At 40.5% G+C, this 60,948-nt stretch overlaps 2 protein-coding genes across 6 annotated transcripts; one reads left to right on the top strand and one right to left on the bottom strand.

Moving 5' to 3' along the window:
• Positions 1-18,308: 18,308 nt before the first annotated feature.
• On the bottom strand, positions 18,309-39,569 carry UCHL5 (ubiquitin C-terminal hydrolase L5). 5 transcript variants are annotated; one of them, XM_088799155.1, is made up of 13 exons: positions 39,360-39,558; positions 36,745-36,868; positions 35,272-35,277; positions 33,114-33,177; positions 31,638-31,743; positions 28,784-28,909; positions 28,641-28,702; positions 28,428-28,558; positions 26,791-26,854; positions 24,532-24,634; positions 23,557-23,667; positions 21,157-21,255; positions 18,309-18,968 (listed from the first exon to the last, which is right to left on the bottom strand). In XM_088799155.1, the coding sequence occupies exons 1-13, from the start codon at positions 39,423-39,425 to the stop codon at positions 18,924-18,926; spliced, it is 1,107 nt and encodes a 368-aa protein (XP_088655281.1). In that variant the 5' UTR covers positions 39,426-39,558; the 3' UTR covers positions 18,309-18,923. The 5 variants fall into 5 exon arrangements, 4 of the variants coding, with proteins under 4 accessions (XP_088655281.1, XP_074173150.2, XP_074173149.2 ...); XM_074317049.2 differs by lacking the exons at positions 35,272-35,277; positions 36,745-36,868 and adding an exon at positions 35,358-35,555 and having other exon boundaries at positions 39,360-39,548; XM_074317048.2 differs by lacking the exons at positions 35,272-35,277; positions 36,745-36,868 and having other exon boundaries at positions 23,557-23,664; positions 39,360-39,569.
• A 232-nt stretch (positions 39,570-39,801) lies between these two features.
• Positions 39,802-60,507, top strand: RO60 (Ro60, Y RNA binding protein). Its single transcript, XM_019745651.3, has 9 exons — positions 39,802-39,933; positions 47,764-48,363; positions 52,025-52,245; positions 52,625-52,771; positions 53,035-53,172; positions 56,335-56,451; positions 57,255-57,368; positions 57,651-57,797; positions 59,134-60,507. Exons 2-9 carry the CDS (start codon positions 47,784-47,786, stop codon positions 59,284-59,286), a joined length of 1,617 nt encoding a protein of 538 aa, XP_019601210.3. The 5' UTR covers positions 39,802-39,933; positions 47,764-47,783; the 3' UTR covers positions 59,287-60,507.
• The last annotated feature ends 441 nt before the right edge of the window (positions 60,508-60,948 follow it).

Raw genomic sequence — 60,948 nt, forward strand, 5'->3', positions numbered from 1 at the left:
TTGCCTGAGATGGAGCTGGAACCATCCTTTCCTTATGAGTAGGCTGCATGGTAGATGGGTAGACACTCAAGCAACATTTGGAAGGAGAGATTCAGAGAACCCTGATGCAATACCTTTCTCACTGTTTTGCATCTTTGTCACTAGGTCTGCCTCGCTGGCAGCAATTACTAATAAAGGTGATCGCCCTGGGTGCGAGCGGCAGAGGGGAAACCGCCTGTGGATACCAGTTCAGTCCCCAGCTTGTCAATTCTAGAACAGTGGGGTGTACCTAGAAATTATATCAGTTTGAGTTTTGCCTGCTTTCTGTTTCTCAGTTGTATAGCACCTTGCTGTTGTGTGAGGCTGAGAAGCCATGCTGGGAAACAGAACTGCAAGTTATAAATAATTATGGTAAGTGTGATGGAGAAAACAGTTTTTCGGAAATCTAGAAATAAGAGCAGCATCCGTTATGAAGGTGAGAAAAATCATTACCTGAGATAGAGATAATAATCTCAGAGGGACCCACGAAAGACATAGGGCTATGACCGAGCGCGTGAGGAAAGTCAAGGAAAAAGCGGGAAATCAAAAAGCAAGGTTGGCAGCAGGACAGTCCAATTGGAGAATAAAAGACATTCACATTCCAAACAAGTTTAAAGAAACTGGGAAAGACAAAGGAACACACTGGGGAGCTGGAGGTGGCCCCTGGGTTGCCAATCTGTAGCTGTTAGGAAAGGAACAGAGGAAAAGCATTGGAAGATATCTGATTTCTAAAACCCAAATGTGGAGACATTTCCAAATATCTAAAGTTTAATCGTTTTTCTGTTCCTAAAACAGTTCCACCCTTTATTTAAAAAAAAAAGAAAATAAATAAAAATGTCCCTATGTTCAAAGCCAATTCCATTTGTCGAAACAATTTGGCATCCATAAGTGCATGAAGACAGGACAAACACACCTCAATCTAATTTTGGCTGGTGAAAACTCTTAACCACGTTTGGTGGTATGAACACACGCGCGCGTGCAAGCTCAATGCAAACACCAGCAGTAGCTTTGATTCGTTTCTATGGTTTCAAGGTGACGCCTGTGTTGTAGCTGCAGCTGACAGTGATACCTCCTGCGGAAACTCTGGTTCCAACACCCTCCTTCTCCATTAAGAAACACTATCACAAAACCAGCAAATCTGATTTTCTGAGTGTTTTTCTTTTTAAATCACTACTTTAAGAAGATAACTCCTTTAAATGCTTGCTATTTTTTTTATTCTGATCTAGAGAGGAGAGTTTGGGTTCGGTTGATGAAATATCTAAGTGACAAAGGGAAGAAATGTGAGTTTTAAGTGTCAAGAATAAAGCACTAGGCCTCCTCTTTTATTATCTGGCTGATTCTCTTGGCTCAATACTTATCATCCCTAATAGTACTTAATGAGGTTTCAATGAGCCAGCGCCAATCTTCTGTTTGGATGCTATTTTGCTATGGAAACCACTCACTTTGGTCAGCGAAAAACATTTAAACGGGACACTAGATGTATTAAATAAATGAGGCTGTGCCTAAGTAATTTAAGAAGTCACAATCAAAGTTAGATGTATTCATTATGATGAGGGTAGCCAGGGGAAAAAGGATTTCTGAATTCTAGACCCACCACGTCCTGACATCATACATTTGTGAGAGACATTTGCAGAACGGATCCACTACAAAAATATACACTTTACTCTACAGGGCTTTGACTGAAAACTCCTGAGAGTCCCATCCTTATGGGGTGGGTTGAATGAATGTCCACGAAAAATCCATGTCCATTCAGAACTTTGGAACGTCACCCGACTTGGCACGAAGGTCTTTGCAGATGTAACTAGTTAAGATGCAATCATACTAAAGTAGGGTATTAGGGCCCTAAATCCAATCACTGGTGACCTTATAGGAAAAGGACAGACACACCGGGAAGAAGGCCAGGTGACAACGGAGGCAAACAGTGCCCGGATATGCCTATAAGCCAAGGAACACCCAGAATACCAGCAGCTACCAGAAGCTAAGAGAGGGGCATGAAACACATTCTCCCTCACAGCCTCCGGGAGGAACCAACCCTACCTACTCCTTCATCTCAGCCTTCTGGCCTCCAGAACCACGACAGAATAAATTCCTAGTGTTCTAAGCCACCTGCCTGTGGTGTTTTGTGACAGTGGCCCTAGGAAACTGATGCACCGTATAGAGGGCTGAGCCAGGTCCATGCCATAAGGACTCCCTCTGCCCACGTTTCGAAGACCTAGACTAAACGGGGGCTCTTTTCTCTTCACCAACATCCTACCTTAGCCATCAAGGTCTTCTACCCTCACAGAAGAATGACCAACCCAAAGAAAACAGTGTCTTCCTACAGGCTTGTGTCCAGCCAGCCTAGCAATCCATCCTCGCCACTGAATTCCACACTGACCCTTAAGAAGAGCTAGAGCATCGCTTTGAAGCCGGAAGCTCCCCCAATCCCATGGCCTTCCTAGGATATCGGCTGCACGGGAATTCAGAGACAGAGGCAATTTAAAGAGCAGTGCAAATAAAAGAAAGGGTTTTGAATTTAGTTTCTCCCCACACTCATCTCTCTGAATACTAATAGTCCATGAGCTTCACCCTCTCAAGTGGTGTGACTGGGAGAAGTGTTGCGGTGCCCTTCAGGTTGGACTAGGTCAAGGGACACTTCTGTCTGGGTGGGTGGTACCCATGTTCAATTGCAGTCTAATTCCAAACATACTAACCCTCATCGTCAGCATGCCACGTGCTGTGCTCGGTAATGGGAAATCAACGATGATCAAAATATGAACTCCGGCCTCACTCAAGGGACCAGTAAGATGCATTTAATTGTTTTATTGGTGTTAAGAGCAGAGCACTGAAACCTAAGGGGAAACTTGCCAAAGGAGGTGATATTCTGAAAAAGTTTTTCAAGCTTGGCATTATTGTCATTTGGGGCTGGACAATTCCTTGGGGGTGGGGGGTTCCTGCCCCCGTAGGATGGTTAGCAGCGTCTGTAGCCCCTATGTACTGGAAGCTGGCAGTGCCCCCGCCCCTCCACCATCATGGCAATCAAAATATCTTCAGTCCAAAAAAGACAAAAAAAAAAAAGAAAGAAAGAAAGAAACTCCTGTGCTGGGATGGAGCAAATTTTCCCCAACACTGAGGACCACTGTTCTAGAACAGATGAGTGATGGTGGTCAAAAGATACAGTTAGCAATTCGTAGGCTGCAGATAAAACAAATGACCTGAGTTGTTTAGATGGGAGTAATTGAAGTAAAATTACCTCAACTTGATCAAATGAATCCCTGTTTTCAGTTGTGAGTATCCCCGGGTAAAGATGTAAGTTTTCCCAACCCTCAATTTTCTAATCTTAGAAATTTGTCCGGTTAATCTCAAAAAAAAAAAAAAAAAAAAAAAAAAAAATTCTCTAATGTTTAAATATATGAAATAACCAACATATTAACAGCAGTCTTTAGGAGTCGAGACAATGGAAAAACACTGTTTATATTTTCTACATTTTGAAACTTTTTCTAATGGGCTACTACAACTTTTTAAAATAAGGGAACTCTATCTTTGTTTAAATCCATCGTAGTGATGCTACAGTCACAAAAATGTCCCCATTCCAAGGATACACCTTGATACCACTGATTATTTTCCTAAACTATTGAAGATGCCCAATTCATTTACACGTTTTGAAAGAGCTGTCAGAAAATCAAATACTTGGTGCTGGCCTGAAAACTTTATTTTTCAGTTTACATCACTGAGGCTTGTTGGACCATTAGGCTCCTCCTTCAGATCTGAAAGCCTCTTCCTCAGGACTAAAGCCTTCAGGGGACACAGCACCTTCCCGGTCGCTGTCACTGCCTAATCCTCATGCGTGTGACTGGGGGCGTTCAGAGACTCCCATCTTCCTGCACTGACCTCACACCACCGCTGAAAACGGGTCACGTTTTGGAGTTAAAGTGGCCCAGTTAAAATTCTAATTGTGCCACTCACTTTCGAGCTGTATGAACTGGGATAATCCCCTAAACCAAAGTTAATTTCATGTCCTCACACATAAGATGAGAATTATCATACTGACCTCACACATTAGCATAAGGAGTCAAACGAGATAAAGACATAAAAGGTCTACAAGGCGCCTGGGACAGAAGTACTCCATCCACGTAAGCTCAATTCTTATTATGAAAACTTTCCACTTCCCATCAGAAAACAGCTCGGGCTGCACCCACATGTATGATGCCAACCACAGATGAAAATTTAAAAACTCATTCCATCATTCGGGTGTCTACGAAGGACGACTTTCAATTAGATTCACTGCGCACTTGCTACATGCCATCACCTCTAACGCTGAGTGCCTGGACCTGGAGGTTATTTCTGTCTGTTTTACAGGTGAAGAACCTGGGGCTCAGGGAGGCTCAGTGCCTTGTTTAAGGCCACACAGCAATGAGAAAGTCATGACTCTTACCCAGCTTCACCTCCCTCCAAAGCCTGTGATTTTACCACTGCACCATTCCGTTTTCATTTTTACTCTGTGATTCATCTACGAGAGACGAGACACTGGTTGCCCCCTAACTACTTCTCCGGTCCAGAAACAGCGGTTGCTGGAACACAGGTTGCTACAGAAGCTTGGATGAGAGAGCAGACACGAGTGGGAAAACATGACAATCTATATCTGTGGTTAGTACTATCGCTGACACCATGTGCAGACACCAGGCCACCCGTTCAGCCCTGGAGGTAGCAGCCTGTAAACGGGGTACTCACTCTGCTGATAACTTCAGTAAAACATATAGGGTGCAGAAGATACATGACCCGATGTGAAAATGTTAACGATGACCCTGCCGGTAAGGGTGGTGGCATGAAAATGCCACGTGGTGATCATGACTCAGTAGAACTTGCTCCACAAGACGGCCCGGAGCGTAGGAGGAGGAAGGCAGAGGGAACTCACAGATGACTCCCTCATTTAACTGTTGGTGTCTAGTAAGGGAACAGGTAAGTCAGGAGCAAAGATGTGAGTGCGTTTTGGGTCGTGATGGCTTTGAGATTACAGAAGAACATTTAGATGGAGGTGGTGACTAGGTGGTTGGACAGGAACGTGGGAGAGAAGCCAGACCTTGGGAGTCTGCATAGAACCTGTGAGAATGGAGGAGACTGACACAGAAAATAGAACATCGTGAGAGGGGAGAAACAATGTGCTTTTCCTTAAAAGTCATAGAATCTTTTTTTTGCCTCCGTGTCATGCTAACAGAATTAAAGCCTTGCTACGTGCTTATTATGTGTGTGGGAGAGAACTGAGTGTAGATGATAATTCAGGGAAGATGGGTGGATGGGAGCAGGGGTGGGGGGAGGCAGAGTGCAAGTACAGCAGGACATCTCATGTATGATTCTCCCAGCACCTCATGCAGGAGCCTGGATTCTTCCTGGATACAAGTGTAGGCATCCTGTTGTTGCTGGGAAATCGGCTTTCAGACTCCATGGGAAATAGGTTGACCTGTTTCTGAAGAGGGCTCACCCTTGTGTGGGGGCAGAATATGAGAGAACAGAGACAGGGCCCAGGCACACTGTGGGAAGGACAGATAAGCTGAAAACCATGAGTCAGAAGACAACTAAGTCATAACTCAACTCTGGCCGAGAGAGGTCACCCGAAAGACACAGATGGAGACATCAGTGGACAAGAGTGTCCTCCAGTTGGGGAAGAACCCAGAGGGGAGGGAGAAAATGGGGAAAATGGTACAGGCGTATGTAACAGCCACACTACCTGTTTCACAGTTTTGTTGTGTGACTTTGTGAAAACACTGTAAAAAGACATTTGGAGAGACTGCCTGAGGGGCTATTAGTCAATAACCAAAATGGAGTCTCTCTCAATTTCTCTTTAAATAACTAGAAGAGGCAGAAAAAGTGAAATGTGTTTCAAGAGTAAGAGCAAGCTGATGTCAGAATCTTAGAGGGTTTGACACCAAGTACCGGGGCTGAGTGAAAACAATTCCAGCTTAGCTCCTGGTACAGTCTGGTCACTTCCTGGTTAGTTCCTGGTACACCCTGGTCGCTTCCTGAAACAGAGGTGGCCTGAGAAAGAGGAGTCCTATTCTAATCCATCCACGACTCTGACACCCACAGAAACGGCGGAAGTCTGCTACCTTTCGGGGAGAGCTCTGGACTCCATGAGGTCAGAATGAATCTCCCCATTGCCTGCCTTATTTCCTTCCCCCCACTCCTCCCCCACCAACTAAGTGAGTTTCTTCATCTCACCATCTTTCTACAACCAGGCAATCCAGGAAAATCCAGGAATTAACTTGGCAGGAAGGAGTGGGAAACTGGTAGTGACCGAGTACTTTCTGAAAGGGGAAGCCCCAGAAAACTGACGTCACCATGAACGGAAAAGTATGCTAGGAACAAGCACACCTTGGACGTTACACGCTTCCCATGACATGCTCTCTCAAAACACCAAAGAAGCAGACAATACAGGTAGAAGAATGACCAAGCAATAATTGGAAAAAGTTTTACACCAGGAGAAACCCTGCTAGAAGCTGTTTCTTGGCCTGGTGTTGCCTATAATTGCTATCAACTCAATATGAAAGGCTGCTACTGGAACGGGGTGGGGGGAAGGGGCGTGTGTGTGTGTGTGTGTGTGTGTGTGTGTGTGTGTGTGTGGGGAGAGGAGGGGAGGGGAGAGGAGGGGAGGGGAGGGGAGGGGAGGGGAGGGGAGGGGAGGGGAGGGGAGGGGAGGGGAGGGGAGAGAGACTGGAGTTTGTTCAGGAAACGCTGGATTTGAGATGTCTGTAAGACCTCCAATTGGAGATCATTCCTTAACAGTTGGATGTATAAGTTTGGAGTTGGGGATCTGAGACAGAGATATAAATGGGGGTGTCATTGGCAAATAAATACGCAAAGCTGTGAGTGAACATGAGATCACCAAGGCAGTGAGTTAGAGAGAGTTGGGAAGGGGAATAAGGACTGAGCCTTGGAGAATTCCTACCTCCAGTGTCCAGGAAAAAGGAAAAACCTGCAAAGGAGAATGAGTTGCTAGTGGGGTAAGAAAATCCTGGAAGCCACAGAAAGAAAACTTGCCAAGGCAGTAGGAGTAATGAACCATGGCAAATACTACTGATGGGTCAAGCAATATGAGGACAAAGATTGAGCCCTGGAATTAGCATCATGAAGGTCACCAGTGAACTTGAAGAGAGAGGTTTCCATGTGGTGATGGCCAATACCAGTTGGTATGGTTTGAAGAGAAAAGGGAAGGGGAGAAAGTGTTGACAGTGAGTACGGACAATGCGTTTCAGGAGGTTTGCTACAAAGGGGAGCAAAGAAATTCAGGGAAGTCAAGGACTCAAGATGCTTTTTTTTTTTTTTTTGAAAGCTAGTTGGAATGGTCCAGTAGAAAGTGAAAAAAAAAAATGATGATGCAGGAGAAAGAGGAAAGAATTGCTGGAATGCATCCTGGAGTAGACAAGAGAGGAAGTATGCAATGCACAAGCAGAGAAACTGGCTTCACATAGGAAGACAGGTGGTAACTGGTAGGAAGGCAGAGGGAGGTACTAATGCTTTTAAGTAAGTGGATGCAGTGGCGGGAGCCTATGTGTCACGCGGGGTCTCAGCTCCTGCCTCCCGCCAACAACGCAGGACATGGTGAGGCCAAAAAGGAACAACAACAGAACCACAGATAGGGGAGTCATACCACTATATTCTCGATGGCGGCTGGTCCAAACACAAAAGCAAACATCTGCCAGTACCCCAACAGGGGGTCTTCCTGCACCCGTCTCTCTGGTGGCCGGGCAAGACACAGGAAGTAGGATCCACTCAATCCGCAATCCGCCATCCACGCTCGCTAACCCCACTTGCTGGCCGCAATTCACCATCCGCTTCTCTGCCAACCAACCAACACCCCCACAGCAGTAGCCACAGCAGTTCTATTAATGGCTAATGGATAACTGGTAACAGCTGATGGCCACCCAGCCATAGTGGAAGGCCATCTGATTACAGCTGATGGCCATCTACGACCCGAGCAAACACCTTTCCACATGAGGCCGCGAGCCTGCAACCTGCTCTCTGGGACTCTGTCCCCACACTATGAAAGCTTTCTTCTGAGTGGTTCCATTTCTCAATAGAGGAGGATGTGTGATCATCAGCTGAGCATAGGAGACAGGTTGAGGTTTCAGTAAAAGGGAGAACATCTCCCATAACCATCTAGAATAAGAGACGGAATGGCCTGGGACTGGGCAGAACGCTCACTGGCAGCAGGAAAGGCCCTTCTGAGGCCAGTGACCAGAATTTCAAGTGAGACCAGGTGATGTGGTTGAGTATTTTTTCGCCAGCTTCTGATTCAGCGGATGAGGTGCAGGTTCGGCTTTGGACTTAACCAGGATGTAGTTTTGCCGAGAGAATAACACCAAGAGAAGGGCAAAGAAATTAAACAGTATATGCAAGAGAGGGTCTGTACCATGAAATTTAGGCTGAGAAAAGAGAGAATAAGGATATCAGAAAAGGTGGGACAGTCGAAAAGTGGTGGAACCAGTGGAAATGAGGGCTCCAGTATCCGACACTCAGTATGTTTTCAATAAACATTTATTAAATGCCATTAGCTTTAGGCCATCCAAATCAGTATTACTAATGGAGTAAACTGATGGGGAGAAGCATTAGAAATATAATTTCAGCTGCCTGGGAAACTAACATTTCTTAATATCTAAAATGCCACTACAAACGAATAGGAAAAATATTAACACATCCACAGAAAAATGGGCTAAATACATGACAGGTATTTCACTAGCAAAGAAATCCAAATGGCCATTAAACACACAAAAGAGAAACTCCACTAGTAATCAGGGGGCACTGAAACGCAAAGTACACTGCTACTGCAGAGATAAGCACTACAGATATTTTGATGCTTTTGTTGAAATTACTATCATTTTTTTAAAAAAATAATTAGGGACTGCTAGTAAACCCTGACAGCTTTTACACGTACAGAAGAACAGAGGGGAGCTCCATGGTTTAGTAACGCTTTCCTGGTAGTGGACTAAATTTCCTGCCTACAACAACAACAAAAATGGATGAAATGAACAAAGTACCAACAAGATAATAAGGAATTCCAGGCCAAAAAATAAAAAAAATCTTCAGGAGAGAAGAGCACATGTATCATGCAGGTGTCATGGGGGTTCTCAGCTCCCGCTCCCCACATAAGAACACAAGACACACCCACAGAGCCATAGATAGGGGAGTCACACCACTATAGTCTCGCTGGCGGCTGGATTGGAGACACAGGAGGCAGGAGCCACACAATCCGCAACCTCAAGTCTGCTTCTCTGCCAACCAACCTCACTTGCTGACTGCAATCCCCGTCTCTCTGCAATCCGCTGTGCTAATTGCAATTCGCACTTGCCAGCCCCTATTCGCTGCTGGCGTAGCCACGGCAGTTATATTAGTGGCCAATGGCTCACTGGTTACAGCCAACGGCCAACTAGCCACAGCTGATGGCCATCTACTACCTGAGCCAGCACCTTTCCACGTGAAGCCGAGAGCGTGGAAACTGCACTCCTGGCTCTGTCTCCACAGGATTACACACTAATAAGGAGAACCATACTCACATCGGCCCCCGCACCAGCCGGCAGACCAGGTATGCGTAACCTCGAGTCTTCAATATTGGTGAAGATGATTCCAAACTTGCCGAGCCTTTGGGCACCTGGCGTAAGCAATGTACACCTTCTCCGGAGGCCTCAATCTTCATCCCAGGCCTCAAGATATTCCTACAAAGAAGTTTTCAAGAACAACGGGATAAGGAACACACAACACACACACACATGCAACTTGAGCAAGAACTAACAGAAACCACAAAGACCAAAAACAGACCCAGTAGGACTTCAGATATTGGAATTATCACTTATTAGGTGGCAGCATAAACGTATTATCAAAGACCAAGCTAAGGAGCATGAGAAAGGTAAATAAAGGCCAACATTACTCACTGGCATAGAGACAAAAATCCCAAACAAGACCCAGTCCTGCACTGCACAATGCAGCGTGTCCATCAACGCCAGGCCGCATATAAGACGCTGGTCCCATAAGATTATAATGGAGCTGAAAATTCCTATTGCCCAGTGCCATCCCGGATGCCCTGCCCTGAGGTGAAGCCGCAGCTGTTCTGACGTGCAAACGGCCTCAGACCTTGTGAAATAAATGCCCCAGCCCACGTGACGTGACTTGACGCCCCAGAGGATGTGACGTGGGGCCCCAGCTGTCTGAGGAGGTGGCAGCTGCTATGATGTGACCAGAGGCCCAGTGGGGTCTTCCCAGCCCTCCTAAGCCCCCCCTCCCTGCAGGTGAGGTCCCAGAGTAACGCTTTCCTCACCTGTGTGCGGTGATGCTGGTGTAAACCAGCCACTGAGCTGCGGGTTGTAGGAAAGCACGGCGCATGCAATTAGGTACCTTCTGTGATACTCATAATGGTACCAAACTGCTGTGTTATGGGTTTATGGGTTTGCTACACTATACTTTGTATCCTTAGTGTACAGCGCACTCTTCCTACTGGTAAAAAAAGAAAAAAAATGTTTTCTGTAAAACAGTAGCCGTGCTACGCTGGCAGCAGCCTCATCCATCTGTCTCCTGATTGTATCCGTTTCTCTTGCTCTTGCTTTAATGTCGTGTTTTGTTATAAATTTAGTGTCGCCTGTTCAGTGTTTATAAAGTGTACAGTAGTGTGCCGTACTCTTAAAGTTGAGAGAAAAATATCTGTTGCTCTCTCTGTCTCTCAGATGAGTGAAAACCCTAAGTGCCAGCATGTCAGGGAAAATGGAATCACCTATATTTGGGGACGTGAAGGCTGTCTCTGCGTGTTTGGTGAGTATGCTTCACTGCTTCCTTTAGCTGCTTGGCCCTGTTGGCATTAGCGTGGTGACTTCTGGGCCATCGTCATGTCCAACGGGCTGGGCACCGTCGGCCTCATTTTAGGGACTTTCTACAGCTGTCCTCTGTTATGTGTTGACCTTAGGATTTAACTTCCAGAGCAATCTTAGTTCCCTGATTGCCAGTTCCTGGGAAGCACCGCCCTAGCCCCAAATGCTGATAGAATTTAAAAGTTGCAATTGCTACATATGTATCTCGAACCGAAACTGAAAACCAGCCATCGTCTCTCTTTTCGCCCCTTTTTTCCTTCTCCTAAAAAAAAGAAAAAATACTGAATTTGAAAAAAGAAGTTGATAGGAATGATGACACTGTGACAATGAAATATAACAGTAAGTATCTCAAGTGGAAATCGATTCTCATAAACATTAGTGCAAACTTCATTATTATTGTTACTACATATGGGGCAAACGAGAGTCATTTTAGGCTGTTTTGTCGAAATGCGCTGGTAACAGTTACTTACCATCAGGTTGTCCCTGCTCTGTGGGGAAGTTATGACCAGGGAATATTGTAATCCCACAAGATTAAAACCCAGCCCCACCCTGTCTTTTCATCCATGTGTCCCCAACACAACATTGAGCCTAGCCTGACTCAGAGTAGATGCTTCGTAAATACATTTTGAATGAGTGAATGAATGAATGAACGAACGAACAAGCAGGTACTCAAGGCTAACAAGGTATCATAATACCGTGTTTCCCTGAATACAATACCTAACCAGACAATCAGCTCTAATGCGTCTTTTGGAACAAAGCTTAATATAAGACCCGATCTTATTTTACTATAAGACTGGGTCAATATAATATATGATATGGTATGATATGATATGATATAATAAATATAATATAATATCAGGTCTTACATTAATTTTTGCTCCAAAAGGCGCAGTAGAGCTGATTGTCCGCCTAGGTCTTATTTTCGGGGAAACAGGGTACTATTGTGTATTTATAATAGAGCCTCTATCCTGACATTTACTGATGGTAAAATATGTCATTCAAAAATTTTTAAATATTAATTCTATCACAAATCCCCAGAATTGTCTACATTTATTTGAAGATGTATCAGAAAGGGGTTGATTTTCCCTTTTGGAAATACATTTGGAAAGAAGCTACAAAGATTGACCAGATGTCAAACTGGAGCTGCTGTGTCAGAATACATAGTTCCTACTAGTTTATACTCTTATCTCAGAGGTTAAAATGAGCCAAAAGATGGCTCTAAGGTAATAATATAAACTAGATTTATAAGGTTGCCAGTAGGGTGGGGATTCCCAACATTTAGGGATGAAAGCTTAGGAGAGGTAACCAAACTTTTTCTAAACATCATGTGTGTTTTTAAGAAGAGAAAGAAAAGAAAAACTTGTAATAAGCCTGATTTCTTCTGTGTAGCACTCAAGCGTGAGAGAGAGTAAGAGACAGCCAGAAGTGTGTGTGTCTAATACAATGAAGCCTTAATAGAGTGATATTTGTTTTAAGGGTTAGTCGTATAAACAGATGTGGAAGCCATCTGTTTGCTCTGTAAGTGCTACTTGAAACTTACAACAAAGTCCAAAGTACATTTCAGCAGATAATAGAATACAGGCCAACATCACCAAGTAGTAGCAGGGCTCTAGAATCCCTGGTCTCCTAAATCCACACCCAGTAATCTGCCCTCCAACATACTGCACTGAGGGGTTACAATTTCAGAATAAAACAATATGCAGAAAGTTCCATGTCCCCACTGTGAGGTTGTATTCACCAACTTCAGGAAAGCTCGTTGGCAAGAACGTACCGTTCTTAGAATGCTAGTCCAGACTACCAGGTACGTAGAGTGAGCACATTACTCACAGAAGATGCAACGAGGCCACTCCAGACAACACCCCATTGTTTTGGATCACAAATGTTAATTCCTGTAAATTCTGGCGTGAGTTCTGAAAGAGGAACTGTATCACCCAAGGTAAAACTACTGCAGTAACAAACCTGTGTGGCCCAAGAGAAGAACTGCCCCCATTACAGTAAGTGGGCAGGGCATGCCAAAGTGGTGAAGTCGGTGCCGGCTATTTCAGTGCGATTTTAGGAAAGGTCACCGTGGCAATATTAGAATGGAAAGAGTGGTTCCTCATACACTGCTGTTGCAGAGGTTATAGGGAATAGTCCCTTTCTCTGGAGACAGGTTAAAAAATTAAGGAGCCTGTGCAAATGCCATTAAGAAGCCAGATTAGAATACAACTGAAAACCAAATGCGTGGAAACTTAAATTACAATGTATTTCAAAACACTTGTTGCCATAGGAAGGGAAGTAGGAAAATGTCAACCAGAAAAGTGATGATTATGTTGTTTAAAACATCACGGTGTCTCCAGAAATTGGAGAAGGATGCAGTCAGCCTTTTGACCAAGGTCGGGTGTAGTGTACCAGGGAGACTCGGTTGGTGTCTACTGTGGCCAAACATGTCCCAGGCTCTCGCAGCCAGTATCTCTACAAAACAAATAATTTCCTTTGGACCAGTGCCATTGGCAGCCAACCTTTTGGCCTTAATTTGGTTTCCTTGGTAAATTTACCTACCAGGGAGAGAAAGTATCGATAGGCTGATAGGAATGTCTGGTCTGCTTGGCAGTTGTAATTGCAAAGTAAATTAATAAATTGTCTTTCAGGCATACATCAGTCTCCTGCGAGTTTTATTAAGTTGTCTTAATGCCCTTATCACCTTCAGCAAGTGTACTCTCTATGCCTCAAATCACCAGCTTAAAGGGCAGGCTTGGACCTTGGTCACCGCACTGGGAGACACAGCCTGGGAGGCCCAAGCTGGGCAGACTGCCTGTCTCTCATCACAATCGTGACAACCCTAGCCCACAGCGAGGCACTGGGCCCCACAGCTCGTGGTTACCACTCACTCTGTACATTCCCTAATCACTCAACAAAGGTCATCGATGTCTGCTACCAAGTTCTAATAAATCCAGAGAGCGTTTTCTCAGGTGACAGATGCCACTGTATGATTCTGTCCATAATGCAACTTTCACCTCTAAGAATGGAGGTCAGAGAAGAGAAAGGGGAGGGTCGTAGGGAGGGAGGGAGGGAGAGAGGGAGAGGGAACGGAAAGGAAGTGAAGGGAAGGGAGAACGAGTGAATTCAGGAGCCGGTTGCCTTGAGTCTGAATCGTGCTCTAGTACTCACTCGCTGTGTGAAGTTGAGCAAGTTACTTACTATCTTAGTGCCTTAGTGTCCACATCTGAAAAATGGGGATCACAGGATCGACTTCATGTCTTGTGAGGACTAGAGTTAACAAGCAACAATACTTAGGAGGCTACCTGACACCCGGAGAATGGTTTTGCATTTTATTCCTAGTCAATTTTGTAACAGGTTGTACTTTTGCATGTTGCTATCCAAACTGGAAAAATCCGTAAAACCAGTTTCCTCAGTGCAGAAAATAAATCACAGGGACCACTGATTATGAAAACAATATAAATATTAAAATCACAAATGAGGCTACGCTTGTTAAATTTTAATGTGCACGGGAATCAACTGGGCATCTTGTCAGAATATCAGATTCTGAGTTCATTGGTCTGGGGGAAGAAGATTCTGCATTTCTAACAAGTTCCCATGTAGTGCTGAGGACCACACTCTGAGTAGGCAGGTGTTTGACTCCAAGGGAAAAATTAACTAGGAGGTAGAAAGTAAAATAAAATGACATGTAAAAGGCTAGGACAATGGCCAGCAATACTGGCCAGCCTCGTAATCAGCAGTATTATTGTTGCTAGGAAAGCATTATAGGAATGCCATAGATTGCTCAACAAACACATAACTTAAAAATATGTTATACGTGTGTGTGTATGTATATGTAGATATAAAAACTGCATTTGTTTGTTTCTTAGCTGCATTTAGAGAGCATCTTATTGAGAGAAATCCTACCAGTACTTCTGTTATAAAAATAATTGCCTAATTTATTGATATGGTTTATTTATTGTTTAGAATAAAAAATATATTCTGGCCGGAAAAAATTCAATCTTCTCAGAAACCTATAAATGTCAAAGGGAAAATTCCTCACCTCAACCTTCCATTTCTAAGCCGCTAGACTAGTAACTGGTAAGAATTTTGTGTGCTACTTCCAAATATTTTTCTATTCTCATTGATAGATTTTTCTTCAGAAAATGGATTCATATTACACCACTATAATGCAACTTTCCTTTCCCTCAAAAATATATCACGACATCCTTCCATGTTATTAATAATACACAGAAATTCATCTCATTCTTTCCAGGGAGTGCACAGTATTCCAACATTATTTGCCTATTATGTAACTTATTTGCCCATTCCCTGTTGCTGTTTTTAGGTTGTCTCTTGTTATTTGCTATTAAAATTAATCCCATGATGAATTTTCTTATACACGTCTTTATATAGTTGTGTGACTATATCTGTAATGTGGCTTTTGGAAGTGAACCTGTTGTGAAGGAAATGTACCATCTAAATGTTGAGAATCGCCAGATTGCCTTCCAGAGAGGCTTCCAGTGGTCCATGAGCCAGACCCCTTATGTCCACATGTACATTTTTTTTCCTCACTGTATTTGCTCTTTTCTCTAAAATAAACCTGTAGTGCTTCGGTGAAAAGGAAAGCTTGTTTTAATGTAGAAGAAAGCCATAATGTGTGATTGAGTGGATCTGCTCTCAGCACCCCTTCCGACCCCTCCTCCTAGAATGCCTTCCTTGGTGAGACTAGAAGGCTCACGACTGATTTCCCAAATTCTTGTGCAGAAAAGCTAATGTAAGCTTTGAAAGTCAAAAATAAGGCCAAAGCCATCTGCCCGCTGCTGGAGCTATTCTGAGTGGCACGCCTAGCCGTGGAGAGGTTGACTGTGCAATGCACTGTAGAGTCACCAGGTGCCAACAGAGCTGGGGTGGGCTCACTCCTACAACACGACTGCAGCATCTTCTAACCTCAGTAATTCCAACGTTGGATCCCAGACTGTCCCCTGCTGGGCCAGTACTGTACCTTTGGTTGGGAGTCACTTCTGGGGACCCACACTTGAGCTCACCCCTGCAAACCTTCCAATGATTTTGTAAGGAGCTAAGTAGTTTGAAAATGCCCAGTATTAGTCCCCATTCCTCTTAAAATAGCTAGAGTGGTTTGTTTCCTGTAAGTTGTCAGTCATAGAAAAACAATTAATTGCATTATCATCAACTAAAAATAATTTATACTACATAAATCTATTTCAGAGGACATGCAATACTAACCAAGATGTGTGTAAAATACAGGAAAAGGATCACTGAATATATAAGAATGTTAGCGTAGTCCTTCCTGCTGGTAGATATATAGGTGACAGAAATTTTCTTTCTGCTATTCTTCCTTAAATTTAAGGGAAAATCTTAAAAGCCATTTGTTTTCCTCAAGAGAAACAAAACCCTCCTACAAAAAAAATTTCTGAATGTATCTTGACATTTAGGCAACTAACAGGATTAAGTAAAGGTATTAGTCTGAATAACACTGTTAACACACAGAAGTATGTCTCAGGGTCTAAATAGGGGAGCAAGTCCCCGAGTTCACGACCTCAGAACAAATATGTCTATTCTAGTGGCACAGTCAGGGTGACAGCTCTTTGCTGGAAAGGGCAGCTGTCTTGGGAACTAAACATATGAGGTGAGACTAGCCAGGGCCACAGCTGCTGGCAAGCTTTCTTTGTTTATAGTAACCGAAATGTATCCCTTAGAATTGGCTGGCTATTTGAAGAGGCCTAAGACCGAATGGAAAGACCTTTGCTTGCCCAATCAACCATTGAATGAGAATTTAGAAAGGGCAAAAGTGAAATGACCAAAGGAGACTTTCTTTTAAATCTTCCTTTTTTTAACTTTCCACATAACTAACATTTATACAAATATTTCTCAATTACTCTTTATTCCCCCATTCTCTCTACCCACTGGCATCATGAGTTAGGAAACAGTAAGGACAATTCGTATTTCTTTATTCAGTGGCAGAAAGTATCATGATAGGTCACACTGCATTTGCAACCATCAAAGAAGATAACCATTCTTAAGTTATGGAAATTCTTATCAAGGAATTTTATTAGAATTAGATTAACAAGGAATCAAACAAATCCTTACACCTACTTACACGTTAGTTTCATAGCTATTTTTAAATGTCATATGATCCTAGTTACTCTTGTTAAAAGCATCTTTCAATACCAAGTTTTAAATTTTGATGAACACTAATTTTGGATTGTTTATATGTATTGCCTTCTGTGACCTAAAATAATATACCTTCCTGAGACAATTCTACAATACATAAATAAATAACCCCAAAAAACCTTTGCTGCCACCAAGTCACAAAGATACTCACCCATGTTTTCCCATAAAAAGCTCTAGTGATTACATTTAGGTCTATGATCCATCTCAAATTCATTTTTGTGAGGTGTGGGGGGGTCATGATTCATTTTTTCTCACATGGATGCTTCTCTGTTTTAGTGCCATTTGTTGAAAAGACTTTCTCTGTTGGATTGCTTTGCTACCTTTGTCAAAAATCAAGTGACCACAGAAATGTGTATTTGTTTTTACGCTCTCTCTTCTAGACCACTGACTTATGCCAGTGTCATGGTCTTAATTGCTGGATACTCCTTACTACAATACTCCCTGTATTGCTTTAAAAAACTTAAGCCTCTATAAAAGAGGATACAGAAATTGAAATAAATGAATGGGATCAGGATGAGCCTAAAATAATTCTTACGAAACCATTTTTAAAATTGTATCATGGCTTTGAAAACACTCCATAATTACTATCATCCCCAGAACAAGATATACTTACCCACAAACAAATGAAAAACTACAAATGCTTCTGTATTACCTTCACCTGAAATTATATATGAAAAATAATTCACTAATTTTTCTATTCAATTTCCGACCGGGTTTTCTGACATTATGTAATACCACAATGTAGTAAGCTTAAAGACAATCCTTAAAAAAAACTTCATGTGTTTGAAGATAGATGGGTACAGTCTCCCTACATATGTTTAAACTTTTCCGTAATACAATGTTGAAAAGTCATGTACCAATTTTAGAAATGTGCCTTAAAAAAAAAAGACTTCCTTTATAAAAAGTTTTATAAAACTTCCTTTAAAATTTAACTTGGAAAAGATTAGGAGCAAGACTACAATGTTATTTGTATAAAATAAAAAACAAAGCAATTCCCTAAAGTAATGTAAAAAACTCCACTGTGGGCAAACTGTATATGGCTCTTAGAAACTACTGGACAGGACTAATTTTGTTCAAATTGGCATGTAAGGATCCTCCACCATTACCATCCTTTTTTAAAAAAGCAGATAACCCTGAATTGTCAAACACCTCATTTTTTACAAAGATACAGCTTAACAGCTTAAAAAACTGAGAGTAAGACCAAAAATCTTTAAGATGTGTTCTTTGCCTGAAATTTTGCTTTGAAAATAATATGCCTTCCTGAGACAATTCTACAATACATAAATAAATAACCCCAAACACTTCAAGAAAGTTTGTGAAAATAAAATTGGGATGTTTATTACTTTTTCTACTGGCAGCAGTGAAAATCACTAGAAACTGTACTTTTGTCCTTTTCAAATGCTTTTCATTAAAATCATACTTTTTCAAATAATTGGTATGGGAGATAAAATTCAGTTTTAAAACCCTCAAAATATTTAGCTATCAAACACAGAAATACTGATTTTTTTTTTCATTAGATCATGATGGAAAGAAACAAGAGTTCCAGTTTAATCAAGATCTGACATTTATACATTTTAAGCATTTAACTGAGCTATGAGATCGAAAGATTAATTGTAACAGTTACAGATAGAGACTATCATTTGTGCATTTTCTAGGTTCATTACGGTACTTCTATGTCCTCAGATCCAATGTCACACAATGGCGTTTGGGCAGGCACTCTTAGCATCCTTTTATTTAATAGGCACTACATGCAATTGATGCAGTAGGGAAGGTGTATGAGTCCATGCACTACAGACAAGACAGACGGGTACTGCTGCCAAACGTGCAGAGTCAAGAGGATGTTGCTCAAAGTTCTTCAAACTTAATGTTTCCATGAAAATAAGTGCAGAAGCAGAAGTGTGAACATATCCCAAAGCATCTTCTTCATTTGGTTTCCTGTACCTTCTTTGCATTCTGTTTTTCCTTTGCCTAGAAATTAAAGATAGTATGCTATAAAATCTTGAAAGTCTGTTTTAGATCATATTAAAATAAAATGTCAGAGGGTATTCTTAAGCTAAAAGGCTTAAAATGCATTGTTTGTAAGATTTCTAGAGTTTGCAACGGACTATTCCTGGACAATTATGAATGTCCACTCTGTCCTCCACAAAAAAAAATCATGTTTGGTTTGTAGTTCTTTCTTATCTGAAGTTGAAATGTATTATTATAAAATAATTATTTTAAAATACACCATTATCCAGACCATAAAGTCATATTCATAAAGACTTCAAAACAACATATTTACATGTGCCTACTTCTCATTAAAATGGAGTTTAAGAAAAATCCTGTTTCTGCATATTTGAATAAATGAGTTTAACCTAATATCACAGTACTAGAATAGCTTATTTATCATTATCATGAGTTGCTTCAGAGAGAAGACGTGCCTTATTCATGGCTACAGACATTAACAGAGAGCCTGGAATATAGCTGCAGCTAGATAAACGATGAATAATTAAAACGTTTCAAAAATTTTAACCAAATAATCAATCTGAAGTCCCTTCATTATCTAGGGAGATGCCAAATATCGCACATGTACAAGAAATAAACGTATCGCAATATTAAATGTGCAATATTAACAATCAAGGAACCCTCAGGAGAAACAGGCAGAAGCCAGCACAGATGCAAACACACCGGCAGGTTGATGGGCATCCCCCCAACACCGGGCGTTCAGATACTGCCACCTTGTGTCCAAAACAGCGCAAGCTAAGGAAGTACATTTCTAACAGAAGCCAAAGCTGTTGTTCTCCGGGCTTTGTTCCAAGTCTGGGGACATACTGTCATTAAAATCAAACAAGAATTGTCCTTTTCCTAATTTGCAAAAAAAATTCACAGACCAATTTTAAAGCAAAATGTACATATATACATTTAAAATTTCTCTAATAACATATGACTGGTCACTAATATTTACCTTACATAAAATCTAATCTACATGATGTAGCACAACAGTCTACGTTATTATTTGTTTACTGTTTTTAGTACAGAAATATGTTGTAGTGTTTTCTACAAAGAACATCATAGCTACTCTGTTAACAGAGCAATTTTGAGGATCACAGGACCCTAACTGTTAATCTAAAATTTTAAGAATCGGTTTCCTTTCTTGGACTTTGTAATTCTAATGCCCTAAGATACATGAATAAAAAACCCTATATGCAAAAGAGATTTAGCAGTGCTGTGCAATAATTTTTTCATATTTAATAGTAAAAGTTGCAGCACACATTTCAGGATCCAGGCAATAAGGTATACACGAGACATTAACTCACATTTCACATTATTTGGAGTACATGCTGATATGAAACAGCTGGGTTGAAATTTATCTTTGCTTCATAAACTTTAAAATTAATGAGAAAAATATACCTACCATGTTTTCTGGTCTTTCAGTTAATTGTCCAAAATTTTGTTTGCCTAGTACTATTCTCTCAAAGTGTTTCTCAGAATGGGGTACACAGACCAGCTGCATTAGAACTGGGGAGGGGGGGACTTATTAAATATTCCTGCCCCCATAACAGAATTACTGGGGAGGGGCCAGGTAACATGTACTTTAAAGTGAATCCAGGGATGGTCACTTTCAGAAACACTGATTTACAGTATAAACTTAAAAACTAATCTAATCTAAATGCTTTTCATTCATCCAATAACTATTTTAAGTGCCTCATGTCAAAGGAAAAATATCTTAGAATTTTTCACTAACCTATGTTAGTTTTCCCTCAGTGGAAAGAATACTAGCTTAGCAATAAGAAAACCTATTTCTTAGTCTTGGCTATATTTTTTTTCTCCCTTCAATGTCCACCTAGCACTAAATTCTATGATTATTCAAATTTTTGTTAAATAAGGAAAAAAAATCTATTACATCAATTGTTAACATTAAAATTTGTTTTTACAGAAAAGAAAATGTTTTCGATGTTATTCTAACACAACACAACCTGAGTTGTGACATGGGATCCTTGAAGACTAAAGCAGTATTGGACTAAACTAACACTCATCTAGAATATGAAACAATAGGTAAAAGCAAACACATAAAAATAAAAAAGCTTCAACCAATTTTACCTCGAGTATCAAGCCAGAAAACAGTCTGTTTGGGGGAATCTAAATGCTACTTACGTACTGACCAAGAAAGCCTTACCTTTTCTACCAGCGGTATTAACTGCTGGTGTTCGGCTAACGTCTTTAATAGCTCCATGATGAAGGGCAGGTAATTATGCTTCCTTCTGATGTTTTCAATCTGAAAAAAAGCAAACATCAAACCACACTAACTACATTTCCACCAAGTTTCTGACATTTTAATTTTGCATCCAACTCAAAATAGAAATGGAAGAAAACCCCCATTCTCAAAAGAAAAATAAAATGAAATAATGAGATTCAGTTTGTACTGAGAATAAAGACTAATACAATAATACACGTGCAGAGTACCTTGGGTGTGGCTTCCTAGTACTCTGGGCTCAGCAGATAACAGAGGCTTTTCAAAGTCTAGTCTAAGATTATTTATGAAAACTGAACTTGCTGAGGCAAGTGAATTTACAACCAACAGGATAAATCGGCACTTTCACTGCTTACTAGAACTATAATCAGGAATAGCCTATTGAGACCAGCTTTATTTTGTGATCAAGAATAATCTTACTTTAAATGGTTTTTATCATAGGGGGTAGACTGTAGAGGGAGAAATGTGTTTTAATGGAAAACTCTGCATTGTCTAGAGCTCAACCTCCCGAGTTACGTGATTCCAGCCTTTTACTGCCCTGAGCTATGTGATGTTTTGTCTGGCAGAGATCATCCCCTTCTCCCACACACACAAAAACCAGTTTCCGTCTTTTGTGAATTCAACATTCCTTTACTTCATATAAATTTGAGCTGCTTTGATTTCTCATTTGAACTAGTTGTGACATTTTCCAGATTCCTTCAATTCATTAAGAAATCAAACAAATTCTTAATACATACTCATTTCACATCAAAATGAGGATCATTTTATCTTTTTCTGACCAAATGATTCTTAAACAATGTACCAGGGAAAGATTCTGAAAACCTAGTTTGTGTCTTATTTTAGGCAAATATTAAAAATCAATTAGGTAATAACCCCTGCATAAGAGTATATAAATGACAGGTAGTTGTTTTTTTATATCACATAAAATGAAAGGTAAATATTCAAACTTTCATCCCTTACTTTCTTGTCTCCTTGAACTTGGCTCCCTTTTCCCTGCCTGGAATACTCTGGAGCCAGCCCCTGCCACTTCCACCTGAAGAAATCCTGCTATTCCAAGGTCCATTATTTTACTTAACAATCACTGGTGGCTGTTAAGTGTGATGCAAAGCACTGTAGTGAGCAACGAAAAGAAAAAGGACACTCCTTGCCTTCCACTGAGCTTTAAATAAAGAACAACGCTTTTTCTACACACACATGACAAATGACATAAGTACCATTTCCCAAGCCATACAAAATTCAAAGTTCCCTTCACTCTTTGCGCTCTCTCTGAGGAAAGCTTATCAGAGACAGACTCCAAGTGAAGGAGATTGATATTATTAAAGATAGGCTTGCTTTATATTGGACTGAATTATACAAATGTTTGACATAATTAAATAAAAAAAAACTTTAACCTCAATAATTGGAAAGCAGAATAAAACAAACTCATTTGTGTATCACATTGGTAAGAGAACCACACCATGAGAAATTTTTTTCAGATGAATTTAAAAACAGTAATTTGTTCATTTAAAATGGGATATAACCTAAGGAAAAAATGAAGAAGAAAACTTTCAATTGTTATTAACAATGCTGGTGTTGTACTGAACCTTTTTTATACATACACACACACACACACACACACACACACACACACGTGCACAAGCATTCTACATACAGCATAAGGCATATAAATATTAATCATACATACATGTGCTATACCTATGTAGTATTAAGCAAGTAATTATGTTACTGTTGCTAGGAACCAGTGTTTTCAGCTGAAAAGATGCAAATGCCCTTTAACCTACAATTAAGTATTAACATGAATTCACATTGAATTTTCTCTTCAAAAATAAAACAAGAAACAGACAAAAATGTATTTCTTAGTGGCCATGTCATAATTCTGACAGGCCTGGGAATTATGACTCCTCAGCGTCACTGAGTACCCTGGGCTCACCACTTCCCACCAGCAGGACTCAGGCTTCTCGAAAAAATGGCTGATTCTGAGTCTGAAGCACAAAATGTACAAATGGGTCCGAAACATCTTGTCATCTAGAAAGCAATTGGAAGCTACCAGAGATGAAGAGTCATGTCAGGACTCAGGAGACGGCTTGAAGCGCCTCCTAATGGCCAAAGGTGGGATAACTGGAGCATCACAACTGCAGTGAACCCGAAAAAACAAAAAGGACAAAGAAACCTCACTAGTTACCTTTGCAGGGTGCCAGAGAATCAACTCATTATTCTGAAAACTAGTCAATAATGGGAGAAAAACAATCAAGCATTCGACATATCTTCATGTCAAAATATACAACTCTACATTAAAACATTAAAGGAGCAAATGAAAAAAAATACCTTATATCTTTTTAATTTCTGTACTTCTTCTTCAATAAGCATCTGATTTTTGGCAACTTCTGACTGAATAGCACTTAACATATTACCCTGATCTGTATCCATGGGTTCCTCCTTAGGGGAAAGAAAAAAATAACACACCCTAGTAATTGAGGTTTAAGTCAAGGATATTTCAAATTGATAAACATAGTACAATTCTTTTCCAATTTTACCCTTAATATGGTGACAAATACCAGCCTAATAACTGTGATATTAAAGGATAAAAGCTGTAGGCAGTACCTTCCATATTTCTACATTTTATAACAATACATATGTTTACCTAAAAACAATCTACAGTGTAATATACTGTATTGCTATAATCTTTGGTTCAGCTGTAAAATAACTTTGCTTAAAAAAAAAAAATACACTTAAGAAAATGTGATCAAAGAAATGTAAAAAAGGTCTTTGGGTCTATTACTAATTCTCTTCTCTAGTCATATTTACTATAGAAAGATAATCAGTCATAAAGACTAGTAAAGAGTATAGGTGAATCTGAATGTACCCAATTAATTCTGTGAGAAATATATTCTAACTTGCTTAATTATATAATATAATGAAATTACAGTAGAGTTATTACTAACACTTACTTAGTGTTTACTATTTGTCACTGTTCAAAGTGGTTTAACATACACTATCTCACTTAATCCTCACAAAAACCTTGTAAGGTAAACATTATTATCCTCATTTCACATGAAGAAACTGAAGCACAAAGAAATATACTCAAATTCTTGCATCCGCTAAATGACAAAGCCAGGGGCTGAATCTAGGCAGCCTGACTCCAGAATATGTTTTCTTAAAACACCGCTCAGGACACTAGATTAAATCTATATATATACTTTTTTTAAAAAAAAGCAAGGAAGGGAAAGAAGGAGAGAAAGAAAAGCAAATACTTTCCCTGAGAATAACTAGGAACTCTTCACTTAAAAACATGCCACAAACCTCAGCCAGCTGTCTTTGTAACTCTGCTATCTTCTGTTCATATATCATTTTTCTGTCAGATACAATGGCCATTAAGTTAAATCGAATTTCACCTTCACTGTACCTAAAAAGAAAAATGTAACAAAAAAAAATGAAGTTTGTAAGGTAATGAAGAACTGTAACACTATTACAATTAAAGTAATCGACTGTGATTACTCATGATTCTCTGGGAGATCCAAGTGAATGGGGAGAGATCCCGTGGTTCATAGATTGGAAGACTCGACATCGTACAATGCCAGTTCTCCTCTAATTGAGGTAAATGTTTGACACAATTCCTATCAAACCCCAGCAAGAATTTTTGTAGCTATAGACAAGATTATACTCAAATGTATATGTAGGAAGGCAGGGCAACTAGTAGAGCTAAAACAATTGTTTTTAGACCTTAGACATCTTTACTGTCTTTGGATCAATTTCTTGTGAGAGTGTTTTCATCAGATACTTTACACCACGTCGTAATAGCTACAACAATTTTGAAGGAATGGCATGAAGTCGGAGGCGTCGGTCTACCTAATGGGAAGACCTACAGCTGCAGTGATCAGGACCGCGTGGTCTGGCAGCGGGCAGACCGAGAGATCAATGGAACGGAACAGTAAACCCAGAAACAGACCCACACGAAGATGCCCAGCAGGCCTTTTGCAAGGGGGCAGGACCGACTCAGTGAGGGAGGACAGCCTTTCGACAAAGGGTGCAGAGCAGTTGGACATTCAGAGGCAAAAAAGCCCCAAAAAACCTTGACTTAACTTCACACCATATATAAAAATTAACAAAATAAGTCACAGACTTAAATGTAAAATGTTTAACTATAAACCCTATAGGAAAAGACAGTAGAAAGATCTTTGGGATCTAAGGCTAGGCAAAGAATTCTTAGATTTGACACTACAGATACGATTCCTGGTGGGAAAGTTTGATAAATGGTTGGACTGCATTGGGAGTAAGAGATTCTGCTCTGCAGAAGACCAGTTGGGAGGATGAACAAATGGGCTACAGACTGGAAGAGAATAACTGCAGGCAATGTGTCTGATTAGGGGCTAGCAGCATCTAGAATTTGTGAAGAACTTCAAGGTTCCACAGTCAAAAAAAAAAAAAAATCCAATTACAAAACAGGCAAAAGGCATGAAAAGATTTTCAACATGATTTGTCATTATGGAAATGAGGATTAAAATCACAATGAAATATCACTACCCATGTATCACAATGGTGAAAATGAAAAACGGACAAAACCAAACGCTAGCAATAATGTGAGAAACTGGATCACTCACACATTGCTGGTGGGAATGTAAAATGGTACAGTCACTCTGGAAAAGAGTTTGCTAGTTTCTTAAAAAATTAAACATGCATTTACCATACGACTCAGCAATGGTACCCCTGGGCATTTATCCCAAAGAAATGAAAACTTATGTTCCCACAAAAATCTGTACCCAAGTGTCTACTGCAGCTTTATTCGTGATAAGCCCAAATTGGAAATAATCCAAATGTTCTTCAATGGGGGAAATGGGCTAAAAAAAAAAAAAAAAAAAAAAAGGTATATCCACACCACAGACTATTACCCATTGACAGAAAAGAAGAATGAACGACTGATGCACTTAACAACCTAGAAAAATCTCCAGAAACTTAACAACCTAGAAAAATCACCAGAATTATGCTGAGTGAAAGAAGCCAATCCAAAAAGGTAACATACTATATGATTCAATTTATGTAACATTCTGTAAATGACAAAAATTATAGAACTAGGCATGAAAGATGGGGGAGGAGGGATGGCAGGGTGACCTTTGTGTCTCTAAAAGGGCCACATGAGGAATCTTTGTGGCGACGGAATTATCCCTTATCTTGACAGCATCAAGGCCGATACCCTGACTGAAACACTGTTACCACTGCAGGCTAAGGGGTACACAAGACCTCTGTATTTTTTTTAATAACTGAATGTGAATATAACTACCTTAAAAAGTTTAATAAAATAATATGTGCTCAGAAACAAAGCTCTACAAAGTCACTGTACAAAATATCTAACTTAATGGAGGTCTGCATGTTTAACTTCCATAAAAATGAGATGACCTCTTACTTTGTAGAATTTAGAGATTTCCTGAAATACATTTCCTGAACACAACTACCCGATCGAAAGCAGATGTTCAATAAGCATTGCTAGAATGAAAATGAAATAAAAGGTGTTAAAAGTGTTTAAGAGCCAGAGCGTTGTGCCCGTGAAACGAGCTGAGAACTTACTTCTGGATCCTTTTCTCAATGACTGGCCTCACTGCGCCAATCCAGTCGTCCTGATTGCACGCGCCTAGAAAACAACGTGAAAGCATTGAAAGCAAATACAGTCAACATTGACATCATTTCAAAAGTTTGGTCAAAAATCTCTCTTTTTTTATACACATTTTAGGAAATTCAGGATGGTAAACATCCTTTTAGCACTGCTATGTTCAGCTTCAATTCTTATTTTCTGAGTAATAACATGGGGAAAGAGCACAACCTAATTTACTCTGCCACGTTATTTCATCACTTAGCAAGTACTGAACAGATGTTTGAGAAGGCAATGAATTAGGGAGTTCTATCATTAAAACTCGCAACTCTGAGAAATAAGGATAACTACCTTCCTTTTACAGATGACAAAACTGACCACTAAGAAAAACCAGCAGCCACGTTAGTGGAAAAATAAGGATTTAATCCTTATCTGCAAGACTTCCCACCACCGTAACTATAGAATAAAAAACTGAAATCTACACATAAAGCAAAAGCAATTTTATCCAATTGTTTTAATCTTCTTTTTCACCGTAAGTTTTAGCATAGCCACCAGCTGTACAGTAAAACTGGCTGTTCTCTCTCCTCTCTTACTTCCTTTATATTTGATGGTTCTAATGAATTAATGGCTGACCGGACAGAGCCAACAGAGAAAATGCAGAAATTAGATCAATCACTAAACTAGACAAAATCAACTTCTATAGAACTGAAGAAATATTCTATTCCTTTTCTATAACAGACATAGAAAAATAAATATTTGTAAATTTAGAGATAAGATGTAAATCTGTGTTAGATAAAAAAATCATTGGTTCTATAGTCAAAAAGTATAAACAAAATGAAACTATGATAACTTTTTTTAATGTGAAAGTATAAAGTTTTATGAACAACAGATAACATTCAGATAACATTAGATTCAATAAAATTAAAACAGGTTTTGTTGGACTTAAAAATGGACTTAATAAACAACAAAAAAAGAAAACTTAATGAGATAAAAATAAGGAGTTAAGATTCTTTTATAGACCTATTAATTTCAGTACTATGTAAGAACCACCCATTGCACCCTCACCCTCAGAAACCATTTATCATTTTTGCTTACGGTTAGAAACAGGGTGGGATGAAGACAAATCTAACCTTTGGCACAAAGGACAGCACATTAATGTGCTACTGAAAGAGCAACTTTGAAGAAAAATATTTTTGTAGATGGTTCAACACTGAATTAAAGTGATTCTGAATGATCCAATTTCAATGAAAATATTTTAGTACAATATAAGAAATGCTTACTCTCGCTTATCAGTAGGTTAAAAATGGCAATAATAACTTCAGTTCACTAGATGAAGTAGTTTTTAAATGTTAACTGGAGAATAAAAAAATTATGTCATCGATGGATTAAACATTCTTTTCTCTTAGCAAGAAAGGTTCCAATTGAACTAGTCAATACACCCTTCCTCTCTGTTGATTTCCTAAGTACTGAAGAGCGTAAAGCCTTCTTGATATTTACTGCCTTGCAGCCCTCTTCCCCTTCAAAATCTAAGCTGCACTGCGGCTAAAGCAGAGGTGAAAACTCAATCTCTTTTCCCTTCTCAAAAGTGAAGTACCAGGAACAGGAATCGGATTACCTAAATCAATCGGTCCTTCTCTTAATCCATCTAATTCATACAGTCTCCCATTAACAGGGACATAACTGACAAAGTGAAATGCATCTTCTTCTTTTGCTGACGTCTTTGCATCAAATTCAAACATCTGCTGTCTGCAGTGAAGAAAAAAAAAAATCGTGAGACACAAACAAGCAAAGAAAGAAACAGGGTTTCCGTAAAATAAAGTCTCTTTACCTGGCAAAGCTGTTGTGTACTTGTCGGATCACGTCCGAATTGCTCAGTGCCAAACCTTTCATCTGAAATAAGTTTTTAGAGCAGCCCATTAAAATAAGAACAACACAAATAGGGCATTTTAGGAATACTTAGACTGTACTCACAGCTGCATCAAAGCTTTGTGAAAATTCTTTAAACTCTGCTAAGGTCTCCCCTAAGTGGACGTCTTGGTGGGTGCAGTTCAGCAACACACTGACTATGGCTTGAGTAGCACACGCATTATTAATCACCTATAAAATACAACAGCAAAAACATCCGTTTGTGTAAAAGATGCAGCTTTTACCTGGTGACAGTGACCCCCAGAATATGAAGAACGTTAATAGTTTGCCCATTTTATTTCACACAGACTTAGCATAACCATGTTTAATTTCCATTCTAACCGAGTTTCAGGAATTTGCTGAAAATTCTGGACGGGAAGATGCTAGGAAACCAAATATGTGAAATGAACTCAAGAGTATCGGTGAGAACAATCCAGGTAGGGTAACAAGACCCATCTTTCCTGACATAAAACAAGGCTGGGTAAACCAACAGAAGATGCCTCGCCTTCCGTTCACTTCCTCCAAAACCCGTTTCTAGCTGTCTGACTTCGACCCGCGTTCCAGCACCCAGCCAAGCTCCAAGTCACTCACCTGTGTCTCTCCGAGAAATTATCCTACAACTCCTAAAATAGTGTTTACCTTCATCTGAATTCCTAAAAAAGGGTTCAAACTGTCCACATACAGTTTCAACTCAATTATACAGTCTTTATACTGTCATCATCTAACTGTTAGGTGTTTATTTAACAGATCATGTGGGCGTTACAGTCTAGTCAAGAGGTGGCATTTAGGTGGCACTTAGTACGTGCCAGGTACTTTTTTTCTAGGCATTTCACATGTATTAATTCTTGTTGTCCTCTCAACAGCCTATGAAGAAGGAGAAGTATTATCGTGCTCCTTTCCATTTGTGGAGGCTGAGGTACCAAGAGGTTAAGCCACTGCCCACAGGGCAGAGCCAGCAGACGCAGGCACCTGGTTCTGGAACTCACGCGCTTAGCCGCCATGCCAGACTGGTTCTGTGCACACACGTGGCCTGTCCAGCAGGATTATAACCTCTATGGACAAGGGCCCCGCCCACAGTGCCTGCGGCACCCACACAGCGTCGCAAGCACAGAGCTGGGAAGAACCTCAGGTGACCCGAGTGAACACCAGCAAAATCAACTGTAGAGTGGAACTAAACTTGCTAAATGACCGAAAAAATACAGCTTCGTCCTATTGCTATATTTTGTTACTATACTGTAATTAAGTACCATTTTCTAATTGCAGTCTTTCCCTAAAATGCTAATTCAATTACGATTTTACAATGTGGTCAGTTATCTATTTATAGCCTTCCTGATTTCAGAAGGAAAACTTTCAACTGTCTCCCTCTTTAATTCCTGTATTCCTCTACTTTTCAGGTTGCCAGAGGCTTGTGAACGTCCGCCAGATTCTTACGTTTAACTACAGTAGGTTTGAAAAACCTTGATAATCCTGTTTTCTCCACTAGAAAACACTCTCTTACACCCAATTCTCAAACAAATATGATGATACACCACACTTCCGTAATTCCTCTCTTCTAGTATTTTGTACTTAAAACTGTCTCATAATTGATGAATTAGGGGAAAGTAACAGATCTAGAATCCGATCAATATTGTTGCTCTTTTAAAAAGTAATTCTCTGATCAGAATCACAGTTCTTTAGTACATTTGGGTGAAAATTTTTGTTTAAAGGAGACTTCATAAAGGTAGTCACTCAAACTTTGTTGAGACGGTGCTCCCTTATCTTGGGCCAGAATTATCTCGGGTGAAATTATCTGGGGATGGGTTGGTAGGAGGAAAGTTAGATGTTAAAATTCATAGTCATTCACACATTCTTCCAAAGTCACGGCACATTAAGGAGAGACTATGTACCCAACACTAGGCTAATGCGAAGACATCACCGAACATTCCTATGATCTAAGGACTTCAACTCTATCATCCATAACTTTTTTACAATGAATAGAAAATAACTCCTTCCCAACTCATCAAATTGTACACATTGAATATGTGACATCGGTGTCTACTGATTATATTTCTGTCAAGTTAGGTCCCTAAATGGGCCTGGCCCCTTCCCACCCGACGCCACCTCCCCCTTGCTGTTGAGAGGACAATCTGTATCCTTTCCCTGGGATGGACCATGACTGTAACTATGACAGCTTTTGGTGAAGTCTATGAGTTTTTCTAGCAAATTACAGAACGTGCGGGTGGTCTTGGGGGTCCGTGAACTCTGTAGTTGGTGTTCGAACTGACGGTGGCATCAGATTGTTTTCAAACTTCGTACTATGGCTTTCATTTCACTCTAGGCAGCCCTTATCACCTCTGTAATTTTACATTTCACTGATGAATAGTAATCTCTTCCACTAAACTCTAAGCACCGTGAGGGCAGGGATCACGACTGTTATCATTCCCCAGGCAGCCAGCACAGTATCTGGCCCATTGCGGGCACTCCCTCATTCTTTCCTGAAGGACTGAACAGACGACGTCAGACAGACCCTGGACCACTGCAACACGACCCGAAGCAAGTACGTCGGACCTTAGCTTTGTCCTCAGTGAAGTGGTAACTGGACAGTGATGCTGGGTAGAGACGCTTTACCAAACTGTCCTTCCTGGATGCTTGTGCACAGACTGTAATTACCAGAAGACAATTTATTTTCTCAGTGTTTTATTAATGATCCACAGACATGCACACCTCAAATTAGAGTGTATGATCGGCAGAAGACAGCCAGTATTATTGCCTCCCGAAATTGATGCAATTCTTTGGGGAATCTCAACCATTTTAAAGAGTGTAAAGGGGTCTTAAGAGAAAAAGTTGGAGGATGGCTACATTAAGGACACATAGGTACAAGAATCCTGTTTGTAAGAAAGACTGCTCTCAAGACTTCAGCGTACCCACCCAAGGACCGTACCTGCTTAGCAAAAAATATCGTGTCAAGTCTGGAGTCCTGAACCACCGAGCCTGCTGGTTCTTCTCCTGGCTGCCACTTGAAAAGAAAAATTAACCCGTGAACTGGCCTACAAAATAAAATACAAATTAGTGACACCAAACCCTGCTTCTTTTATAACACACTGTCAGTATGGTAAAGTTTAGTCAGCCACTTAACACATACAATGCAAATAAAGTAAATTTGAAGTTTTTTAAAGGTTTCTATTGCTTTTTAGCCACTAGAATGTTGCCTAAGGCAAAGGTAACAAAACTCAAAATCACATCAGTTGAAACAGAATTATAATGAAAGGTTTGTTCTCAGATCTGTGGAGTATTCATTTCTACCTTGTATCACCTCACTTAAAAAAAAAGGAACACAGCAAAACGAGAAGCTGCTAACCCCATACTGAAGTCCAGTAGGTACGAATCAAGTTCACCGAGGGTGTTTAAGGATCTATGGCTGACAGCGTACATGTTATAAAATACAGGGAGTCACCTTCATGTGATTATTGGATTCATGAACAATCGTCAAACTACAGCAGGAACGGATACTGGTCTGTAATGAAGTCATCCACTTCCCTACAGGAACTGCTGCTGCCCTTGAGGCAGAAAATCACCCCTCTAGATGCTCTCCAGGCTCCTCCACAACTCCCTTCCTTGCAACAAACATCATTCCTATCCTTTAAAAACAGTTCAGGTGACGCATCTTTAATTCACCTTCCCTGATCAGTCAGCTAGAGCTGGTCTCTCATTCCATCCAAAATGCTTGCACTTTGGGGGGGAGGGGGAGCAAACGACCCCATTCTTACTGCTCCCTTCTTCCTATTAAGAACATGAGCCATATCCCAACTGTCCCCGTTTCCCTGTGAATAGCCTACTCTGTCCCCACCCCAAGAACTCTCCCAGCAGTCAAAGCTCCTCTAGCCCCCCATTTGCACGACAGGGTGAGGCTTGGCGGCGGTAAGGAGAGGCTCAGAGAGGTCACTCTAGTCAGGGTGGGGAGAAGAAGCTACTTTCTTGGCGTCTACATTTGGAATCTGAACTGTAACCTCCCCAGCAGCGATAGGATAATGCACAGACATGTTCTGTTTCACTATTAATATACATTATCTATTATTATGCTTTTGCAGACTGACCTCGTATTCATGTCTTTTATGTTAAAATGTGTCCCATGTTCTAATCCTATCGATCAGTAAGTGAATGCTGTAAAAAATCAACCAGTTAGTACTTTGTTGATATGGAATCACAGGGACATAGTTTTTAATCCCTTGTAAGTTACTTATTTATGAGTCTCAGGTTCGTGATTATCAAATGAGAATAATAATACCGATCTTGCCAGGACTGAAACAAGCTTTGAAGGACATAATGTATTCAGCCTACGGTAATCCAAGTAAAACAAACACACAAAAGTTCGCTTTAGTATAGACATTATTTTTACCACAACTAAAACTATACTTACTTTAATTTTTCAAAATTCTCGGGCTCTAAACTCCATATTTCTTCTACCTGGGCTCCTCGGCAACCTAAAATAAGAAATCCTTTCTTCAGAATACAAAATACATACCTTTACCTTTAAATATTAACTAAAAGAAATGCATATTTAGGAGCAATAAGACAGGACAAATTAAAATGGTAAAAGTTCAGAACCAAATCCCATTGTTTTCTTTACTATTTTCTAAGTATTTACAATGGGAATATATTACTTTTATAATTTTAAAAAGTTTCAAAAGTTTTTCACTGAAACGCCACCCCATGACTGCTCCTTCTTGGTTTTTATCAATCTCTGGCTCTTTTTTCATTCACTATTTTGATTCAACTGCTAAGCTTCCCCAGCTCTGCGCTCAGCCCTCTTTTTCTCTTATTGCACATTTTAAAAATAGTATTAAGTAACTACCACTTAACAGTGACTTTTGTATCACATATTTACTCTGACCTTTTTCCTAAATCCCTATTTTTTATTTTCAACTACCCCCAAACATGCTCTTCCTCTAGGACATTGGTTCTCAACCAGGATGATTTTTTGCTCCCCACCCCAGGGAACATTACACAATATCTGGAGACATTTTTACTGTCACTATTGTCCCCCTGGGGGGCAGTGGGCTATGGCATCTAGTGGGTAGAGGCCAGAGATGCTCAACATCCTACAAGGGACAGAACCTGACAACAAAGACTTATCTGGTCCAAAATGTCAACAGCCAAGGCTGAGACACCAGTAAGTGTCTCCCGTAGGACGTGTCACAGCAATGGTGTGCTGGTTAAGAGCGTGGCCTCCAAACTGCCGGGGTGTGAATCCTGGCACCTCTGTTTACTAGCTGCATGATCATTTAACCTCTCCGTTCCCCATACTTACAGAGTTGTTATAAGGAATAAGTGACATAATTTATTATGCTTGAGCTACATTTAATACAGTGCCTGGCACGCTCTAAGTGTTCACTAAATGTTAGCTATATTATCGCAATGCAAAAAAAAGCTACATTTACTAGTGCCTTCTACGTGTGAAGTGCTTTAAAAGCATTTTCTTTAATCCCAGTAAGGCAAGTATTACATGGAACAGGGTTAGGATGCTAAGTGGCTTGCTTAAATTCACTACAGCTAGTACATGCCAAGAAACTAACTAAAACCCACGTCCAGTTCCAACGTCTGGGCACTTTCTAATATTCCAGATTATGTTCAAGTGAGAACTAGAGAAGCCTGCGGACCACCTGCAGAAACCAATGGTTAAAAAAGAAAAACGTTCAGCGGCCAGATAGCTCAGTTGGTTAGAGCACGAGCTCTGAACAACGGGGTTGCTGGTTCGATTCCTACATGGGCCAGTGAGCTGCGCCCTCCACAACTGGATTGAGGACAGCAAGCTGCCACTGGGCTTCTGGAGGGACGTCTGGATGGCTCAAATGGTTAGAGGGCGAGCTCTCAAAAGCAACGTTGTCGGTTCAATTCCCCCATGGGATGGTAGGCTGTGCCCCTGAAACTAAAGATTGAAAACAGTGACTGGAGTTGGAGCTGAGCTGTGCCCTCCACGGCTATATTGAGGGATGACAACTTGGAGCTGATGGGCCCTGGAGAAACACACTGTTCCCCAATAAAATAAAATTTTAAATGGAAAGAAAAAAGTTGGGTGAACCAACTATGTGACTTTGGGCATGTCAGTTGGCTCTGCTCAGCAAATATCTATGAAGTGCCCCACCCACTCTGCTATTAGAGATATACGTACAAGGAGAGTTACTACATAGTTTGTAATAGAGAAGAACTAGAAACAACCTGCGGTTGTTGCTAGGTTGCTAGACACAAACACATAGTAAGTTGGGCAAAAAACCTTGTAAACGTGACCCTGTACCTATGAGTGCAGGAAAGTGCACAAAGGGGCACTTATGCCATTGCTAACAGGGGTTCCGGCTATTGGAAATCAATCGTAAAAAGGCCAGATGTTAAAACATGGTACATATCATAACCAAACCACAGAAGTCCACAGGATAACAGTGCCCCAAAATCTTTTGCACGGGTGGAATTTCAAGTGGTGACACTGTTTAAACAACCCTATGTTAAACACATACTCATCTCTTTGTTCAGGGAAAACAAGGTATGTACTCAACTCTTAGCATCTCGCTTTATACCTGCACAATAGCTAATGATCCCCGAGTGTACATTCAATGTCCAGTAAATACATGGCACAGGGGAAAGAGAAACAAGCAATGATTCAAGAGACCTGGGTTCTGGCCTCAGCGCTGCCTTTCCAGTTCTTATCCTTCGTGTTAAGAAAACACGGGGCTGGCCCAAGTCCTCCCCATCTGCCTCAGCTCGCCGGCCAGAGCCGTGGTGGATGATGGGCCTCTGCTCACTTCCTGCTGGGGCCCAGGTGGACTCTGTGCGGTCAGTAACACAGCCGCCGTACCTGGGTGAATGCCTTAAACCAAGAGGAGCAAGGTCAGAACAAAAAGTGAAGGGGGAAAGCCACCTGGCTTTTTAACGTAAGCACGAGAGAGATGAAAGCGACCTGGTACAAAGGGCCCAGGAGAGCAGATCAATCGGACCAGCTGAAGGAATGGCATGTTTGGTGTGGGAAGCATGGATTTTGTTGACAGGCCGTCCTCAATGGGCTGCTCCTTTTTCTGCCTGTCTCCTGAGAGGAATTCCCAGATTGGTTCGGAACCACCTTTTCAAGGATGTTAGTAAATGGACTGGGGAGTGTCTGTCTCTGTGGCAGAGGGAAAGACTACGTGCTGCCCATGAAACTGCAGGCTTGCCAGCAGCCTCTTTACTCATAGAAAATTGGGAGCTCGTCCAGTTCAGGGCCCCTCAGCTATGACAGACTCGCATGTGCAGCATCCACCTGGGTCCCCCCTCCACTGCCATGAATTGGAGGACACGGGAACCAAGACAAACGTGAATCTCCTGGCTGCTGTCTTTTGTGCCACAAGGAATTCAACCCCTCCTCTCTAAAGGAACACTTGTCTGCCAGCGTCCATAAAACAGTGGCAGGCGAACTCGTTAGCTGGCAAGCAGGGTAAAATCTAACACTTCATCATTCTTAGTAGATGCTGGACACTGTCAAATGCTTTTTATACCTATGGAGATAACTGTATGGTTTTTCTTCTTTAGTTTGTTAATATGGTCAATTATATTGAATTTTGAATGTTAAACCAACCCTAAATTTGAGGTATAAACCCCATTCAGTCATGACACAGTGTCCATTTAATATATTACTGGATTTGATTTGCTAAAATTTTGTTCAGAACGTTTGCATCTAGGTTGATGATAGCTATAGGACTGCAATTTCCTTTTCTTGTAATGTTTTTGTCTTGTTTGAATATTAGGGTAATGCTGGCCCTCAGAGAGTAAGTTGGGAAGTATTCCTTCTCCAATTTGGGGGGAAAAGTTGTGTAGAATTGGCATTACCTATTCCTTAAATATTGAATAGAATTTACCAGTGGCTAGAGTTGTCTCTGTGAAAAGACTTTAAATTACAATTCAATAAATGTAAGGCTATACTGGTTATTTCCTCTTGAGTGAGCTTTGGTAATTTGTGGCTTTAAAGGAAATTGTATATTTCCACTAATTGTCAAATGTATTGGCATATAGATGTTTAGTCTATTCCCTTATTATTCTTTTGATATCTGTGGAACCTGTAGTGGCATCATCTCTCTTATTCCTGATATTGTTTGTGTCTCTTGTCCTTTTTCTGATCAGTCTGGCTAGAGATAAACCCAATTTATTGATCTTTGAGAAACCGACTTTTGGTTTCATTTTCTCCACTATTTTTCTCTTTTCTGTTTGTCTGATTTGAACTGTGATCTTTATTATTTCATCTTTTTATTTTAGGTTTAATTTGCTCTTCTTTTTCCAGTTTCTTAAAGTGAATGCTGGGGTTATCGATTTGTTGTAGGAAAAAGAAAGGAAATCCAGTCCCTTTTACTCCATCTTGGCTGGAAGCAAAAATTCAGTGTTTTCGTTTGTTTGTTTGTTTGTTTGTTTGTTTTTTTAAAGGAGGGCATAGCTCACAGAGGCCCGAGTGGGGATAGAACTGGCAACCTTGGTATTATCAACAGCACGCTCTATCCAACTGAGCTAAACAGCCAACCCACAGCTTCTATTTTTAATTGGTAGACTATCAGAGTTTTGGTACACTTATGAATTAGGTATGTACCATACCAATTCAAAGTATAGTTCTGCTCCATCAGTTTCTTAATAAGAACTTTGCTTTTACCATGACGTTACAGTCCACCAAAATGTGTATTTATATACTCACTGAATCCACAAATAATGTCTCCTCCAATGAAGAAACTTTTAAAATAAATTTAAAATAGCATTCAGAATCCAATAAGATGTTTCACTTTTGAAAAAATGAATTTCCAAAAGTTTTTTAAATCCATGAACTGGATGAGACAAATAAAATGGGAATGGTTGGAATGAACTTATTTTCTCTCTGAAGCATCTGATGATGATATATAACTACCATCATGTAACTTTTTGCAAAGTTCTTCTTCTAATGGAACCAACCCATTAACAGCTATTGCTTCACTTTCATTTGCGCAGGTGCAAAAGGTGTGTTTACATATCACTCTCTTATGCATGACTTCAGTGTACGTCCAAAACTGAGCCCATTTTCTTGTTCATCAAGCTTGTTCTCTTGTACTTCACAGGCCACCCAGGCTAGAATCCACGGAGTCATTTTCACATTTTTCCTTACATCTAGTTAGCAGCCGTCCAGTGGATTTAAATACAGCAAAAGTACTGCATCTAACTCCTCTCTCTAACCCACGACTTTATGTCAAGCCAATCATTTCAGACTTCAGCCATTGTAATTCTTCTAGCTTCTCACTTCATTCCAATCCACTGTGCACACTACACATAGTGAACCCTTTTTTATTATAAAAATGTCATGTCAGCATTCAAATATCTTTGGCAGTTCAGTCCCCAGTGACTACAGGACAATCCAAACTTCTCATACACAACATGGCACACAATCCGGCCTCAGTTTAGCTTTCAGCTTCCCATTCAAATACTCCTCGTCTGTCACATGACGTTTTAGTCACTTTACGAGCTGTTCCTTAAGCCACATGCTCTAACATCACTGCTGCTCCTTCTTGCTTCTGCCTGTGCTCTCCCACTGCCTGTGTCCGTGTAACATCCTGTACGTCCTTTGACATAGCAATCAATACACCCAATTATAGTTTGTCAGTTCCCTGGAACAGCAGTCATGGTTGAAGCACAGTAACAATTCCCAAATCTTACCAGTGTGCCTGAGATATAGCAGTAGGTAAACAATATAACGCTTGGTAAGTCGTAGTCCAAATATTCAGCTACGTACAACAGACACTACCTTTATCGGCGTTTAATTTTGGTCAGGAGTACAAGTTTCAACATAATAACCACCATTAATAATATTTGAGGAAATGTAACAGATAAACTTACTGCACAAAACAGAGGCTGGGAGCCCGAGGGAAAGGAACAAGGATAAAAAGTGCAATGTGTTGATTATTCTAGGATGGCGAGCAATGCAGCCGAAAGAAGTTAGGAGGCAAGCATATGGCCTCTAGACTGCAGCGCTGGCTCAAGAAAACACCCTTCCCCGGAAGACAAAAATGAGCAGGACTAGCGAAGTGGCCCGGGGGTCCCACGCAGTGTGCGCGCGTGGACGCCCACAGGGCTCCTCACATCCAAGCTGCTCCGCTTTGAAGAACTAGACTCTCGGGCTCCGGGGCGGCTGGGGCCTGGACTCCCCGCCCTAGACAAGGCGCACCCTGGCGTTTCCTGCAGCGCTGCCGGCCTGACACCTGCGCCTGGGCGCACCTGCCCGGCGTGGAGCGCGCTGCGCACAGAAGCGGCGGCGGAAAGGCAGAGACTGACGCCGAAGGGGTTGGGGGTGGAGGGGGAACGAGGACTCAGGTCGGCGAAGCGAACCATTGAGCGCGGAATCCTGAACCTGCGGCCGCGCACAGACACACACACACACACACACACACACACACGCACACGCACACGATCCCGCCCGCGTGGTGCGGCTCTCACAATCACAGCGGAAACGCAAGCGTCCGGGGCGCGAAAGGGGGTGGGAGCCCTGCATTTCCCTGTCCCCGAGTCCCTCCCGGTCTCTGGAGTCGCCCGCCTTCCGACGCGGGGCGGCGGTGGCCGCAGGGAACCCCCCTCCATACCCAGCCAGGGCCTCCTCCGTGATCCCCCGGCCCGTGACGGTCCCCTGGGCGCTCACCGAATCCTTTAATGAGCTCGGTGAAGACCCCGGGGTCGCTTTCCATGAGGCACCACTCCCCGGCATTGCCCGTCATGGCCCCGGCCACACACCGCCCCGCTCCACTTGGGACTCTGGCCGCCCCCGGCACCCGCGGCCGCCGGCCACTGATCTCCGCAAACCCGCCGCTGAGCACGTCAACCTCACGTCACCCGCCAACTTCCCGACAGCCTCCGAGCGCCGCCCCCCAGCTGCCCCCCCGCAGCGCAACAGAGCGCGGGAGGACGCTCTAGCCAACGAAGAAGCAACGAAACTCCTCCACAGCTGCGCCGCACGCGTAGCTGATGCGGAAGGGGCGGGCCCCGGGCGGAAGGGGCGGGGCTTAGGGCGCGAGAGGAGGTGACATCCGGGACCCTCGCCAGTCCGGAGCGACGGCGGGGCCAGACGAGAGGGGCGGGGCTCATTCCCGCGAACCGAACCTGGCGGTCCCGGAGGTGGAGTCGAAGCGGTCCGTTCTTCCTCTTGTGGTTGCCCCACGCTGCGCAGGGCTGCTCCCCGTGGCGCTGCGGGTCGGAGGCTCGGCGGCCACGCACAGGTGAGGAAACGGCGGGAGGCCGGCGGGGGCTCTTTGTGCGGTCTGAGCGGCCCGGGGGACTCGCAGCTTCGGACTGGTCCTCCATGTCTCTCCGCATCCCCGTGGCCGAGGCCGAGCAGACGCTTGGCCAAACCGTCCTGCTGCCCCTCCCGCCTCCGCGCCGCGCCCAGGCCGGCGAGCGGGCCGGCATCGCTGTGGGGACATCCTCGCTCGGCCGCCCTGCGCGTGGGCCCTTCCCGGAGTGCGGGCCGCTCGCTCCCGCTGCCCTGGCCGCGCTCCCCGGAGCCTGGCGTCGGGAGGGCCTGCTTTCCTCCTCCTCTTTCTCTTGCTCCTTCCGCGGCCTCCGTGCCGAGAGGCGCTGCCCGGCATCGGGGGCTCGGGGGTGAGGGTCTTTGTGGGAAGACGAGGCGAGTTTACCCGAGAGGGAATGACGCGGGCGGGGAGAGCGCGGGGACGGCAGGCGGGTGCAAGGGGATAGGTTGAAAAACGTACTCCTGTAAAAGCGTCTGCGATGGTCCTTAGACCAAATGGTGAGTTAAACCAAAAATGGCTCCGTTCACGAAATCACCCTCCTTCAGCTGCAGGCTCTTGCGGAGTCTGAATATATTCATGCATCAGTCCTTAAACCTCTTGAGTTCCAAAAAAGGGACTTTGGCTTCCAGAAAAAGAAAAAGAAAAAGGCTGTAGTGGATAAAACTGTGATCCCTTGCTTCTCAAAGAGGTGACCGGTGTGTGCCCTGGAGGTGTAAGGAGAGTTGTGCGACAGACTGTGAAGCCGCAACATCACCTTGATAAATTTTAGTTAGACAACCATACAACAGCTTTTGTGTTAAAACGAGCATAGCTGTATTATGGAGTGGAAGCCAAAATTTGTATTAAGTGTTTGATTAAAAAGAAGAATTGAAACTTTCTTGGTTTGTCCCTGGGAGAGTCTGCCCTCCAGCAGAGGAGGCTTTGGTTCACTTTCTGTCCTGTTAAGTGTACTTACCGGTAACTGGGAAAGTTTGTGATGCACGGGGTTCTAGCCTTAGGTCCTTAGGAGCCATACCTAGAGTGTCATCTGAGCCCAATGCTGCTGGTCGTCTTTTGGGGTGTCTTTGAATCTGTAATACTGCTGTGAACGTGAAAGTTTTCTGTGCTACAGAAATACATCAAAACTAATAGGAAGGGGGGGGGTTACAATTTCTTTAATTTTGTTAACATTTAATCCTAAGAGTTCACATAAAAATTCAGATTTCTGGCTCTTTGAGAAAACTGACAGGATCTCGCAATACTAGGCCCATACCACACAGCAACCAGTTGTTTGAAGGTGCAAGCCTGCTGATGGTGTGCTGTCATTTTTACCACCGTTCCTCGCCACTTTTTATTCCATCACACGCGCCTGGATCCACTCATGGTTATTACCAGTCTGAAGGGTACAGTTATTTGAATGTCTGGTCCCATTTTTTGCGGTATTGATTCTTTTAAACTGTCTTGCATGCTGTCATCGATGTCAGTAAGCCTTGACTTCTTAAAAAACGAATAAGCTACCACCTTGTTTGACCTCCTGGGTAAAAGATAGCATTTTCAGATAACAAATGATCAAGAGATTTCGGAAAGATATTCATCTGTGTGTATTCAAGAAAAATGTAGGACTTCTTAAAAATAATGTATTGTTAGTACTGTTAAAAGATAGTATAAATGATCTCGTTCTAATTGAATGCAAAGCAGAAAAAAGTGTTATTCCATATTATCTATTACTAGCATTCACTGATTTGCATTCAGAGTTAAGAAAGAAGTAGACAGTGTTTACAGTATCCACAACCAATTTCAAACTGTGGCCATGCTTTTAATAATATTCAGATCTGTTTAATTTCTTCCCAAAATTTTAACTTGTAAAAGTTTAGCTGTATTAAATTTTTTGGAATGGTGTGCTTTAAGAGCGCTGGGTAAGTCGGGCTATCCCAAAGAAGAAGTAACTGTCTTTTTTTGTTGTGAATCTGGATGTACAACACTTGAGCGGTGGATTAACTGATGACCAGGCTCTGACCTCACTTGCTGCCCAGCTGCCTCTAAAGCACTGACCATGGAGTTAAAGCTAAAGGAGGGAGATCGTGGCAGTTGGGGGAAGAAGAAACCAAGGTCCTATATATGCTGGTGTGTTATCTCGAATTGCTTTCTAAAGACAAATATAAAAAAATGTAGGTTTTAATATCATGTAAATGCTTATTCATTTAAGTAACTTGCCAAATATATTTCACCTAACCAATTTTTAATTTTCATTTTTTAATATTTTTGAGGTAGTATTCACATATTATGAAATTCACTATTCTAATGTATCAATTTCAGTGGGATTTTTTTGGACATTCACAGAGTTGTGTAACCCTTGTATCTAATTTCAGAACATTTTCGTTACCCCAAAAAGAAACCCTTTACCACTTTGGAGAACATCTGGCGGTTCTTGAAAAAGATTAAATGCATAGTTACTATATGATCCTTCATTTCACATTCCCTCTAGCAGTGTATGAGGTTCTAGTTTCTCCAAATTCTCACCGGCACAGATTATTGTCATTTTAAGGGAAGCCATCTTATTGGGTATAGAGTTGTATCTCATTGAAGTTTTGGTTTTCACTGCCCTGGTGATTGTGAGATCTGACATATTTTTTTGTGTTTATTAACCATTTGTATATCTTCTTTGAAGAAATGCCTATTCATATGCTTTGCCTATTTTTTTGGGGGGGGTTATGTATCATTTTTTTATTGAGTTCTGAGTTCTTTATATATTCTATATATAAGTTCCTTATATGTATGATTTGCAAATATTTTGTCCCATTTCATGTGATGTCTTTTCACTTTCTAGGTGTGCTATCCTTTGAAATACAAGTTTTCAATTTTGATGAAGTCCAATTAATTTTTTTCTTTTGTCACTTGTACCTTTGGTATCTGCGTTTTGAGACCAATTCTCTGAGACCAACTCAGTGTTCTGTAGTTCATTTCAACTCAATTCCAGAGTTAACGTCAGATCCTACAAGTTTTTTATAAAGGGCAGGATCCAACAAGGCTGCCCTTACCTGAGACACCAGCTGCAAGTAGGGTCTCCAGTCTGCCCACTTCTGCCGGCCAACTGCAAATTCAGGGCTGCCCCAAACCCCTCACTGTCAGTAGAATGACTCACATAACTCACTGAAAACACTGTCCTTAAACAGTTTTGTCATATGGGATACAACTCAGGAACAGCCAGATGGCAAAGTTTGGAGGCAAGGGAGGGAGGGATCCCCTGTTTGGAATCGCTGCCAACGAGGAAGCTCCACTGAACTCAGGTCCATCCAGAGTGTGTTTGGGGTCTCATCACCCAGCACGACTGTTAAGTCATTGGCCCTGTGGCTGAGTATAAGCCTCCTGGGAGGTTGATCTCCACAGAAGTCCAGCCCTCTAGCAAGCACTGGTCTTTCAGGTGACCAAGCCCTACCCTGAAGCTATGTAGAGGCCCACAGTGAGTGTCCTCATTAGCATAAGAAAGACTTTTCAGGAAATTCTAGAGTCTTTATAAGCTCTGCTGAGAATCCTTGACAAAGACCAGATACTCTGTATTATACGACTGTGTTTTACTACCTAGCCAGTTTTTTAAAGTTAATTTATTTATCAGCACTCAGTGACAAGAGGCACTTGGAACATGCTGTCATTTTGTTTTTCATATTTCACTTGACAAATTTGAGTGGTAAATTTACACAAGTAGAGAGGTGTAGTTCGATCTGTTCCACTGTCTTATGTTACACCCCGGAAGGTATGAGCATATGAAAAGCTGAGCAGTTCTGCAGAAATACTGGAAGGGTATGTCCTCATGGCCACCATTAATATAACATGCGAAGGGAAGATTTCATTGATACAGCTATGCATACATAGCTAACTTCACTTCTTTTAATAAGGATTACATTAAGGGAGTTCTCTCTGAGGCATCCTCCCTAGATTTCAAAGTTCATTTTGTGGCTTGTTTGACAGAAGATACTTGAATACCGAATATTAAATATATTAGAAAAACTACAGAGAAATACTTTTCTCTTTGAAAGGGAGGGGATTTTGAGGTTTGGATTGAGCCCTTCGAATCTCTCCACTTGGGCCTTGGTTCAGGAAAGCTGGTGGAGTAGAATAATCTGATACTGAATGTCATTTTTATACTATTCATTCTAACAAGTGTAACTAATAAGCAGTAAGAGCTGAATTGAAGTATCACCAGAGCGTGTTTTTGTAAAAGCTAAAGGACAGACTGGCAATGTCAAATATAGTACAAAGATCAATACAGTGCAAAGATCAAAATAATATAGAACTTTCTACTGGAATTAGCAGTTAAGGTGTCGATCTTTGCAAAGCCTGTCAATCTTTCCAGAGCTGTCTGGATTGAAAGGCAGAGGTAAATGCCATATTGCAAAGGGGGTGGGAATAAATCGGAGATGAGCGCCATCCACTGTGCTGCACTCAGCAGCTGTAAATCAGTCCCCAGTGACTCATGATGTGACTGACCGTTACTTCCAAAGCCACCTGAGACTCGCCTGCACTAACATAAGCCACTTTCTAGCAGAGCTCTGTTTCCAGTAGTGACACTTCGTTTCCAGCACAGTTCAAATCACTGTCCGGCTCAGTCACATTCCAAGTGTTAGGCTCTTTCTAATCCCATGCACTTACCCCACACCGTCAACCATCATATGTTCCCCTCTGAGACCCCGTCTCATTGCTCCCCGACCTCCCAGGCTCCCCCACGTCAGGAAGTCCCTCAGTCTCCGTATTCCTCTCCTTCAAACCTGTCTTCACCCTTAACCTTCGCCCTTAGTGAAGGTGATACCTCTTGCTGTCCATGGGCCAGCCTCAACCTGGATGCTCTACAGTCGTTCTGTCCCATCTCTTCCAGGGCTCCATCCCTCAGGTTTGTGCTTCCTCTGCTGGCTCTTTCAACCTCCAGGCCCTCTCACCTAAAAAGGTAAAAAGATTTTTCCGCTAGCGCCCACACCCTCTTCCCTTCCTGGTAAAGCTGTGCTTCTGTGAGAGTGGTTTACCTGGGAAGTCTCTTCCTCACTGAACCCCTCCTGAGCTCACCGTAACCACGCTGTTTCTTGCAGCACTACGCAGTTGCCGGTCCTCCTCAGTCCTGTTGGCTAAATCCGGTGGTCATTTTCCAGCCTTATTTTGCTTGATCTCTGCACATTTGACATTACCGCCATTCACTTCTCGAAATCCTCTTCCCTGTGGTCCATAATACCACGCATTCCTGGTTTCAAGTCTGTGTGCCCTGCCTTCTCTCCTCCTTTAAAGGGCCCTTTCTCCCTAGCGCCTTGTTTGTTTGTTTTTCAATTATAGTTGACATTCGATGTTATATTCGTTTTGGGTGTGCAGCATAGTGGTGAGACATTTATATAGTTTATGAAGTGATCACCCCACTAAGTTTAGTACCCACCTGGCACTAAACTTATCCCTTCCCCTTTTGCACTCAGCCCTCTCCCCCTATCCAGCAACCATCAGTTTGTTCTCTATATGTATGAGTCTGTTTCTGTTTTGTTGGTTAATTTTGTTCTTTAGATTCCACATATAAGTGAGATCGTATGGTATTTGTCTTTCTCTCTGGCTTATTTCACTTAACATAGTACCCTGTAGGTCCATCCATGTTGTCACAAATGGTCAGATTTCATTTTTATGGTTGAGTAATACTCCACTGTGTTTATGTACCATATCTCTTTTCCAGTTGTCTATTGCTGGGCACTCAGGTTGCTTCCATGTCTTGCCTATTGCCTATTGTAAATAATGCTGCAGGGAACATAGAGGTTCATATGTCTTTTCAAATGAGTGTTTTGGATTACTTCAGATAAATACCCAGAAGTGGAATTGCTGGGTCATAAGGTAGTTTTTTGAGGACACTCCGTACTGTTTTCCATAGTGGCTACACCAATTTGCAATTCCATTAATAGTGCACGGAGGTTCCCTTTTCTCCACATTCTCGCCAGCACTTGTTTGTTGATTTATTGATGATGGTCATTCTGACCGTGTAAGGCAGTATCTGATTGTGGTTTTATTTGCATTTCTCTGGTGATGGGTGATGTTGAGCATCTTTTCATGTCTATTGGCCATGTGTATTGTCCTCTTTCCTCCTTACCTCTTAATTGTTAACTTTCACCAGGAATTCCATCCTTAACCTTCCCACACAACATACAAACACGCTCAAACTTGTGTCACTTTCAAAACAAAAATTCTTTTACCTTGTGTTCCTCTTTAAACTACTACCTTATCTGTTAACATTTCTTTACAGCTGTGCCAGTATACTCAGTTCCTTTTCTAAAATCTAAAGACACAGAGGAAATTTCAGAAACCCCTTTCTGGAATGCCTTCCCCCAGACTTTATTTACCAGTTTTTCAGTATATCTTCTCTGCGCACATCTCCCTGAATTATTGAAACAGCATTATTTTATCCTCCTCTGTTTACTCATGGTTCTTTTCTTTTAGAGTACTTAATTACAGTTTGCTTTGTATTTTGTACTTCGACCTCACCAAATAGAATGTGATTTCCCTGAGGGCGGGAAAGAAAACGTTAATCTTTTTAATGGAATAGAAATCTCCTTTATGCCTTCCACACAGTATGCAGTAAGTGCTGGTTGAGGTTTTGTTGGTTGTGTTGTGTTGCGTTGCGTTGCTTGTCCTGGGGAGAAGCCCAGTGCGCTGTGCAGACAGGACCCTTGAGCACCTAGAGAAACAGCTACCCTGTGTGGTGAGAGCCGCAGTGGACTGAGGAGGAGGGGGCACTGCTGGCTCCGGTAGGAGGAGAAAGGGGACATTGTTGCCAGACAGCCAGTTCTAGTAGCTTGAGCGCTTATGGAAGGAGGAAAGTGTGGGTAGTTATAGATGATGATCTATAAATGAGCACAGTGGATCGGATATTAGGATGCTCTCAACTACAGGTAACAGAAAACGTGTAAGTGGCTTAAACAATAAGTGTGCGTTTATGTATATAAGGAAACTTGTAAGTAAGGCCGCTCCGGACAGTCTGATGATACCAAAGGATCCAATTCCTTCTTCGTGTATTTGTGTTCTCTTCTGCCATCCTTATAAATTAGTGTGTCTTAAACTGGCTGCCGTGTGGCTCAAGATAGCTGCCACCACCAGGCGTCACTGGCAAATGAATGTCTCAAGCCAAAATGGGAAATGCTTCTTAAGCCCAAGCCCCCTTTTCAGAGGGAAGGAAACCTCAGAAGTATTCCCAACAGATGTATCATGTCACCCTGGCTGGATTGTGCTCCGTGCGTGATGCCTGTACCAGTCACGTGGCGTGAGAGATGAGCGCGTCACCCGGTAACTTGTGATAAGTGCCAATGCTTAGGCCTCATCTCACTGAAATAAGAAAGAAACTGGGGGCAGGGCTTCGGACCGACCATCCTGTGTTTTAACTAGCTCTTTCAGTAATGCTGATGCGCAGAGTTAGAGACCCACTGGCTTAGAGCAACCAAAAAGCGGGGGAAAGCCTGGCCTCCCGGAAGGACAGAAGGACGGGGATACACAGCCGAAAATGTCTGCAGTTCCTCAGGGAGTGAGGTCTTTTGGTGTCAGCTTTTGCTCCCGGCTTCGCTCCCCTTTGTTCTCTGTCTGGGCCTCCAGACCCCGTGCTGAGTTGCCTGCTGGTTCTCTGGAGCCACAAGCTGTACATCAGAGATGCGCCTTCTTAGTTGTCGCTTCCGATTCTCATACTGCTATTCCTGAGCTAAACTGGTTTTGAATTAAAAGATTTCATGGCAGATTTCAGTAAGCCTAAATGAATGTTTTCCTCTTATAATTTTACTGTATCAATCTAGCTAGTGACATTTTGCTTTTTGACAGGTTGCCTGAAAGACAGAAAAATGGCGGACTCCGTAAACCAAATGCGCCCGCTGAGTGAGAAGCAGGTAGCCAATTCCGAGGGTGGGTATGTCTGGCAGGTCACTGACATGAATCGCCTGCACCGCTTCCTGTGCTTCGGTTCTGAAGGTGGGACTTACTATATCAAAGAGCAGAAGTTGGGCCTTGAGAATGCCGAAGCTCTAATTAGGTTGATTGAAGATGGCAGAGGCTGCGAAGTGATCCAGGAGATAAAGGCATTCAGTCAGGAAGGCAGGGCCGCCAAGCAGGAGCCCCTGCTGTTCGCACTGGCCATCTGTTCCCAGTGCTCTGACATCAGCACGAAGCAAGCAGCATTTAAAGCCGTGGCGGAAGTTTGTCGCATTCCTACACATCTCTTTACTTTCATCCAATTTAAGAAAGATCTGAAGGAAAGCATGAAATGTGGCATGTGGGGCCGTGCCCTCCGCAAGGCTGTAGCAGACTGGTACAATGAGAAAAGCGGCATGGCCCTCGCTCTGGCGGTTACAAAATATAAGCAAAGAAATGGCTGGTCTCACAAAGATCTGTTAAGATTGTCACATCTTAAACCCTCCAGTGAAGGTAAGCATAACGTCTTTGAGGGGGAAGGGGGTGCAGATATCCAGCAAATAGCACATTTTTATCTGACATAGACATTGTATAATGTTTTCCAGAAGTAGCCATTCATTCTCAAAACACACAAATTCAAATATAGTTAATGCCAACCTGAATTAAACACCTACCACAGGGAATCCAGACATTAATAGTCAATAATCAAATGACAGATTTATAGGTTAATATTCTACGTCTTATTAGTAAAATGTCAGCCAGCTAGAAGCTCATCCACGTGACTGGACGGCGAAGGCAGCCTGGATGTGATTCAAGGAGCAGTAAGCAAAACAGCCCCTCGCCAGTAGTTCCCAGTAGCCAGGCTCTGGCCCCTGTCATTTTCTTCCCGCCCTGTCTTTCTAGGATAATATTCCATGGAACCTAAAGGCCACCGGAAATAGTGCTGAATTTCCCAGTTCTGGATGGTAATTGTGTTTAAGCAGGCAGCCAGGGACATGGTAACTTGGGGGGGTTTTTCTGAGTCTATGGGAAGAGACTTTTGAGAAGTTAGTTGGAGCTGCAATAGAAACTTAGTCCTTCTTACAAGGAAATAAAAACTTTTGGTCAAGAATAATTTGTGTTAATTTCCACAAAAGTCAACATGTGCGAAAATTGACACCCTTTTTTGTTTTTAACACCAGAAGTGAAATTTGAAAAGAGCCACTCAGGTGGGTTCAAATTTCAGTTCTGCCTATAACTTTGTATCCTGAGGCCAAGTAACTTAACCTCCCTCAGTTTTTGTATCTTCATCTATTACAAACGGGGGCCAGGAAATAACCTTCCTTGTGACTAATGGTGATCTGTATGTTAACAGAGCATGCCCAGTTCCTGACATGCAGCCTCCAGGAGGCCAGTGCTGGTTGCTCCCCTTTCTCCACATCTGTTGTACAATGATACCTTCATTCACACACTCTTCTCAGCAATTCCTGATTTATCATTTATTTTACTATAAATAGACTTTCAGATGAAATTTAAGCAGTACATTATTGCAAATATTTATATACACAAACATTTATAGTTTGGTTTTTTTATTAGAAATTATATGCTTGTTTTAAAATACAGCTGGCTAATACAGAAAAACATAGTGCAGAACGTTGGAGTCCTGCCCTTCAGAAGAAATTTCAGTATGTGATATGTTGAATATAACTCCAGATTTTTCCTAAACACATAGTATTATGTTTTTTGTTTGGTTTTTTTGTTTTTGTTTTTAATATGCCTTCCTTTGTTTCAGTTAAAAGCATATTGATATGTTTTCAGATAAGAAATAGTTGCATATATACCATTGTATGAACAAACTATAACTTACTTAGCTAATCTCTTACTGATGATGGTTAAGTTAGCTTCCAGTTTCTTATACTATTACAAAAATACTGCAGTGAAAAATCTTGAGTAGTGTGAATATTTCTATAATGGTAAATTCACAAAGAGTTTATGAAAGTGGCCAGTTTCCCCACATTTGAACACTGACAGTTACTAGTGTGTTTTAATCTTTGCCAATAGGATAGGTGAAAATCTATAACTATTTGAATTTGTGTTTGGGGGCAAAAGCTCATTTTTGGTGTGCTTACTGATGATGTGTATTTTCTTGTGGATTATATTGTGTCTTCACCTTCTTATCCATTGAGTTACTGTTCTTTATCATATTGACTATAGTCACCATTCATTCATTCATTCATTCATTCATTCAGCAAGTGTTTATCGAGCACCTGCTATGGCCGGGTACTGTTCTAAGCACTTGTGAGATACATAGTACAGGAATTAATAATTTACTACTGTATATATTGTTTGCATTTTTCCCCTTTTTTCTTTGTCTTTCTTTTTTGGCAGGGGAATGGGATTGTGGCACCCTGAAGTTTGTAATTTTAATGCATTCAAACTTATCTGTGTTTTTCTTCATAGATTTTTGTTTTGTTAGATTTATAAAGTCCTTTTTCAACCTAAAGTCATTAAAATATTTACCAATGGTTTTTCTTTCTAACATATTCTTACTTTAATTTTTTACTTTTAAATCTTTGATCCATTATGAGAAGAATGCAGGGATCCAGCTTTATTTTTCTATTGAGACGCTACATGGTGGTGTAGACCTAAGTTCTGGTTCTAATTGAAAAAATTTCTGAATCTGTACGCAGTTATTCTGGGTTTTGAATTTTTGGCCTATAAAATTAGTTGATGTTTCCTAAACTTACTTCCACACAAAGAATTCTTTTAATTCTAAATTTTTGAGGACAGAGCTCATACTTTAAATCTTGTAATAACAGCAACAGTACATATAGGCATAGAAGATTCCTAGGCTTCTCAAGAGTGAAAAGAATTTGGAAACCAACTAAGTTACCAAATGAGTAATATTTTAATACCTTAACTGTTATGCATACTTGAAATAGGTAAAACACGTCAAAATGCGATTCAATCGATCAGGTACTTATTGTGTGTCTACTATGTGGACAGCATAATTCTAGAACTTGGGTAGTATAAAAATAATACGACTACCTTTAAGAAGTTTCATATTAGTTAGAGAAACAAAATAGGATACATGCTCACATGAAATATTGAATCATTTAAGACTGTAAGGTTTTGTACTAAAATCTGAAAGATAGCAAGAGTCACATTAGCAGTTTATGCATCTTGATATTAACTTTTGATCAAATTTTTAAAATAACATTTTAGAAATAGCACATAAGTTCACTCTGCCTTAAAGATGTATTTTATTTGGCCTGCATAGTATTTTAGAGGAAAAATGAATTCTTTGCCAGCATCACATGAAATAAGTAAGAAGACATCACATAAAAATTCATATTCTGGTTTCTTTTAAATATGTATCTTTTTGACAGCACTAAGCAGATACTTCGCTAAAACGTTTGTCAGGGCATACTCTCCAGTTCACCAGCCCTCACCACTCTCTGTTACGGCACATGGTCTGTTTCATTAACTTATTTTACTCACCTTCCCCCATAGACTTTTAAATCTGATTGTTCTCCCCTCTCCCCCTTTTTGCAGAAGCGGACAGCGAGGCCTATTAGACCAGTCACACAGCCATTTAGTGGCAGAGTGTGGGCTAGAACACAGATTTCCTCAGTCCCCCAATCTCTTTTAACTATTAAAAGAAATTGTAGACAAACATATTATTTTTCTTGTTTTTAATTTGGCCTGTAATACTTTCTGAACCATGTAAAACAAAAATATTATAAATTACCTACCTACCTGGCCACTTCCACTTATCTCTGCTATTCATAAATACAAGCTTGTTTATCAGCTAAAAGGGACAATTGAATGTAAGATTGAGATACATCTGTGCTGTTGTGAAATATTCTGAGATTTCCTAATATAGGCACTGTCTACCAGAGTTTCTAATGCTGGTGGCTCAAAAAGGAAAAAAAAAGCTCTGATGATAAAATGATTTAGGACACAGTTTTTACCTCCATCGTTTTGTATGGAGTGAAAACAGTGATGATGAAATAAGCACAATCGGTTGACTCCATTTGCTTAACTGTGTATCCCGGAAAGCAGCTTTGCCATTTAAAGAAGTTAACACCTGCTTATCTACTTAATCCTGTCATACAATGCATTCTCAGTAAACATGTTTTATCTTTTACGTGCTGAGCCTACATACCTTTTTCAATTCTTTATTTTGTTAAAGGACTTGCTATTGTGACCAAATATATTACAAAGGGCTGGAAAGAGGTCCATGAATTATATAAAGAAAAAGCACTTTCTGTGGAGACTGAAAAGTTACTAAAGTATCTGGAGGCTGTAGAGAAAGTGAAGCGCACAAGAGATGAACTGGAAGTGATCCATCTGATAGAGGAGCACAGATTGGTGAGGGAACATCTTCTAACAAATCACTTGAAGTCTAAAGAGGTAAGTAAATTATAATATGTTACAGCATGTGGTTAAACATGGGTCATTGATGACAGGTATTAAAAGGGTAAACTTAGGGTAAGTACATATTAATTCTTTGTAAGAAAAATTTTAAATGTATCTTGAAATTAATTTGTTTTTTTAACACCTAACAAGATTCCCAGATCTAGTTGTCATTCAGTAAGTGTTAAATACCAACACTTATTTGATAAACCTGTTAGTTTATTTGATAAACCTTTGACCAATTCGCACAAATTTTTATTAAGATATCCTAAACCCCAAAAGAAAGCCCTGGAGAATATATTATTCATATTACCATTGAAATTATTGTTACACTGATTCATAATTCCTTCTGTTTCTGCCTGTGTTATTGCGATAGGTATGGAAGGCTTTGTTACAAGAAATGCCTCTTACTGCATTACTAAGGAATCTAGGAAAGATGACGGCTAATTCAGTGCTTGAACCAGGAAATTCAGAAGTATCTTTAGTATGTGAAAAACTGTGTAATGATAAACTGTTGAAAAAGGTAAGCATTACTACCTTCCTTGGCTACTAGTAATTGAAAAAATTGGCTCCTAGATTTTGGGTATGCTGTCAGCACAGCTTTTAGGTGTCCCGAGACTTTTCTCATACCAGATTGCGTTTTGACTCTGAAAATAAGATTAATATGTCAATTTTCTATTTTTTCTTTGTAAAATTTGTTAGCTACAGTAACAAATATCTGGGACACATAATTACTGCTTTTCATTTGAATTTTGCATTTACTTTCTGTCTGTGTCTTGTTTCCAGGCTCGTATACATCCATTTCATGTTTTAAATGCATTAGAAACTTACAAAACAGGTCATGGGCTCAGAGGAAAACTAAAGTGGCGCCCTGATGAAGAAATTTTGAAAGCTTTGGATGCTGCTTTTTACAAAACATTTAAGGTGATTTTTTTATTTAGAAAAACAAAAACAAATGACTTAGTTAGGACTTGATATTTCCTGTAAAAACACATTTTAAAGATGTTAATAGCTTAACAATTTTGCTTAGCTGTTCATTTGCTTTTCCTTAGTTCATGTGAAGGTAAGTATATAATTGACATTGTAAATTTATGACCAAAGTATTTCTCCATATCTTTGAGGAACAGTTCATTATCCTAAGATCATTTGATAGGTTTTAAATTAGCAAATTTAAAGTTCTGCGTTACTGTGAAGTCCTTTAACTTGGTCCTCTGTCCCCCTTTTTTCCTATTAATCAGTAGTGGATCTCCTATGTCTTGATAGGAAGCAGTTTTAGGAATGGAAGTCCTACATCTGGCCATAAGTTAAATTTGGGGTTTTAAACATTTCTTGACATTCAACAAAATACTGGCAAACAAATTCAGCAGCAAATAGAAGGGAATATACAAGGGAGATTTATCCTCAGCAATGATGGTTCAGTCCATGCTGATCAGTATAACACATCACAGTAATAGAGTGGGCAGCCACGTGATCATCGCGATGCAGAGAAAGCATTTGACAAAATTCAATACACTGTCATGATTTAAAAACAAAACTAGAAATAGAAGTGAACTTCCGCAGCATCATAAAGGCCATACATAACAAACCCACAGCTGTCATTGTACTCAGTGGTGAGAAATTGAAATCTTTCCCCCTAAGATCAGGAACAAGATAAGAATGCACACCTTTTCCACTTCAGTTCCACGTAGTACTGAAAATTCTCGAGGTTAGGCATGAAAAAGAAATAAAAGGCATCCAAATTGGGAAGGAAGAAAAATTATCTCTGTTCTCAGATAGCATGATCTTACATATAAAAAACCTGGAAGAATCTACAAGGAACTACTAGGGCTAACAAATTCAGTCAGCAAAGTTATAAGATATAAAATTAACAGGAAAAAATCAATAGTATTTCTGTATGCTAGCCCTGAACAATTTAAAAGCTAAGCTAAGAAAATGTTTCCATTTAAAATAGCATCAAAAAAATAAAAAATTTAGAAATAAATTTAACTATGGAGTTGCAAGACTTACACATTGAAAACTACAAAATGCTGCTGAAAGAAACTTCAGACATAAATAAACGGGAAGATACCCCATGTTCGCAGTGTGGGAGAATTAATGTTGTGAAGATGACCGCACTACCCAAAGCAATCTGCAGATACTACAATACAATCCCTATGGCATGTTCTATAGAAAGAGTGAAATCCATTCTAAAACAAGGAACTGCAAATAACGAAACCAATGTTCAAAAAGAACGAAGTTCAAAGACCCACACACACTTAGGAATTTCAAAACTTAACTACAAAACTGCGGTAATCAGAACAGTGTGGTCCTGGCATAAAGACCGATGAAAGACAACACAGAGCATAGAAATAAACTCACATGTATGGCTGATTGATTTTTTTTTCTTTTTTAAATATATTTTCAGTTATAATTGACATACAATATTAGTTTCAGGTGTGCAACATAGTGATTAGACATATAACTTACAAAGTGATCACCCCAATAAGCCTAATACCCATCTGACACCATGTATAGTTATTACACTATTATTTACTATATTCCCTATGCTGTACTTTACATGGTTGATTGATTTTTGACTGGTGTCAAAACAGTTCAGTGGGGAAAAGACAGTATTCAAATGGTGTTGGGGAAACTGGATATCCACATGCAAAAAAATAAAGGTGTACCATTAACGTTACACCATCTACAGAAACTGACTCAAAGTGGGTCAATGACTTATATGTAAGAGCTAAAACTGTATAGAATATTAAACTGTTAGAAGAAAACAGAGTAACAGCTACATGACATTGGACTTATCAATAGATTCTTAGATATGACACCAAAAGCACAGGCAACAAAAGAAAAAGATAAATTAGACTTCATCAAAATTTAAATCTTTTGTGCATTAAAGGATACCATCAAGGGTATGAAAATACAACCTACAGGATAGGAGAAAGTATTCGCAGATCATACATCTGATTGGTGTTTAATATCCAGAACATATATAAAGAGCTCCTACAACTCTAAAAATATAAACCAAATTCAAAAAAGGGCAAAGTACCTGAAAAGACATTTCTGCAAAGAAGATATATAGGTGGCCAATAAGCACATAAAAAGATGCTCAACGTCATTAGTCAGCTGGAAAAAAGCATATCAAAACCATAATGAGACAGCACTTGACACCTAGTTGGAGGACTCATCAAAAAAGGGGGCCGACAAGCAAGAAATTTGACAACCTATTGTGTTGCTGGTGGGAATGTAAGTGGTGCAGCCTCTGTGGAAAAACTTTTCTCATAAGTTAAACACAATTACCTTACCATCCAGCAATCCCACCTCCTATGTGTATATACAAAAGAATTGAAAATGGACTCAGATACTTGCACACAAATGTTTGTAGGAGCATTAGTCACAGTAGCCAAAAGGTAGAAACCACCCAAGTGTTCATCAGCAGATGAATGGATAAAACATGGTATATACAAAGGAACGGAATTAGAAACATGTTCCAACATGGATGAACCTTGAAAACTCTGTGCTAAGTAAAATAAGCCAGACACAAAAAGACAAGTATATGACTTCATTTACATGCGGTATCTTGAATAGGCAGATTCAAAGATGGAAAGTAAAGTAGAAATTGCCAGGGGCTAGAAGGAGAGGGGAATGGGGAGTTGTTATTGACGGGTAGGTTTCCTATTTGGGATGATGAAAACGTTCTGGAAATAGATAGTGGTGGTTACGTTGTGGATGTACTTAATGCCTGAATTGTACACTTGAAAATGACTTAAAGTAAATTTTACTTATATTTTACCACAAAAAACGATTTCTTTATAGAATTTCCCAGTTTACTTCATGAGAAAAAAATATTTTAAAAACAGGAGGGTGTTAACTTCTTTAAATAAAATTATTAAATAGACTGTGTTATTTCCTTTGTTTTAAATCTAGTAAAAGCTAAGCATTTTTAACTACTTGTCAATTAATTGGTAAATCAAAAATCCGGCCTTTTATCAGAGAATTTTTCAAAAGTAAGATAAGTAAATCTTATTTGTTAGACATTTAATCTACTTAAAATTTATGTGATTGCTTCTAATGATTGTTTTGTTCCTTCTTCAGACAATTGAGCCAACTGGGAAGCGTTTCTTGCTGGCTGTTGATGTCAGTGCTTCTATGAACCAAAGAGTTTTGGGCAGCGTCCTCAATGCCAGCACAGTTGCCGCAGCAATGTGTATGGTGAGAAGCTTTGCCACCTAAACACCGTGTTTACGGGGTTAGGTCAAACGAGACAGTTACGTATGAGCAGGAATTAGGTTTGCACTTGTTTTTGTCATGTTGATTTATTTAGCACATTTTCCTTTCATTTAAATATCATTTCCTATCTAAAGACAATCAAAAGTAAGTAAAGTTTTAAGTCATGTATACACACACACACACACACACACACACACACACAAATATATATATAACATACTTAAGTATACTTATATAGTTATATATACTTATGTACTTAGGTATATATAGTATTGTAGGTATACTGAAAAGCATACCTACAGATTAGTCAGAATAGAACTTTTAATTTTACAACCAAACATTAAATATTCATAGTATTTTTGAGGAAGTAGATAGTGTTTAGAGAAATTATTAATAAATATAGAAGGTAAAAGATCAGGAACTAGTAACAACAGTCAGGAGACGTCTAGCCTGAGCGCCACTGACTAGCAAATGAATCATAGACAAGGAGCTTTTCAGCTTTCCTCTGTGGCTTTATTCCTGTGTAATGAACTGAGAATGAATACTCTATTTGCTTCAAAGGATTGTCGTAAAAACCAGTTTCTTTGTAAGAGTTTGTAGAAGTATTTTGAAAGCTATACGACGGTTACTAAGGAGTCCACAACGCAATCCTATAAGTTTAGAGCTGAAATAAGCATCATGGTATGTGTCCTTTAAAGATAAAGTTTCATGTATTTCAACATACTATATGTATTTCCCCCGATTCTGCTGAAAATTACTACCATTTCTACCATTGAATTTTTCAGGTTGTCACACGGACCGAAAAAGATTCTCATGTAGTTGCTTTTTCAGATGAAATGGTACCATGTCCAGTAACTACAGATATGACTTTACAACAGGTCTTAATGGCTATGGTTCAGGTAAGAAACTATTTTATTAAGTTTACTTAACATTGTGTATTAATTGTATTATTGATGTTAGGCCTGATATTAATGAATTTGTGAGAGCAAGTTGTTTCATCTCCATTTTCTCATGAGCACAAAATCAAAAACTATATCTACAAGCTTTGGGAAGAGTTGTATATCGGCTCTGAACACTATGATAACATAAACATAATACTTGTAAGTATTTAATTATTTCAAACCTCGCAGTATGGCGAGGGCACTTTCTCTTACTCTTAGTTGTGTTTCGTTCTGAGTTAGATCCCGGCGGGTGGAACTGATTGCTCTGTTCCTATAACCTGGGCTCTGAGGACAGACACCGCTGCTGATGTTTTCATTGTACTCACGGACAACGAGACCTTCGCCGGGAGCGTCCATCCTGCTGTGGCTCTGAGGCAGTACCGAGAGGTGAGCGATTCTCATGTTCCTCCTCACCCCAGATAGACTCGCTTCTCAGACACTCGCTGCTTTTCAAAACAAAAAGACACTGCAGGTAGTACCTTTGTATAGGAGCATACAACACTAGTACTGGACTCAGCAGTACTTGAAATCAGAAAGGATTGGCTGCACATACACAGTTTACTTCCGCCGGTTCCAATTCTATACGTTACTAACAGTATCCTTTGTAAACAGTATTTTTTATAACAATCAGAACATTTATTTTAGCTTAACTATAAATTTTTTAATGATTCATTGTGGTCCTTGAAAGATTGAAGTATCATTGATGAGTTTTGTTAAAGGACTACATAAAGTAAAAGCAAAGCTCTAATGTATTTTTTAAGTTTTATGGATATTTCTGTGTTCTAATCAGTGCTCTCCAGTTGAGCTTTCTGAAAAGCTGGAAAGGTGCTTTGTCCTCACTCTCCAGTATGGATGGCAGCCACTAGTCATGTGGGGCCAGTGAGCACTTGAATTGTGGCTCGTCTGACTGGCAGGAGAAGTAGAAGAGCAGTGGTTCTCAAAGTGTGGTTTCCCTACAGCAGCCTTAGCATTACCTTGGACCTCGTTAGAAATGCAGATTCCGGGACTCCTAGGAGACCTGCCGATGGAGTTACAGCAGCCTGGGTTCTGGGTCCTGGCTCTTGCTCTTTCACTAACTGTGGACCTGAGCAAATTAGGTCACTGAGACATGTTATTATATGTTAGAGCGTTAGTAGTACTGCTTACCCGTTAGGGTTGTTACAATTACAGCGGGTAACTTACCGACAGACCCCATTATGGTATCTGACATAGTGCACACTCAGTGATGTTGTTTCATCTCAAAAACTGAGCTGTTTAACAAATCATAGCTGTAGAGAACAAGTTCTTACATGTGACATATTATACATAGCAAAGTCATAGACCAAAAATTAAGTGAACTATTTCCTTACGTTTATGCGCGTGCACACACACGCCTAGTATTTGATATGTTAGTAAAAAATGTCTGATGCCCTTGAATATCCTGACAGATTTCATAAGTACAAAGTCCCTAGGCTGCTCAGGAATATTCTGTGGCCCACAGAACGAGTAATACAGAGTAGAGAAGCAGCAATTTCAGGTAGGTTGTTTACACAATTTTATTTTCTAGTCGTCTGAAGATCATAGTCTAGCCCTAAAAGATTAACAAATTTTATGGAGAGAAAAAAACATTGACTTTGCAACAAAAATCTGTCATAGATGGAATTTAAAGTGTTTTCATTTTGGAGGTTATTTGCTTTGGCTTACATAAAATTTTTTAAATGTGTCTTTTGATCTTTTCCAACAGAAAATGGATATCCCAGCTAAATTGATTGTTTGTGGAATGACGTCAAATGGTTTCACCATTGCAGATCCAGATGACAGAGGCATGCTGGATATGTGTGGCTTTGATACTGGAGCTCTGGATGTAATTCGAAATTTCACATTAGATGTGATTTAAAGCACCACCATCATCTGAGAGGTCCCTTGCCATTAGTGATCTCATTAAAAATATGCAGCTACTTCCCAGCTAAGCTTAACCCAGTGAAAGATGATAAGATGATGGCATAGTATGTGCATAGTGGAAAGTTACCTTACCAAAAAAAAAAAAGAAAAGAAGATAAGCCCAAAGTTCTTTCTGTCTACTAACCTAGCTCCTGGGAAATAGCTTCAGAATACACTGTAGCTCCATGTATTAGAGAACTTCCTGTTGATAGACACTGTAAAATAGTCTAACAGTTTTGCTTTGGTGAATAATCACATTTGTACTTAAAAGAAGTAAGAGCCAAAAGTGTAAGTAATTCCATATCATGTCACTTGTTTGAGAAGTGCTTACGGTTTTCTTAAACATTTTCATTGGGAAAGGGATAGCTTCAATAATGTCCACATACTCTGAAATGCACTGGACCATGTAACTGTGATGGAATATGAAACTCATCTGTAAACTTTTATACTGGGGGGTAAAACACAGAAACTAAGACATTTGCTTAAATTCTGAATGAGTTTTTACAAATTCCTGTAAGACTTTTCTAAGGTCACATAAATAGCAGCTTTCTTATTCAGTACAAAAGAACTGTTTCTTGTGTTTTATTTACACTTGTAGAATTGTTACCGTTAACCAGAAACATAATGGAAACCCCTGAAAAGGGACTCTAATGTGAGTGTCTGCTGAGGAAGTCTCTGGTTTGCTTTTTTTGTTTGTTTTGGTGTATTTTATTGCTGTGAGTTAGGAGCATGACTTGACAGTTTCCTCAGAATTATAGCAAGAGAGCCACATGTACTCACTTTCCTTTTTTCATACTCTTAAATGAAGACAACATAAAATGTTTCAAGCGTTTAATTCCCCCACTCATAATCTGAAAATGTGACAATTAAAATCTCAACTATAACCTTAAGTTGAGCTTTTTCTTTACTTTAAAATGAATATTGTTCTAATTTTAACTATTTTTTTAGTCAACTGTAAATGGGTTTTAGATATTTTCTAACTGTAAACATGTCAGTGGCCTAGTTCTTTGTCCTTTATTGGCAAAACATTGTTTTTTGACAGAGTGAAAAAAAAATAATAAAAATACAAACTAGGTCTTTGAAAGGCAATTTTTGAGTAACGAATTACCACTAACCAGTCTGTAAGAAAGTATTTTTTTTCTATTTTATTTGTGTTATTAAACGTCTTTTCATTACACTGAAGTGCATTATTTTCTTGAGCAGATGCCCCTTTGTGGGAGGTTTAACCTGTTGAAATGCCAATATCTTTGCTTATAATTATATCATGGTTGTCTAAGCTTACACATAAAACTTCAAATTTTATGTATTGTTCTTTAAATATTAATTAAGAATTTACTGGGGATTTATAAGTCCATTCTTACTTATTTGAAAAGGCAAATTAGTAAATGTAAATTATAGCCTTTTACTTGCTTGGGATTTAGAGGTTTTGTTTTGCGCGGAAGAGGGACTTTAGTAATGTTAGAATTTGTGTAGGTAACGTCTTCTCTTTTGTGGGAAATTTGGGCTCTGGGAGTGACAAGAAAATCTTCCTTTCAGACTTATTTGACACGTTAAGGTAGCTCTGATGTGTAGCCTTCAAGGCAACTGGTAGCAATTTGTAAATGTTGTGTTTCACCTC

Source organism: Rhinolophus sinicus, chromosome 6 (assembly GCF_057876585.1).
Source record: "Rhinolophus sinicus isolate RSI-liver-muscle chromosome 6, RSI-T2T, whole genome shotgun sequence".
Lineage (NCBI taxonomy): Eukaryota > Metazoa > Chordata > Mammalia > Chiroptera > Rhinolophidae > Rhinolophus > Rhinolophus sinicus.

Excerpts from the sequence above, each read along its gene's own strand:
- UCHL5 (XM_088799155.1), bottom strand. The coding sequence starts at position 39,425 with ATGCCGGGGAGTGGTGCCTCATGGAAAGCGACCCCGGGGTCTTCACCG. Across the intron at positions 36,869-39,359 it reads CGAGCTCATTAAAGGATTCG|ATCAATAAATTGGGTTTATC; the intron begins GTGAGCGCCCAG and ends GGTTTCTCAAAG. Across the intron at positions 24,635-26,790 it reads ATTGAGAAAAGGATCCAGAA|GTACAGTGAAGGTGAAATTC; the intron begins GTAAGTTCTCAG and ends TTTTCTTTTTAG.
- RO60 (XM_019745651.3), top strand. The coding sequence starts at position 47,784 with ATGGCGGACTCCGTAAACCAAATGCGCCCGCTGAGTGAGAAGCAGGTA. Across the intron at positions 52,772-53,034 it reads ATGATAAACTGTTGAAAAAG|GCTCGTATACATCCATTTCA; the intron begins GTAAGCATTACT and ends TCTTGTTTCCAG. Across the intron at positions 56,452-57,254 it reads TTGCCGCAGCAATGTGTATG|GTTGTCACACGGACCGAAAA; the intron begins GTGAGAAGCTTT and ends TGAATTTTTCAG.